A 70,998-nucleotide genomic window follows, 5' to 3' on the forward strand; every position below is an offset into this window, starting at 1 on the left:
TTCAGAGGGAATCCCAGCAGCTTTGGAGAGCCCTTGATACCCAGAGCGCCCAGAACAGAAAGTTAAGTGCCAGAGAACAAATATGTGTAGGCAAAGTGTACATCTTGGGGCCATTGGAGCTAGTTCGTTTTTTAAACCTCCATCGGTGCAGGTATGGATTTCTTCGTTACGGGGAAAGCTTGGGAACTGCTAGTATCTGCAGTTTGCGCTGTCAAAATTTGCCTTAGCTCTCCTGGGTGACCTGCAATGTCAAGCACAGTACAAGGCAAGGGGGAGCAGGGTGCCAAGGCCTTAGGGGGGCCTTGTTTAGAATGCTGGGTAGCAAATCTGGAATGGTTAAGCATCTCATCTCCAGTGCGGTTCTAGGATTCTGGGTGGCAATGCAGTGTTCCCAGGACTTTCCTAAGCTAGGCGGGCGCTGACCTGTCCGGAGCCTCCTCTCCCAGGTCAGCGCCTAGACGACCTAGCCGCTCGCCTCTCGGGCGGGCTCAGAAGCCTGGTGCGCTAACAGGTCGCCAAGAGCATCGGTGGGACCGGCCGGTCTCCTTCCAAGCGTCGCTGAGCTGTGGCTGGTCCTGGGATGGGTGCGGGCATGGGGGCCAGAGCTAGACAGATGCGGTGGCCTCGGAGCTGCAGCAATGCTGTGACGGAGTCTGCGACCCTAGACAGCAGGCGAACTTTGTTCCGGGTCTCTCTTCACCGGTGGTGGGGGAACTCGCTTGGTCAGCGCGGGGCGGACCTCAGTTGATAGGCAGTCACCCGGTGGGGGTCGGGGGAGGTACTCCTGGTGGTCGTTGGCACCTCACTGGCTCTGGATGAAGCATTTCCTAGAGTCCCGAGGGTGTGGGAGAACCGGAGCCTTTCTGTCTGGCCTACCCTCACCTGCTCACCTCCAGAAATCGCTGAGAACGCACAGTGAGCAGTTGAGAACAGTTCAGCCCCGGTGCTGGAATCCCAAACTCAAACCCAAAATCCTAGGCTTGAGCGACTGCACACCTCGCTCCTCTGCGCTGTGAGGAATGCAGAGATGTGAATGGAGAGGACCGGAGACCGCGTTGGCTGTTGTTGCTATGTCGATAGTCTGGGGTTTGGGTGCCAAAAAACAGCCTTCAAGAGTCCTAAGACCCTTGACCACTGGGCTATGTATCTTAATACCTACTGCCACCTGAGTGTCCAAAATGTCCTTCCATTGCCCCCAAATTCTGAGACACTTCCGAGATTCCCCCGCAGTTCACAGAGCAGCAATTTCCACCAAGTCGGAAGTCTCCTTTGGCCTAGGTGGAAGCTGAGGCTTGTGACAGTCAGGTGACTTCGCCTGGCTTGTGAGTAGCTGCCACATCCCTCTCACAGCTCCATGGTCTGATTAGGCAAGCCGGAAAACAGTGGGAGATTGAGGAAATGGTAGCAGCCTGGACCCAAATGAAGAAGAATCTGCTCTTCCCTTTCAAAGGTGGGAAAGTCTGCTGGGCTTTTCCTGGATCAGGGAACTTATAACCAACTCGGTTCTCTCGGAGCCCAGTTTTGCCTCAAGAGCTCTAACCCTGAGCAACAACCCAACAGTCGTCCTCCAGCCCTCTCTGCATCTGTTCATTTGTTCAGTGGTCATTCAATAGCAGCCCTGTGTGCCGGGTACCACACTCAGCACAGAGGAGACAGTGGCCTTGGACTCCCATTCTAGGGGAAGGACAGACAACAAACAAAGAAACAAACAATCCATGCACGGGGGAAATCATGTCAGGAGCTTTCCGGGAGGGAGAAAGATTGTCTGTCCGGCCACCGCGGAGTCCCCCCCCCCATGCACAGTGCCATAGTGCCTCCTGCCCTAGGAAAGAGCAAGAGGCTTCCTCTGTGACTACCTGGGTGGGGGGGATGAGCAGCTAGGGTGTGTGCTAGAGAAGTAAAGACCTCAAACACTGGCCTGTACAGTCCCTCCTGTTGCAGAAAAAAAGAAGGAAAGAACGGAAGAAGAGAAGAGAAGAGAGGAGAGGAGAGGGGAGGAGAGGAGAGGGGAGGGGAGAAGAGAGGAGAAGAGAGAAACACAACCTGGCATGTTAAGGGACTTCAGGAGATCTACAGAGCAACGGGGCAGGGGTCCCATCTGTGAGAGAAATACTGCATCCGGCAGCGGAGGCTAGAGCCAGAGCCAGCCTGGTGGCGTTTACATGACCAGAAGGCTATAAGGGTGCCTTGATAGTAATGGTGATGGAGCTCAGGTCCGGCTTTCCGTTGGGACAGACAAGATGACTAGGTGTTCAAATGGGCGAACAAATTGAGTTAACAGAGAAGAATGAACAGCTTCACTTGAGAGCATTCTTCCTGATAAGGTACTCGAAAAGGGGAAATCCAAACGAGGAGATCCCTGGCGGTTTGCAGGAAGGTTCCTGGTGGCACCATCAAAGGACCAAACATCATTGTACATTGCAGACAAACCCACAGCCACTTCCTCACTGGCTCCCAGGCTCAGCCTCCTTGAAACATCCATAAGCTCTGATTCAGACCCTCAGTAGGATTCAGCTCTGATTCAGAAGGCCCTCAGTAGGAGACTCCCATCACGTGCCACAACCAGCGAGCTCAGGGAAAAGGCTGAATTAGGCAGTAATTAAGCAGGTGGCCTGTGGTGGTGAGAGTCAGCTCAGTGGGATGCATGGTGAGTACTCCAGGGTCCCAGGGAGGCAGGAACGTTGTGTAATCGCCAATGGCCCCCACCCCACTCTTGTAACTCCTTGTCACAGCCCTCCCCCTCCTGAGCCAGGAAGTGGACAGAAAGAGTGGGAAGATGGCAGTCCGCATCTGGATGCCTGAGGGCAGCTTCTAGGCTCCAGGGACTGCAGTCACTCCTACTTGCTTGAAACTCCTGGACAAAACATGAGTCTTTACACCCCGGGGGAACTGCATGACGATTTCATTCATTCGTTCAACACACGGTTTATGAGGAGTTGTGCTGTGCCAAGACCTGTGGTGTGCAAGACAGGCCTGGTCCCTGTTTTAAGAGAACTTACTGTTCTGGGGCTGGAGGATGGAGAGAGGGAAGTACAGCCCAGAAGAGGCAGTCGTGCTATTAATTTTTGACACTTGATTTTGGAAGAGGACCCGAGCAGGCAACTAGTTGTCCTGGACTAAAGGCTACCGCTGTGCTGGAATGCTGGAAGGAATAGAGTGATGAGAGTTCTTCAGCCCCGCCCCCCCCCCATGCTAATATCTTCAGGAAGCACCAACTACTTGAGCTATGAGCACAAAGAGTGCTCAACCACCCCTGAGGTCTGGAATGGTAAGGAGGCCGGTGGGTTTATAAAACTTGGATGAGAGGGCATGGGGCTCGGGGATGAGCTCCAAATCATGAGTCAGGCAAAAGCACGGGGGTGATCGGAGATGAGCCACCACCTGTCCTGAGATGCCCAGGGGGGAGGGCTCCAGAAGCTCTAGGATGGGAGGAAACTTTGACCAAACAAGAACATTCAGGGCAAGGGCACGCTTATCCACCCTTTTGCCATCTGAGACTGAACAATGATGTAAATTGAGGGACTCAATCTACCCATAGCAAAACAGGTACGCTAAGACAAGCATGAGCCAAACTGATGTGGCTTCTGGCAAAATAGACATTCAATAAACATGAGACTCTCTGGTGGTTAAGATCTGCTGGCCAGAGAAAGAGAGAGACAGACACGGGCTTCTGACCAGCCGTGGGGGGATGGGTGTCACAGTGGTCCAGCGCCCCTGGCTCTGAGGAATATCTTTATTAACGAGCACTTCAAGGTAAGCCAGCGATGAAAACCAGATGTGGGATCGTGCAGTCTGCGTCAAGTAAGGACCAGAGATAACAAGGGGTAGGGTGGAGTTGAGAGCAAGGATAGGTGGAGTTGGAGGTAGATGCAAGTCTCCTATACGTTTTCTCTGGGTGCTTCAAGTGCAGAGAGTAGGCATCCATCCCATCCTTGGGCTCCGGGCATTCAGGGTCTCCCCACCCCAGCCTGCTCCAGACTCCCCTTGAGGCAAGTCTTCCACCCTCAGATTTCTGCTGCAGTTTAAGGAGGGATGCTCTAAAGAATCTGTCTGAGCTTTTCTGCAGCTGGAAGGCAGTTAACTTTTGAGGTCTCCATTGTTGACGTTTGCTTCAACTTCCCAAATCTATGGAGAATGTTTCTGCAGGGGCTCTGAGGAGGACATGTTGACTTCTCAGTGGTCCTTTGACCGTGTGTCTGCACCTAAGAGCATCCAATCTCTGCTGGTTGTGAGGTACAACCCATGTTCAGTCCAGCCCAGGAGCTTGACAGACTGTGAAGGTTCCTTCCCCTTGCTCTATGCAGGTCCAGGTGTCCACATAAATCCACGCCATGGGTGTGGTTGTGCACGCCTGCCGTCCCAGCACTCTGGGGGCAGAAACAGGATCCTGAGTTCCAGGCCAGCCTGAACTAACCCGTGAGACCCTGTTTCAAAATCAACAAAATTTGAGCCTTTTGTTTCACAATGGGGGTGGTGGGTGGGCACAGTGAAGAGAGAAATACTGATTTCACTCAACGGATGACAGAGACAGTTTATCCTGCAAGGCTGGGCGGGAAGGATGTCTCTTAAGGCCCTACCCTCAACCTGACTTTGAGGCCACCCCCCACCCACCCCCACCCTGGCAAGTAAGAGGCTTGAGGGTTGGGAGCCTAGGTGCTCAGCTCTAGAAGCCAGGTTAGTGTAGGGTCCCCGAGTGACTGAACCAACACAGACCTCACAGCAACCCATCCCAGAACCCTTACAGGGCAGGGAAATAGTTAAGACGTAAAAAGTGCCATCTCCGGACCACTATGAGATCTGTTGTGTGTGAATTACTGGGAAGAAGCGGGAATGGGGAAGCGGGAATGGGAAGGCGGAATTGAAAACCCAGGCTAAGGTCCCGGCAGGCAGGCCCCTGGCTGTGCCGCCAAGTTCACCAAGAAGCATTCAAAGGATTCGCCAGACCAGCGGCTCATCTGACTCCGAAAGTCAAAACCTCTTACAGTTCTTTTTAACCTGTCAATAAAATTTTCATTCCCCTTACTCTAGGCCCTAGATGAGATCAGATCGCCCGTCAATTCTCAGCCCAGCTTCGGAAGCCCCGGGGGTCGCTGCACCTCCCCACTCTAGCCTAAAATCCAAAGGCCCTGAGGCTTCTCCAGGTCGAATAGCCTCTAGCCAGTGAGTGGCATCTCTAGTGAGTGAAAAGGAGGGGCTGGGGAGGGAGGAAGGAGTTCTGGGAGAGGAGGAGAGGAAGGAGGGGAGCAGGAAGGAGCGAGTCAAGGGGGAAAATCACTTTTTTTTTCTGCTTCAAAACCTTAAGAGGGTTTGGGAGATCTGGTAAACTTTGCGAAGCATCCGAATCTTTTTACAGCTCTTGGTTCTTTCTCTGGGCCAGCTGTGCGGAGCGAGGTGGGGGTGGAGAAAGAGAGAGAGAGAGGGGAGAGAAAGAGGAGAGAGAGAGAAAGAGAGAGGGGAAGAGGGAGAGAGGGAGGGAGGGAGGGAGGGAGGGAGGGAGGAGGGAGAGAGAGAGAGAGAGAGAGAGAGAGAGAGAGAGAGAGAGAGAGAGAGAGAGAGAGAGAGAGAGAGGTGGAGGGAGGAGAGAGAGGCAGCCAGCAGGCCGAGCGCGGAGCCCTGCCACCTCCTCCTCCTCGCCTCCCCAACTCCCAGCCAAGGCGCGCGGTGGCGTCCTCGCGCCCTCGCCGGCGCCCCCGCCCGTCGCCCGCGCAGGCCAGGCATGAACGCTGAGACTTGCGTCTCTTACTGCGAGTCGCCGGCCGCTGCCATGGACGCCTATTACAGCCCGGTGCCGCAGAGCCGGGAAGGTTCGTCGCCTTTTAGGGGATTCCCAGGAGGCGACAAGTTCGGTACAACTTTTCTGTCGGCCGCTGCCAAAGGACAGGGATTCGGGGACGCCAAGAACCGGGCCCGCTACGGCGCGGGGCAGCAGGACCTGGCGGCACCGCTGGAGAGCAGCGCCGGGGCGCGGGGCTCCTTTAACAAGTTCCAGCCGCAGCCACCCACTCCGCAGCCGCCGCCTGCTCCGCCCGCGCCGCCGGCGCATCTCTACTTGCAGCGGGGCGCCTGCAAAACACCCCCGGACGGCAGCCTCAAGCTTCAGGAAAGCAGCAGTGGCCACAACGCGGCCTTGCAGGTCCCCTGCTACGGTGAGTGCACGTGCGGGGCACCGGGCCCTGGGGATCCTGGGGTCCGCGTCTTCGGCTACCCCCAAACCCGCTGGGCTGGCGGGAGGCTGGAGGTGGAGGCTGGAGGAACTCCCGGTCTGCCCCGAGGCTCGAGCGCTTCGAGGACATCTCTGCGTCCTGCTGCGTCTCCAGCCCGGGGCCCGGGCTCGAGCGCTGTGGCTTTTCCACTGGCTTTGGCGTCGCTTCCTGGGTTTCTCCTCTGTTCACCCTAACGTCTCGCTTTGCGCTGTCCCGCGGGGCCGGATTTGAAGCGGATGCTTCGTCCCGGTTCCCGGCGGGAGGCTGCTAGAGTTTCTCCCGCTGCTTTGGGCGAGCGGCTCCGGAGCCGCTGAGGCCTGGCTTCCCCGCCGCTGGCAGCCTCCCCGCTCCGTGCCGCAGGTAAGAAGCCGCAGGTGTCGAGCGCGCGGGGAAGTCCTGGGCGCAGTCCCTGAGCCTTCGCTAGAAGCCACCGCACTGCGTCGCTTGCTACGCTCGTGCAGGTCTGGGTCCAGAGAACCTGGCGCATCAGAAAACCTGAATCCCGGTCCGGGGTGGGGAGCGCGGATCGCCTAGGGGGCCGCGGCCCGCTGGTCTGAGATGTCTGAAAGTAGCGGCATCGGAAAAACACGGTTTAGGACCTACTGAGTGGGAAAGCAGTAAGTCTGAGATACAGCCAGCACAGGACTGTGGAAAGAAGGAAGAATCCGGGTCCTGGTTTGATCCCACAAGGAACCTGATCAAGATGGCCTAAATGACCTCCAAGCCCCCTTGAACGTGGCTGAAGGGTTCAGGCCTGAGTCTTCCGTGTTCCGCTACCACTGAGGACTCCGCAGCAGCTGATCAAATGAGTTAGGAAACCAAACCATCCAAACCCCTAAACGCTCTCTTTTTTCCATAGCATCCGAGTTCGGAAACCCCAAACTCAAAGAAGGGAGAAAGGACCTTCTCCCCGGGCCTTTGTCTTTAGGCTAGGCCGTAGTGAAATGCGCTGGTACTTGACAGACCAATGACTCTGGCTGCCCCGACCCAGGTATACAGAGGCACTAAACCTGGGGACAGAGGTGAGACATGGTTGAGGTCTTGGTGGACAGAATAATCTCAGGGACACAGCCCAAGCTTTTAGTATGCGCTGCGCGCCCACACACACTCCCTCATTTTGAGCTCAATCACAGACAGGACTGGAACAAGCTTTTTTGGGACTGTGGACATACCCATTTACCCAAACTGGAATTCTACACACACACACACACACACACACACACACACACACACACGTCTTTATTGGCCAGCATGGTCACACACCAAATGCATACACTCATGTGGCTTCAAAAAAGCTACAAACCCTCAAACAGACAGGGGCTGAAAGCAGATCTGGACAGATCTGGTGGGCTTTCCCCACTTCCGCCACCTTCTCTGACCACCTTTCGCTGAGAACGACACCAGGCACCACACAGATGCTCCTCCCTCCATGCCCAGCTCCAGAACCCAGGCCCTGTCCCTTGTGACTCCCAGGTGAGAGCAGACTGCAGACTCCCAGAAGTGCACTGTACAAAGTGCCCCGTGCAAAACCGGGCTCGGTGGATGTCTCCCCCACTGCACTGCGTTTTCAATCGTTTAAAGACATCCGTTAGCGTGGCCTCTGAGGAGGCTGAGACACCAGGCAAGAAGAGTCAAACTGCTTGCTCTCAAGCTCCTGGTGAGAAAGACGCCCTTAGGCCCCCAGGGTAAAGAAAGAGGCTAGGCCCCTGCCTGTCCCATGGGGTCTTCAGGACTGGCTGGCCATTATATCACCTGCCTTAGCCATTATGGCCAAGGAAAGGAGCGGCCACTTGACCTGGAACTGCCCCTAACCTACAGAGTGACCCCAGAGCGAGTAATTCTACTAAATTCCTATTTCCTAGCTGATACCGGGGCAGTAAAGGAGAGGTCGTAAATGCTGGACCCCCTCCCCCATACAACCTTCCTCCTATACAATCCCCTTCGTTTCTATGTTGCTGGGATCCCCCAATTCTGAGGACAAGGCAAGCTCCTGCCCTTGCTGGGACAAAGTCACAAAGGAGGCTGGGAGGAAAGACAGCTGGAACCTTCCAAGCCCCAGTCGCATGGCATCGCAGTCTGAAACGGAGGCACTCCTCTAGGAAACAACCAAGGAAGGCCAAAACACTCCTTGTCCCTGTCCCCTCTCAGAGACAGGGCTCTCTGTCCCAAAGGAGATTTCAGATCTACACAGGACGAGGCACATCGAGTCCACTGTGGCACTGAGAAGCAGAGACAAGAGTCGAGCCCTTTCAGAAGTAATGGGGAGAAGGTCTGTGGAGTTGGGGGTCTAATCCGCCAGCAAGCTGGGAAACCAAGACACGTATTGACAACAATTCTCTAACATCGTTATAGTATACTCAAAGCTGGGAGGTTGGGGCTCCAGGAAAAATCCTGAGATGTTCTCAGGAACTTGGCAAAAGGCCGATGGGCTTGGGAATAGGCCTTGCTTTGGGGGCTGTGGATCCCCAGCCCAGGCCGATCAGCCTCTGCAACTTCTGCTGGCTATAGGAGTCCAGACCCCAAAGTAGTTCCGAGTGGAGGGGAGCGTCCAAGACCTCACTCAGCCTTGGTATTACTTTGAGGTCCCTTGGGAGGAAGGTGCTGGCCTGGAGGCTGGCTAACACCAAGCTGAGGGAGTGCAGGCCGGAGTCTCCGGAGACTCCCGAACTGGAGGTAAGGGAAATCCCCCTGTGGCTTCAGGCATCCTTACAGAGCTCCGGACCTCAGTTTCCTTATCTTTACTAAAAAGGCAAAGCTCAGAGTGACTCTGCAGTCTCCTGCCAGCACAGGGTCATTCGCGGCTTTATGAAAGGGCCCCACAGAGGAGTCCTCGCCCACTGCGATCTAGTCCTTCCGCCAGGGCGGCCCGGCTCGCCAGGGTGGAGACCCGCCGTGGCTGTGCAATGCTAGGAGACACCGGGACCGGGGCATTCAGCTCCGCAGTCCTCCCGCGGCCTCGCGCAGCCTTGCGGGTACCTCTGAGGGCGCGGCTCCGCTGGGAACAGCCCCGCCACCTCCTCTTTCGCTTTCGATTCGGTGCACGCAGGTTTTCGTTGAGAGCAATTTGGGACCGCCACAGCCCAAGCGGAATGCAGAGCCCTCGGCGCCCAGGTCCCCCGGCGCTCTGGCCTGGCTCAAGCCGGAGTGGCGCCACTGAGGGGCATGTTCTGATTTTTTGAATTAGACGAAATGTTAAACGCTGGAGGTATTTCTCTACCTCCTCCTTTCCAGTACAGACACAATCCACACAAGGTGACTCTTACTTGATTGAGTCAAGGAATCGGGATCTTTTGTAAATCTTCCTCCCGAAAAGGTGGAGAATGGGGATGTAAGGGGCCCGGAGAGCCGCCTTAAGTACTCCCCAGGCCATTCTGAGAGGATTAATTCTCTTGGTGAAGGCAGAGATCCCCTGCCAGTTTTAGGGGGAAGGCTGGGAAAGAATAGCTTTGAATTTTTAACTTTGTTCGTTTCCATAGCCCCCCAGCCTGCTCCAACAACCCGGCCCCAAAGATATGTCCTTAACCAGAGAAACAGAAGGCTTATATTGAAAGTCTAACATTATTTTGAAATCAATGGGCTTGGCATACATTTTTCTTTAATTTACACGTAAATTGAAGGTTCAAAGTCTCAAATAGAAAAGTCGGGAAAATGGTTGGGAACTTGCTCAAGTCACGGTCCTATATGTGTTGAATATGCGCACGAAAAATTTCCAGGGGGGAAAAAACCTTTTATGAATCAAGAAAATTTCAGGAAAAAATTCGAAGCACCGGGGACCCCACTTGCTTCTCACTGCAGTATGCCAAGGGTGACCTTGTAACTCCCGGACGTTTGTGCTACCCTGACTCTAACAGGAGGCTACAAGCAGCTTAGCTAGAACCTCTCTAAGGCTCTCCTGAAGCCATCAAAGCCTTCAAGTTGCCCCTAAGGTTCTGGACGCGCAGGAAAACAAATTATAACACCCTGTACTAAACCTTGCTAACGTCCTGGAGGGCTTTGGTTTCCAGCGGCAAATGGATAGACTTTTCTGGAAAGTGCCTTGATTCAGGTCGTGGGCGGGTTTCTTCTGGAAGCTGCGCGCAGAGCAGTTGTACAGTTGCTTCTGTAGCAGGCTGAAAAAACGAAACGGAAAAACCTCTGTAGCAACTGGGAGGGAGGAGAGGTTGGCGTCCGGTGCGTTTGACCCGGGTTGGGGCTTGTCTTCTGGCCCCTAGGACCTCGGGGGTGCCGGAGGCAGCAGGCAGGGACAGGACAGGAAAGCTAACTGCCTGAGCCACCGGCCTTTCCCGGCCTGGGACACGACACACACGGAGGTCGCGTTCCAGTAGCATGGCCACAAGTGCACTGATACACAGGTAGGGTGAGTGGGAAAGTAAGTACTTAGGAAAAAAGAAAATTCTGGAAAGCCCCTGGTGCTCCAGCGTCCTCAGTCCCGAGGAAACTGTTTCCTCGGGAAGCCGAGAGAGCTTAAGCGCAGTCACAGGTTTAGGTGGGACGGGACCGCTCACTCGGTCTTGTGACCAAATGTCGGCTTCAGGGTGCCACTTGCATGTCCACGGACAACTGTGGACCTCTCCAGGCTGTGCAGTCCCCTCACTGAGGAGTTAAGGGTGGTTATCAGACCGGGAAACCACACCGGTGCTTGGACCCCGGCTACAGTTCAGTGACGATTCCCTCCAACGAATTCAGAGTGGAAGCCCACGGTGACTCCGTGTTTAAGCTCTACGAGCCACCAGCTCAGCACCACTAGACAAGTGGGAATTGGTCCTTCCTCCCAACAGGGCCCCTTGGGAGAAGGACCACGCACCCTCGCTCTAGTCAGCAAGCGGTTCCAGCCACAGTCCTTAGCCACGGTTTCTTCTCTGAGACCAGTTACCAATGGCCCCCGGGGACCACACTACTCTGCTATAACTGTGTGGTTGAGTGACACCCACATCGCCATTAATGGAGCTTCTGTTAGTTAATCTTTTAGAGGTGTGGAGTAGCCTGGGGCGGCAACCCTGGAGCCACCGGGAAACAGGACGAGTCTGGCTCAGATGCCTCCTGTGCCTTCAGGATGGTGCTTCAGGTACTCCAACCGCACTAGATTCTTCCTCTTGGTCCCCAGCACATTCTGTAACCTACAACTCTTTTCTACATCCCACCCACTCCCAACCTCCAGCACCAAGGGAGAGAAAGAGCCTGAGGAGGAAAAAAAAGTTAAACGTGGGCTCAGATAATTGCAAAAGGTTGCTCAGAGGAGCAAGAGGCAGCCGGGTTTTATAGCAACCTGGGCAGCCTCAGCTTCCGTTTCTACTTGAGAAGGCAGCCGGCAGAATCGCACGCAGGGTGCTCTTGGAGAAGAGTAATCACCTGGAGATACCTTGAGGATGAGAGGTGCCACTGCCTGCCAAGATGCCTTTCCTTGTGCTTAGGGACCTCACAGTTAATAACTGGCGCCGCGTTCGGAATAGGGGGAAGCTGTGCGCCGCCGCCGCACATTGGATTCTCAAAGCGGATTCTCTTGGGGGGAGGGGGGAGATTCTCATCCTGAATCGGGAGCCCGCGCGCGCTTTCTAGAAGACTGGATCCGCGACCCTGAGCGTGATCTACGTGATCCAGAAGAGTCAGGAGTCCGCGGAGGGTTTGAGTCCGTGAGCAAACGGATCTCCAAGGTCCCTGCATGGCCTTAGAGGAAGTCCTCTCCACTCCTGACTTCTGTCTGAGAGCGTCTGTGAGGGTCTAGTCCGGGTCGCCCTGCTCTGCTTTCCCACTGCTACATGGTTTTGTCTGGGAGGGGTCCAGATAGATAAGTGAGCACGGGGTGCGGCTTGGTGAAAGGTCTGGGCTCCTCACCGGGGCTTAAATATGAGGAAAGGTAAGCTACTGTTCTTTGGTGCTCACACGGCACCAGACTCAAGCCAAGGATGCATTAATTCTGGCGTCTCCCTGAACTGATGTTCCATTTGCATTCCGTGTCTCTGTACTTTCCAACTGCCTACCAAGAGCAATATGGGCTTGGTAAACCAAGAGAATGTGGACCTTCTGTGGGAGCCTAATCCCTTCTAGTGTATATCCTGGAGCTTGTAAGAATGAATGAAGAATTGGTGTTTTATTCAGAAGGTTGGGTGCATCTGTGAAAATATGCCAGGACTCACTTCTCTCTCTCTCTCTCTCTCTCTCTCTCTCTCTCTCTCTCTCTCTCTCTCTCTCTCTCTCTCTCTCTCTGTGTGTGTGTGTGTGTGTGTGTGTGTGTGTGTGTCTGTGTGTCTGTGTCTGTGTGTCAATGTGAGCTGGCATGCATCCCATCCATAGTTCACTCTGTCCTCTTCCTCCTCCTGAGTGAGTCAGGTTAGAATTGTGTGTATCAATTGTTGTGCACTCCTGTATAGAAAATGCACATGAGTGGGGCCATTTGGTTACCCCGGCATGGGAACCTATGTACTTGCATGTGCACAAGAGTAACTGTGTGTGGCTCTGGAAGCTCCTCCTAGCCTGTGTACAACCAAGCCTCAGAGGGTTGTGCCTGAGGGAGGCTAAGCGTCTGTGTGTCTCTGGCTCCAAGCCTTTCTCCTTCTGGCTGCCTATTGCAGCTTCCCAGAGACTGACTCATAGGCTAGCAGAGTCTCCAGGTGGCAGGTCTCCAGCGAGCCCTGGCGGGGTCCAGATTAGGTCCATCCAGCCCACCTGCAGTGCAGTGGACTTGTCCCCATCTCTGGGTGCTGGGATGTCCATTTTGCCCCCTGTGGCAAGCTCTCCTGGCACCACCCTGATGTAGTTTTCAGACCACCTTTAATAGATGAGTAAGGATCCCAGGAGAGAAGGGGCCCCAACCCAGGTTGTAGGGAGGATAGAAGGATAGGAACCCCTCTTACCATTGAATGGAGAGGCAGCAGCATCTGGAGACTATCTGGTTGGATCACCTGTTCTTGCATGGAGGTATGGAAGCCACATTGCATGGGTACCCCGAGGCCAAGGATCCACCTCTCCCTCTCTCACATGACTGCCTACCCAGTGCTGAGGACCTTAGTGAGGCCCAGGAACCATTGTCCCCCAACACAGACTTAAATGGGTCCTGATATCCCTATGGGGTCCTGCCCTATGTTAGAAGGAATGGCCCAATGTCCTGTTGCATAGACTGGGACCTAGGATGCCTGATTCCACTTACTCATCAAACTGCCTGTCCCTGAGCCAGGCCCTGGGAGGCCTGAGAAGTGCTGGACCCTGCCTCTGCTTTCAGGTCCAGAGGCAGACAAGCAACCTCCAGTTTTTCTCCCCTGGCACCAGTGCTGGGCTGGGGAAGCCTCCATCGGGTTGGCTCACAAACTGCAAGAGGAAAGTTGCCCCTGCGATTAGAGCTTGTCAGAAGCCACCATCCCTCCCTAGCTGGGCTCCCTCCTCCAGTAAGGGAAAGGACTGGAGGTGTATGAAGACCCTTGTCAACTCTTCCTCCCTGTCTATACAGATCAAGAGGTCAGGGTGCAGGTACTGGCATTTCAGTGGAATTAACCATGACCTTTAGCACAGTGCCCACGTACACTCTCTGGTGTCACTAGTGACTTCATTTGTTGGATGTGGCTATTTGGGACTTGCTGACTAAGAGGGAAGGGAACAAGGGGATGTGTGAGCCTGGAATGTGACCCCAGTGCAGATAGATCCTGTATTGCTGAGTTCTGAGCCTTACCCGCCACTCACCTTTTTGAGGAAGCTAGAGTATTGCAGGTGGTGATGATGACGAAGTTTTAATAAGGTGTCATTTGTTTATTATTATTGCTGTGTTGGAGACCAAACTCGAATCTCATACATGCTAGGCAATCACTATGCCGCTTTAGACCCTGATCAAATTTTAGGGTAGAATGGGGACTTTGAGGTCCCTCTGGATATGGGGGCCTCCCTGATGTCCAGAAGTCTTCCTGGCCCTGTCTCTGACCCCACCATTCAGCCACCTCCATATCCAGTTCACAACTGAGCACTGAGCTGGGATCAGCAAGTCCTTGATCTTTAAGAAGGGACTCAGCCTCATGACAGCTAAGACAAGCATGTGCACACCTCTGAGGCACAGGTCTCCACATCTGAAAACCCTTTATGGAATCTGATGGTTTTAGAAGACATAGTTCAGGTCCTGGGGCTAAGCAACCTTTAGAGACCTCAAGGACCTGCCTCTCTGCCCACTGTATTGTACTCAAGGGAAGGTCTGGCCACCTGCTATAGGGAGAATGTTTAGCAGGCCTTCCTTGTCTGGCCCTTCATTTTCCCTCCTGCAGGACAGGTCAATAATGGCACAAAGAGAGGCCTCTGCAGTTGCTGTAACACAGGCCAGCTCTGTTCCAGGCAACGCCCTGAGTGCTTCCTGTGTTCTGTTTCATTGCAACCCCTTTATGATGCTGTGAGATTGGTAGACTCACCAGAGACCTGGTAGACAATGAGGAGCGTGTGCGGGCTGCGGCAGTTAGGCAGGAACAAATGAGTTCCTGGTAGCCCCAAGACTAAGAACCTCCAAAGCATCCTTTCCTAGATGAACCTGATTACACTTCAAGTCACTCCAGCTCTCTCCCAGATGGCGTGGGAACGAGCGATGGGGTGTATTTCAAACATGGCTCCCAAAGAGGTCTTCAAAGCCTGTCTAGGGATGCCAGATCAAGGCTGGGTTTTGGAACCTGATAGGGTAGTGTTCCAGGCCTGAGTTGGACTTCAAGCATGGCTTCTTCACCTGTGCCTGGTGAGAACAGCATGGCACCTGTGCCTAACAACTGAAGTGGGTATTACTTTTTGAAGTGCTGGTCAAGTTGGGAGAGCTGAGGATGATCAGGAGAACAGAGCCGTGGGAAAGTGTCTTTCCTCCAGGAGATACGGAACCGTGTGAGGCTCTGTCTATGCTGTTCCAAAGTATTTCTCCAGACCCTGAAATGACCTGGGATGCACAGTAGGTGCTCACTCAGTGTTTGCTGATAAGCAAGTGATATGGGGGTGTGAACATTTTAGAAGCCCTGTGACTTTTCCCCTCCTCTTTCCTTCCTCTGTGGATGTGGGGTCGCAGCCAGATACGTGGACCTCTTTTATCCTGTGGAAAAATTATTTCACTCTGCAAGGAGCTTGTGGTGCCAAGAGCAGGGAGGTCTCGGGAAGACCAGGCATTTGTTTTGCAGAACTGTGGCAGTTTGGAGGAGTTCCCTCCATCCCCAACTATCCCCCTTTGGGCTCACCTCCAAGGCCACAGGCCTGCTGTCCAGCTGCCATGTCTGCCGAGGCTGGCTCCAATCAGGCTGGTGTTCTCCCTCTCCCGAATCTCCTGAGACCTTGCCTGCAGTTAGTGTGAGCCCCTGCCTGACTACAGGGCCACTTGGAGAGCAGATAATTCTCCCTGGGGACCTCTCTATTCATCTCACCTCCTTGAGATTCTGAGACTCTCCCAGCAAGGGACCACTCTGCTCCTGGATTCTGCTTGAGTCACCTACTGCAGGCTAGGCTCTCTCCCAGCATTTCTGTTCCCTGTGGCCCCCAGAATTTGTATGGGCATGCCCCCCACACACACACCTAGCCTGGGAATGTAAGCACTCAGGGGTGACTTCCACTATTCTAGACTTCTAGGTCCTTTGGGGAGAATATGGACAGAGACAGAGCAGGGCAGGTCTCCAGTCTCCCTCACTAAAGCAGGAACAGACTCATGTGAGGTTGTGGCCAGGGTCCTGGGTAGGTTTCTTCCCATCAACAGACCCTGTGTACAGCATCCTGATCAGGCATGTTCCAGGGTCTGGCTATGAATGAGCTGATTCCTGTCCTCACAGCCACCAGCCTTACCAGGATGAGCCACATGGGGAATCCCCAGAGAGGTGGCAGTGGGCTGGAGCTTCCTATGGACATCTGAAATAGACCTCAAAGGCTGATTTGGAGCCAGTCAGCAGAAGGAGCTGGATACGGCCCTCTGCCATCAGGAAACTGCCTGAATGAAGGGTCTGAGTTAGCAAAGGTCTGAGTGTGGCCAGGATGGCTGCAGGGAATTGGAGTCCTAGGGTTGCCAGGGACCAGCTGTGAGGACTGTCATTGGAGCTTAGGGGACCCCCTGGAGGTTGCTGAGGGGGCTGTGAAGGCAAGCCCCCTGATGAATGCTCTTAGTGTTGCTTGGTATGACTTTTAAAAACAATTTCAAAAACTCCAGCCATCAGGGAGATGGCGTTTGTTTGTTTTCTTAATGGTAGTAACATGCACATACGTGGTGACTCAAGCCTGTGATCCCAGCATGTGAGAGGCTGAGGCAGGAGGTTTGCAATGAGGAGAAGACTAGCTTGGGCTACATCGGCACTCTAGGTCCACAGACTGGCAGTAGGCCCTCACTTCACAGATCCTGTGCAGGTGAGTTCCAGGACAGTCTGAACTAGAGTAACAGATCCTTACACACACACACACACACACACACACACACACAGAGAGAGAGAGAGAGAGAGAGAGAGAGAGAGAGAGAGAGAGAGAGAGAGAGAGAGAGAGAGTTATATATAACATAAAATTATTTTAACCTCTTTAGGTGCACAATTCAGTATCATTAAACACATGGAAAATGTGGTATAAAGTCTTCTCTATTTCCAGAACTTTCCCATCATTTTAAATACCTTTGCCTGTTAAACAAAAGCTTACGCCCTCTTTCCTCTGGCCCTGGGTAGCCTTCACTCTGCTCTCTGTCTCTGTGAATTTCCCCTACTCTCATTTAAATTTGTGCTTTGGTACCTGGCCATCCATAGACGTTCTTGGCCATCTGTGTGACTTCAATACCTATTCCAGATCCTTCTCCAATTTTTGAATCTGTTTGTTGGAATGTTTTTGTGGTCAAGTAGAAGGACTTATTATTATTTGTGGCAGTAGGTATTGAACCCAGGGTCCATGTGTGTGTCCTACCTCTGAGCCACACTCAGAGCCATAGAAGAATCTTTAAGTATTTTGGATAATAATCTCTCATCTAAAAAGATGGTTTAGAAGTATCACAAAGCCTCTCCTCCTGCGGCCATCTTTGCCTCTCTGGATGCTGTCCTTCGATAAACATTTTTCATTTTGATAAAGTCTGGTTTATATTCTCCCCCTTTGCCACCCAGTTTTCTGGTGTCTCATCTACATTGATGGCACCTGCGCCATGAATTCCCATTGCCTTCTGCTGCCGTTTGGACTCAGGTCAGGTCTTTGGTCCGTTTTGTGTCAGTCTCTGGGTCCAGCATGAGATGGGCACTAGCTGCATCTGTGTGTGGACTTTTGGTTCCCGGCATCCCAGAAGAAAAGGCAGCCGCCTCTCCACGGAGTAGTCTCAAGATGCTGCTTCAGAATCGTTCAGCACCTGACAGCTTCCCGCTAAGATTTCTCTTCTCTTGTCTTGGTCCATTCCATCTGTCTGTCCCCAGCAGGGCTTTCTCGTGTGATGTTCAGGATAGTAGAGTGCACAGGGAAACCCATAGGTCACTCTGTCTCTCCTCTTGCCTTCTGGTCAGTGATTGGCCAGCCACAGAGAGTCAACCCAGGGACACATTTGTTTCTCAGGAACCAGAGCTGACAAGGGAGGGCAGAAGGGAGAGCAGCAAGCCAAGGCTCCAGAAGTGCCCCCTAAAATCCTGGCTATCTGGGGGTCCCTGGGTCCAGTTAACTCTAATGAGGATGTAACCTCATGTCATTAGCCACATGTCCAAAACCTTCCCCCTGTGTGCTGAGAGGATTCCCAGGAAGGAAGCCTATGATCCACCCCTGGAGGCTCCACGCTGTCAGATCTCTTGTGTAACATTTATCCCCAGAAGAGGCACCCGCACAACTGTCCCCTGCCCAGTCGTCAGTGTGTGAGTCCACCAGGCCTTGGCTCCAAGCACTGGGCCCCAGAAGAAGAGGCTCCCTTGCCTAAGCATCAGCCCAAATGATCAGTCACAGTCTGCTGGGCCTCGTCTACAGGAAGGTAGCACTCGCAGTTTCTAAAACCTACTTGTGTGTGTGTGCGTGTGCGTGTGCGTGTGTGTGTGTGTGTGTGTGTGTGTGTGTGTGCATTTGTGTATGATGTGTATGTGCACATGGCACAGTATGTGTATGGAAGTCAGGTGTTTTGCATACATACGTGTGTGATGCGTGTTGACATGTGTGTGCACATCTGTGTACAGATGCTCATGCATGTGTGCTGCCCAAAGTTGATGTCAGATGCCTTCTTAATTGCTCCCCATTCTATTGATTGAGGCAGGGTCTCTTGCCAAACCTGGAGCTCCCCAGTTCCAGCTAGCCCAGCTCGTTAGCTTGCCTGGGAAATCAGCTATCACGGACTGCAGTCCTGTCTACCCAGCTTTTGCATGGGTTCTGGGGACCGACTCAGGTCCTGACGCCTGTGAAGCAAGGGCTTTACCCACTTAACCACCTCCCTCGTGAGATTTCTTTGAAATCAAATATCAAGTGGTCTTTTCTAGACCTCAGAAAATTAAATAGCAGCTTTGCAATGGATTTAGCCATGACTTCCTCCTTCCCATCCGAGAGAGAAAAGGTCTTCCCACCACCCAGGTTTGTCAGAGATTCTATGCCTTGGGACAACCACACTTTAGAAAGGAAGCTGGGTACCAGTGAGAGAAGCAGTCTCTTTCTAAACTGATATGGCTCCTCCAAAGGCTAGAAAAACAGCTACATCAGAATCTGTCATTCTACGGGTGTTTAAAGACAGCCATAGGGCAGGGAGAGGCCAGGGAGGCTGGTAAGGTATCTTCCTTGCCCGGGGCAAGGGATCTACGGGAGGAAGCTGCCAGGAATATATAGATATAAATATAGATATAGATAGATAAATAGATAGATAGATAGATAGATAGATAGATAGATAGATAGATAGATAGATAGAAAACAAAGTCTATGTAACGAAAGGAATGGACATTCAATGCCTGACCTTTATGGCAATTTCAAATGTTCCAAAAATTTACAGCGGTTATGAACGTTTCACCTGTCAGAGGACCCTCTACAGATATGAAATGAGCTCTGATTGAAGGGGACCCTGGGAGCCACATTGCACAGAGGTTTATGATCCAAACACGTCCCGGCAGCTGGAGCTGAAAAGACTTGGACAGAAGGGAAGGCACCAAGGAAGGACTGGGAGGTGCGGATGCCCCTGCAGTGGGGGATATCTTCCCTTCCCTCTTGCAGCTTGTGGACCCCATAGGCTCTATTACGTGCCCTGGGCGATTTCTGGTAGCAAGGGATATGAGTCCACACTTTCGGCCTCATTTCCACCTCACAGCCTTCTGGGATGTAGATTGTTTAGCTTTGCTTCACAGGCAAGGAAACTAAGGCACAGAACGGTTGCTTCCCAAAGATGCCCCTGGAGGCTGAGTGGAGAGATAGCCTGGGGGCCTCTGTAGTCCGTCCTTTGCCTCTGCCATTTGTCTGGTGGGGACAGTCAACATCCCTGGTATGGTGAGGCTAGCTAGGCAGAAAGAACCTCAAGCTGGCCTCTTCAGCACATGGCAGCCTCAGCATCCCCACGCACAGATCAGGGTTGCCCTGGTAATCCACTCTGTCACCTAGGTCAGGTGACTTGTCCTTCTCATTCTACCACTCCGTTCCTCCACGGCCTTCCTCCCTGAGACAGGCGCCATCATGCTTTCCATTCCTGTCCCCGGAACTTTTCCCAGCTTGTTAAGGCGGTTCAGAAGTGCCGGGTGAACGAACGACGGGTGGCTGAGGGAACAAAGGCCGGCAGCATTGGGCGTGAACCTGGGCCTGTCCTACCCATGACCCTTCTCATTCCTTCATATTGCACAGGACTTAAACTTCTTCATCTTGTCACAGTGTCCCTGAGGGGCATCAGGGATGTGGGCTTTCTTTTGTTGCAAGAGGAAACACAGGCTCCAGGTAACCAAATTACTGGCATTTGGGGACATACTCAAGACCACACAGTTTAGAGGTGGTGAGCAGACAGACCACAAGCTTAGAAGTGGGAAGACATGGGTTCAAGCCCACCGCTCACAAGCTGGCATGCAGAGCGTGGGCTTCGAGGCCTGAGCTGGGCCTTTATTTGCAGGATCTGGGAAATTTCCAGGAGAGTAGCTTATAGGCTAGTCAGAGTCTTTGTTGGCATTTTAGCCCCTAGTTCAAAGATCTCCTTGACCTTTTCCACCCCAAGCAGCCAGCCCTCCTTCTTGTGGACCCTGGTGTCCAGGCAGGACACAATGCTCACTTACCTGGCATCCCCTGTGACAACCAGATGGTACTTGTTTCCTCTCTGTGCCTTCCACCAGGCTGTGGCCTTGTGTGTATGTGTGTGTGTGTGTGTGTGTGTGTGTGTGTGTGTGTGTGTATGTATATATGGAGGCCAGACACCTTGCTTTTTGAGACAAGGCCTCTCAGTGGGTTTGGCGAGAGGACCAAAGAGCCCAGGTATCCACCTGTCTCCACCTCCCCTTCTATGTATTTATTCTGTGTGTCTATGTGTGTGAGCACTCATGCCATGGTCCATGTGTGGCGCTCAGGACAATTTGTGGGGGCTGTTTGTCTCTCCTCACACTCTATGGGTTCAGAGGATTGAACTCAGATCACTGGACTTGGCAGCAAACGCCTGTGCCCACGAAGCCATCGTGGCAGCCCAGAAACCCTGATAGAGCCAGAGTCTTTTTCTAGTTCTCAGCTCCAACAGTGCATGCCCTTTGCTTGCAGCTGCTGTGGCCTACAGGCCTGAACGTCCCTGCTGAAGGAAGAGGGGAGGTGGCCTCTGAAGGACTGGGTCAGATGGGCTCTCAGAAAGCTGGGTGAGGTGTGTGGGCTCTGGAGCGGGCATCAGCCTTGGGCTCTGCTGAGGACATGGGGACCAGGCATTGGAGGCTGAGGACACTCACTACAGACCTGCCCAGGCCCTGTGTGAAGCAGTATGGATGCCTTCTGTGATGGACCCTGGATAAGGCCAGCTTCCTACTGGCCGACAGATATCATTTCTTGATTTAAAAAAAATAATAAAAAGCTTTGTGTTTCGGTAAAGGTTCAGGCATAGGGAAAAGCTGCCACATGTGTACTAGGGGATCTCAGATACTCTTCTGCTGACCCAAGTTTATACTTGAGGTCCCTGACAGACAGTGGCACTGGTCTCATGCACAGGGCAGCCTAGTCAGTGTTAGCACAGAGATGGGATGTGATAGGTCCTCCTTCAGGCGGATGGGAGAAACTGGCCTCCTGCACTTCCCAACCTGTTTCCCTTCCTTCTGGCCCTGGTCTCTGAATATCTAGCCCTGTCTCACCAGGGCAACTGTCCCAGGAGACACCTGTCCTACCAAGGCACCCGCCCAGCAGACCCTGATGATCCCACCAAAGTCCAGGCCTCAGGCTTTTAATTTAGATGCCGATGATATTCAACGGGTCTCTATCCAGTGCCTCATCTTGCCCATCGAGGATTTTGAGGGTGGTAAAATCAGCTATGGTAGATGTAGGGGAGGCGAGAGCTCTTCGAGGAAGTGCTAGGACTTCCTTGCCTCGCTCATCCCTGCGCCCCTAGTAAAGATGGCACTGTGGTAGGTGAACATTAGGACTGAATACTTGCTGAATTAGTAGGTCTCTCCAGGCAAGGGTCTTCAAACCACTTTAAGGAGTGGGGGCCCCAATCCGCTTGCCTCCGGCCCAGAAACATTTTATTGGAACTACAGTGCCTCTTAGTGGTAACTGTGTGGAACTGCAGCCTTGGTCTTGGCCTCCGGTAGTTGGACCTAGAGTTGACACAGAACCAGCCCTGGGGGCTAGCAGCTGCCAGGAGACCCCTCCCAGTGCCGGCTACCCACGGGACTGGGACCTCCACAGTGCCCTTTTGCCCTTCTGGTGGCATGGATTCACGCAGAGTTGTAGAAATGAAGAAACATTCATTGTTAGCCCAGAGGTTTGTTCAGGGGCCAGGCATCCACAGAGCCACCTTTGGCCCTTCATGCCTGCTTTATGGCTGGTTTCTCTGAGCTCTTCCAACCCCCATGGGGCATCCATCCACACCGGCAGTGTGTGGGGGAGTCCAGCCCCTGCAGGGGACCCAGAGCTAGCATAGCAGAAGCCCAGGAGTTCTATGCACACACCCCACACTCATGGCACTAACTTGAGGGGTGTGTCCTGAGCACACCTATCAGGCCCAGATTCTGTTCTGTATAGCTTATGGTCAAGTGTTTAAGAGCTCAGCCCAACCTTGGGGTCAGGGAAGGAGAGCGACCTTTGGCTGAGCCTGGGAAGCCCAGCAGAGGCATTTACAGCAGAAACAGAGAACACAGATTTCTCGAGGTTAACAACAGAGATGAAGATGAAGCCGAGACCTTGCTTTCATCCCACACCATGTCAGGGATTTTAAAAATGGCCTAGCCTGACCCTGAAGGGGAAGGACACACAGCTGTGGCTGAGCACACAGACCCACTTCTGGGAGGCAGTTTAGCTGTGTTTACCAGAGGCCTGGAGATGCAGCTACGACGTAATTCTGACTTTCTTATTCTTGGAGTTGCTTTAAGGTGATCACCGCGAATGCAAAGAGACTGAAATCACAGATGCTCATCTCAAACCTGCCACCGCCTGTCTCTCCCAGGCACAGCTGTGGGTCCAGCTGTGGGTCCAGCAGCAGAGGACAGGTTACATAAAATAGGTGGGGCCCTGTGCACTAGGAGAAGAGACTCAGGGCAGAGTGGGGTTGAAAAGGCTTCTACAAAACCAGTGTGTTCGTGTGCATTGTGTTAAAGCCCCGCCCCCTTGGGCTTTTGACCCAATTGTTTTTTAACTTTCCATAGAGAACCCAGGATAGTGTGACAAGGACAAAAATCCACAAAAGTCACAGAGGAAGACAGAGATGTGCAGGAGACAGCAGGGCTTGGCTAGATGCTAGGCAGGAGACAGGGGCCTGCAGAAGCTGAAGCCAAGGGCACATGGTGGGGGTGGAAGTGGTCATGTAGGGGAGTCGGACAGAAGAAAGTTTAGGGAGCCCCTCACAGATCCCTGCCACTTTAGCAGAATGAAAACAAAACCATGATGTTCTTTCACATTTGATGTCAAATACAGAAGGAATCATTCTGTGTATTTCTCATCAATATTTGGGGTGTTGATATGTTGTTGGGTTTTGTTTTGTTTTGTTTTTAAACAGGGTCTCTCTATATAGCCCTGGCTGTCCTGGAACTTATGTAGACCAGGCTGGGCTGGAACTCAGAGATCTGCCTGCTCTGCTTCCCAAGTGCTGGGATTAAAAGTGTGTGCCACCACCACCTAGCTTTGGGTGTTTTTAATGTTGTGTATGTGTGTTTGTATATGTGTGCATGTGTGCTTATGTGCACTGGTGCACATCCACGTGGAAAGCAGAAGTGTGTTCTTAGTTCTTGGGACAGTGTCTCTCACTGAACCTGGAGATCATTCATTGGCTAGGCTGGCTGGCCTGTGAACCCTAGAGATCCTCCTGCCTCTGCCTTCCCAGAGCTGGGATCACAGGCCTGTGCACCTGCCCTGTTTTTATGTGGGTGCCGGGGATTGAACTCAGGTTCTCCTGCTTGCAAAGCAAGCACCTTCCTAGCTGCGCCATCTCCCAGGCCCTGGGGATAGTCTTCCGTTAAAAGGTGTTCACTGTTGATATAGACATACTGTTTCAAGGAACACCCTGCTGTGTATTCGGCATCTGAATGAGGCCCCTGGGAGCTAGAGGGAACCTCTGCCGTGGATTGTGGCATGATGGGTACCTGTGTCTTAGGCCCCCTCTGACTGTATTCAAGGATTATAAGGCTGCAGGCCAAGACTCTTCTGAGATCTAGACTGGGCTTGAGGGCTGGGAGTCAGCAGTCACCAGAGGCCTTGGCTTGGAGTTCACCAGGGCCCAGCGGGGAGGACAGTACCATCCCCACGTAACAGGGGCCTCTCCCTGAAGCTGCTCTCTCCCCCCCACCCCCCCCCCCCCCCGGCCTCTCACTTCCCGTAAGCCCACAGCAGTGTCAGCTTCCTGTCAGCACAGGCCTCACTGGGAATGCCAGTCTCTGCTTCAGATAAGAGTTTTACCCAACCCCACCGGACAAACACAACGGTCTTTCAACCCAGCCAGAACAAAACAGACCGACAAAGGGAAGAAGCCTGTATACTTCAATTCCTACTTCTGGAAAGCTTTTACTATTTTCTAATGGCAGTCACTCCATGCTTGTCCCACTCTTTATCAACCCGAAGCTTCATAGAGGCACACGACCTTCCACTTGCCGAAGCCCTGTTCTAGAACAGGTTTCAGTCCTTCACTCGTCAGGTGTTTACTGCACAGCTAATGTGATCCCAGTTGATACTAAGCATTGGGCGGACGGGGTGAAGGAAGATCCTTGTTTTCTCAGGGAGGGGGAGGGGAACAATAGAAACAAAGGAGAAATAAGCAAACAGATAAATGCACAATAATTCATGTTAAATGCCAACAAAGGGGTTGTACAGAGCGCACAGCATCCGCATATGGCAAGAACGCCTGTTATGCTGGATATTTTGATTAACCTCGGCTTTCTTCCATACAGCAGACAACAGCCTGATGAACTTGGCCTCTTGTTCTTTCTGTAGGTCCAGTGTTAACTGCTTCTTTAGACTAAGACCCTTGAAGTGGGACTTTGGGGTGAAGGTCTAAGTACATCGAATGATGTTCAATGTCATTTCGTATTTTCTCTTTAGTTACATTTTTTCACACCATAAAAATAGCAGTGTGTGAAAATAAAGTTTGGTGTGAGTTTGTGGAATTTTAGTGCATCCCCATACAGATTCATGCACCCATTGCCATCGTCATAAGGCACAATCATATAGTTCTAAGACAGTCTTTGACACCAATGAGATCTCTTTGTCCACAACGAACTACACACACACACACACACACACACACACACACACACACACACACACATTGACAGCCAACCATCTGCCCTCTGTCCCTCCATTTGTACCTTTTCCAAACTCATATGACAACTGAACGAAGCTGCACAGCATGTGCTTTCTCAAGCTGGTTCTGTTACACACTGTAGTGTGTTTCTGAGACTCCCCAAATCCTGGGGTCAGTGGTTCATTTCAGTACTGACTGCTGCTCCCCCAAGTGTTCCTCAACCTGCATACCATTCACCTACTAAAGGACTTTCCTTGTGTTACTCTGACTGGGACTGGGACAAAAGACCTACAACAACCAGAAAGAAAAAGTCTCTACTGTTTTGGAGGTTCTAGACCAATACCAGCACTTTTATTTATCTCTTGTCAAAAAGAGATTTACAGCTGGGCAGTGGTGGTACACACCTTTAATCCCAGCACTCAAGAGACAGAAGCAGGCTGATCTCTGTGAGTTCAAGGCCAGCCTGGTCTACAAAGAGAGTCCCAGGACAGCCAAGGCTGTTACACAGAGAAACTCTGTCTCAGAAAAAAAAAAAAAAAAACCATGGGGGGGGGATGGGTGTGTGGGGGGTGGGGGGTGGGATTTACTTGTCAGAGGTGAGCATCATTCTATGTGCTAAAATGTTATTCAGTAGTATGAATTCATACCACAGTTGGTTGTGTTGCTTTGGGTCTGTGATGATGCTCCTCACGGCAGGAGCATGATGCAGAGGGAGCTGCAAGCAGAAAGGGAGACGAGGGAGACACTAGAGTCCCACAATCCTTTTCAAGGACACATCCCCAGCATCTAAGACCCACCCACACCCCTCTACGGACCCCAGCTCCTAAAGCTTCCATCACATGCAGCATTGTCAAGATGAGGACCAAACCTGTGATGCATGTGGTGACCCAAAAACAGCCTTTGGGGACATTCAGCGCCAAACACCACACCACTGTTGGCTCTCTGGTTTGGGTCTTCATTTCTTTAGGGTATTTGCTGAGCTGTGGGCTTGCTGGGGCCACAGTGCAGGTTTAATCACATAAGAAACTGCTGACGCTGTTGCAGTCATGGCGACCAGCGTCACTGGTTCCTGTCTCTGTGTCTCCGCTGTGTGTGGAGCATCCTCCCCCACTTTTCTTTTGTGCTCAGTAGTAGTAGTGGTGGCCTGCCTGTCCCCAGGTTGATTGGCTACCCGGGTGTCTTCCTTGTTGGGCTTCCTGTTCAAATAAAGTGCCACTTTTAAAAAAAAGCATTACTATGAACTAAACTCCCCACCCAATACAGATTTCACTATTTCCCGCTAGTGCCCATATCCTGGGACACTCAGTCCATTTCATTGCCCCTCCACCTCCTCTGGTCTGTGCTTCTTATTCTTCACTAGGGCTCCTTGGCTGGAGGGTGCTCAGAATGAGGTGCCTTGTCCCCAGCTAGCCTGAGCACTCTCTGGTACACTCTTTCCCCTCTAGACTCACAGACTCTGGAGTGTGTACACAGATGCTTTCTCTGTGCCTTTGCTCACATGTCGCCTGGGTACTTCTTCGCCTTTGGCATTATTTTACCAAGCTGCCTGCTAAGCTAAAGACCTCTGGACAGAGCCCCGGGGCAGATGAGGTGGGGTGAGGATTTATGTGATCAATGGCTAACCTTTAGCCTCTGCCCCAGCCCCCTAGGACTGTTTGGACAGCGGTGGGTTTAGTCAGTGCCCTTTAAATAGCATGAAAGGGCCCCGTGCTGGCCTGTTTTGTTTAAGGAGATTACATCGGTGCTGTGCACTCCGCCACAGGGTGTGTGGGGCCAGCTCACCCGGGAACAGAGCGAGTGGCATGTCCCCCACAAAGCAGATGTTTGGAGGGAAAATAGATGTAATCAAAACCATGGAGGATAAAATTACTCAGACCCTGTAGCCATACACTCCATATGCACTGCCTATGCCCAGCCACACACGTGCACACATTCTGCCCAGGTCCATACTCACCTATCCATACTGACACACAACTATTTGCATGTCTACACACTCACAAACCTTCCTCCAGGCAATTGGGAATGTGTCCCCCACAGTCATCCGCAGCTGCAGGCCTGTGACCGTACCCTGGGGCTCACATCTTCTAACATAGACAGATGCACAAGAGGTTCCCCATGTGCTCCCAAACACAATCACAGTAAAAAAAAAAAAAAGAAAGAAAAAAGAAAGAAATACACACACACACACACACACACACACACACACACACACACAACCCTTTAGCAATTTCTCAAGAGCTTTGGATGACCCTAGATGGGATGGGTGTGACTGGGTTGACCAAGGACAAGTGGGTAGAGGTTAAGGGAATGAAGGTAGATCTCCTGCTTTCTTGGTTTCACAAGCTGAAACCCAATGGCCAACACTAAATGGGATCAGTTTGGGACAGCTGGTTCCCAGAAGAGGTCTGTGGCCTACTGGAAGCTCTTGCTTCTGGCTCCTCACCTGTCAAAACCAGTCCATGGGAATAATACTGGTCTCAGATTGTTCAAGAGCCTTTGACAGCGCTAAGGGAAGACCTTTCTGGATTAAGCATTACTTTGAACATCCACTTGTGGTCACTCCTTATCTCTTTTCTGGGTAGCCTGGGTCTGATTGCTGGACATGGTGGTAAACGCCTTTAATCCCAGTACTCTGGAGGCAAATGCAGATGGATCTCTGTGAGCTGGAGGCCAGCTTGATCTACATAGTGAGTTCCAAGCCACACTGGGAGAGGGGTGGATGGACTGAGGAAGCCTTAGGTCAGGATGACCCTAGGCTCTACTCACTGCCTCGTCCCTGGGACACACTCACAAAAGGAAGGATCCCTGATTTGGGAAGGAAGACACCCAGTCAGTGTAGAATCCATGCAGGGTGTCCCTGAAGGGGGCGGGGAGGGGAAGGCAGCCTTGCTGGTGGTGGCCTGGATTCAAGTTGGGCTCTGTTGCTCCTGAGCCTACTCCAGTACTGGGGCCATAGGGCAGTGAAGGACCTCCACAGCTGGGTAAACTGGTGCCCCCAGAGACCACTTCTCCTGTGCAGTGTGGTGTTCTGACGCAGAGGCAGCTACTGTCTGGTAGGTGGTGGATGATGGTTTAAATCAGCAGTTCTCAACCTGCGGGGCGTGACATCTTTGGTGGGGAGGTCGAATGACTCTTTCACGGGGGTCACATATCAGATATCCTGCATATCAGATATTTACATCACAAATCATAATAAGTAGCAAAATTATAGTTATAAAGTAGCAATGAAAATAATTTTATGGTTGAGGGTCACTACAACATGAGAAACTTATATTAGAGGGTCACAGCCCTGGGAAAGTTGAGAGCCACTGGTGTAGACGCTGGCCCTTCTCTACTGGCCCTGCTTATTTCTCCCTTCCTGCTTGCTTGCCATGTGGAGAAGAGTGCCCCTTAGGGTCCATCTCGGCTTTTCTTCTACCTGCTTTTCCTCAGTCACCTCCAGTCACGTGAGACATCCATCGGCCTTGAAAGTGGCATGCTTTTGCTCCATCCGCCATGTGCCTGACTCATGCCTGGTCCCTTTACCTGCTCAACAGCAACTCTCTGCGAGTACGAAGTGGGGCCATGGCACACAGGTGTGACTGGTGGCTGGATGGAGAGGGAGCATCGGAGTGTCTCTTGGCCGTGACTCCTCTTTTCTTCCACAGCCTCTCCCTGAGTATCTGGGCCTGTCCCTCCCTATGCCATGAGCTGAGGTAGGGCAAGTGACAAGACACTCTCCTTGGGGCACTGATCCTCCACGAGGGAGTCAGGCAACGAGGGCTTCGTTCATAGCTAGTCCACAAACCCCAGGCCATGAGAGCTGAGTGGAGGATAGAGGTCTGGCTCTGGCTGGGGGTAGGGGGGAGGGGTACTTCCTGGGAAAGTAGCTGCAGGCCATCTGGAAGGAAAGATTTTCTGAGCAGTAGGTCAGAGGTGAGGGTTGTGGGGACCCATGGAGGACAACGGCCTCTATTGGTCAGGAGTACTCAGACTCACACTGTGGAGCCAGGGATTTTAGACCCACCTCATTGATGAGGATGGCCAGGACGAGCTAGATTCTGAATACACTAGGCCTAACCCAGGCCACTTCCTTAGCCGGCTCCTCTGGATCATTTGACTGGCTTCACACAGGGCCCCACATGCTTTCCTCCTCATCCCTGAACCCCACCTAACCCGAACAGAGCCTGTCTACTTAGGATTGTATGAGGAGGTGTAGTCATCAAGCTAGATAGATGGCACATTTCAGACGGAGGAGCTGTGTCCCATGATCCTGGGGGCTGGCTTGAGAAAGGGCCTTGGAAAGATGGACCAGGAACAATGGACAATGAACCATATCCCCAGAGGACAAACATGGGCTGGCTAAGGGCGAATGGCCTGGCTTCTGGGCCACAGTGGGAGGGAGCTTATAGACAGACGGTGGGAGTCTCTGGCCCTGGGTATCTGGGGGGTCAGGCTTGCCATTCTGAGAAGATGGGTATGGATGGCTCCAGAACTTGGGAGAATTTCCCTTTATTGTCTAGAGTCCCCAGCCTCAGCATTTAAAGCAAGAAAATGAAGGATCAAAATTGGCCTGCTGACTAGGGTGAGGTCTAACAACTGAGCTGTCTTTTACACCCGCTGGGAGAGGGAAAGCCAGTTTCTCTAAAGGAGTGGCACTGGGGGCCACTCTAGGGCAGGCCTCACGTTCCGGAGTAGTTGACAAACACAGAATGTACTCCACAGTTTTGTTTTGTTTTTGTGGGGTGTGCTTTTATTTGGTTACAGTTTGGTGGGTTTTTTTTTCTCCTTTCTTTTTTCTTTTTGGGTGGTGTTTTACTTGATTTTCTTGGTTGCATTAAGTTTTTGTTTGTTTTTTTGAGAAAGAACATAAAGTCAGGTGGGTAGGGATGGGGAGAGGCTTCGGAAGAACTTGGGGGAGGGTAGGAATATGATCAGAATATATTTAAAGTTAAACATTGTTTTAAATAATGGAAGAAAAAAAGAAAAGATTGGAGGGGCTGGAGAGATGGCTTAGTGATTAAGGGTACTTGTTGCTTTTACAGAGGACCTGTGTTCAATTCCCAGCACCCACATGGTGGTTCTCAACCTTCTGTAACTCCCAGGTACTCATATGATGCACATTCTTTTTTTTTGTTTTGTCTTGTTTTTGTTTTTTGGTTTTTTCGAGACAGGGTTTCTCTGTGTAGCTTTGCGCCTTTCCTGGAACTCACTCTGTAGCCCAGGCTGGCCTCGAACTCACAGAGATCCACCTGACTCTGCCTCCCGAGTGCTGGGATTAAAGGCGTGCGCCGCCGCCGCCGCCGCCGCCGCCGCCGCCGCCTGCCACACATTCTTATAAAATAAACATTTTTAAAAATTGGCCTTGAGGGTTGGGGAGATGGCTGAGTTGGTAAAGTGCCTGCCACACCTGTGTGAGGTTAGAGGCCAAGAACACACCTAAAACAGCCGGGCGAGGTGGGATGTGCTTGTAATCCCAGCGCCTAGGAGGAGAACACAGGTGAATCCCTGGGGCTCGATATCCCGTCAGCCTCGTGAAACAGGAAGCCCCTCTGAGGCATCCTGCATCCAAGAACCTGGCAGATGTCCCCTGGGAACAGTGTTTGAGGCTGCCCTCTGGCCTCCGTGTGCATTTGCACACACACACACACACACACACACACACACACACACACACACACACACGGCAGAATTAACAGACCTGGAGCCCAGAGCAGGCACGTCCCTCCGGGGCTGCGATCTCAGTACACACCTTGCAGTCTCCCTGTCTCCCACACGCTTGGCCAGAGGGTGGCTGGATGTGGGCAGAGGTAGACCCTACTTCTCATTAGAAGACTGGGCAGGCACTCTGCCATCTTCTCCGGGTAGGCCAAGAACTTGCTCCCTATGGAGGGTGCCTTGAACTGCACCTTAGTCCCCTCTCCTCAGGGGCAGGACTCTTGGGTGCTAAGAGGCTTTGAATTTCTTCTCCCTGGAAACGGGTCCCATGCCCATGCTTGAAGAGTAGGGCAGTCTCAGGAGCAGGAGGCTGTGTTCTGTGGATAATTAAGGACTATTCTTTTTTTTTTCTATCCAGCCTGTTTTTCCTCAGTTTAAATGAGAAGCTGGGGCTGGTCCTTCCAACACTGGTTTCTATGTAGCTGCCCTCAACTGGCCCCCATTCCCATGGGGTGATCCTAGCTCTAGGCTGGATGCCTGGAGAGACTACCAGGGCCCACGGGGCAATGATGGGCCTGAGGAGCAGGGCTAGGCCAGGAGGGGTGGTGGCCGTCTCCCCTGGCCTGGCTGCCAGGAAGTTGCACAAGAGGAATGTTTATTTTTGGTGAGCTGGGTGGGATTTTTTTCCTTAAAAAAATAAAAATAAAAATAAAACCCCAAACATAAAACTTATTTGTCTGCCAGGAAGATAAATATCTTTGCTGGAAGCTCTTGGCCCAGCTGCCAGCTGCAATTCACACAATGCTGTCACCGAAGCCACGGCCCACTGTGTAAGCTGGGCTCACATGGCTGTCATTTGTGACGCCTCCGGGTGGGTGAGCCACCCCTGTGGCATTGACGCTGTGAGTGGCCCTTCAGGAGCTGCTTCCAGGCCTGCTCTGGGCCCTCCCCTCTCCTTCCTTTCTTCAGCGCCACAGAGTTGGAGGGAGACTGACCGAAGCAAAAAGTCCCTCTTGCCTTCCCTAATGCTCACAGGGAGGTTGGTAAACCTGAAATGTCAGTCCCCCATCCCCAGTCTGGACGGCATCAGAAGATCAAGGCTAGATGCATCATTCCGATCCAAAATGCAAATTGCATGACCTGTTTCCAGAAGAAGAAACAGAAGGTCAGAATGGGCGGTGCTTGTTGTAAATGGACAGAACTTAAGTGTATTGAAGGATTTCCCACAATCTCCCTCCACATTTCATTGAACTCTCTCAATGAACCTGTCTCCTTCTCTCTGAGTCTCAGATAAGGAATATGGCCAAAAAGGGGTTCTCCACATCTGGAGACATGCCTTGATTCCCATCCCATAATGCTTTTATACATGTGCCTGCACCCCGGGGACTTTTCCCATGGAGGACTTGTCCTGGGTCATATTCCTCTAGTGCTGGCCGGGCCTGTAAGCCTGCAAGGCCCAAACAGAAGTAGGAGCCAGTAATGGAAGAGTGCCTCTCCCTTTCTCAGGGGCCATAGGGAATATCCCGTGGGCATCTTCATTCACCCACAAGTTACAGAGGGGAAACTGAGCCACAAAGGGGTTCGTTAGGAACATGGAGCTATAGAGCCAGAGGTGTGGCAGACACACCCTGGTGCCGGGCTCTGGAGCCCAGGCTCTGAACCCTCTGCCATAGTGAGGCAAGTGTGTCTGCCCAGATGGATGGATGGGGCCAGCAGCTTCCACCCTCCTAGCCTGGTCTCCACCTCCCCACTCTTGACCTGCATGGTTGACTTGGTTCTTTGTAGCCCTGAGCTTACAGGAATCTTCCATGGGGGTCCCATTCTGTCAGCAGGTAGCAGCAAGGGCTTAGTCTGTGAGCTGTGTTTGCAGTGATTCCTTGCGGCCCCAAAGAGGGGATCCTCAGAGGTGAGGGCCTGAACAGTGGTAGCTGCTGCTAGTGAAAGGGACCCCAGCAAGCACCTATGCCTCAGTGAAACCCACCTGCTAAAAGCCCCTCTGCGGGCAGTGAGACCAGTGTTACCAGTGGAGTGGGAGGTAAGGGGTGGGTCTCTCAACACTTAAGCCTTGAGACAGTCTTCAAGGCTTCTCAAGAGATATTGGCTGTAAGGGAGGAGTCTCACAGCCACAGAGTGAGGAGAAAGTCACAAAGGTCAGACAGGCAAACCCAGAGCTACCTGACATTGGTGCCAGAAAAGACCCACTTAAGAATGATACCACAGAGTGAGAGAGGGGAGGGACTTGCCTAGAGTCACCCAGCGTGTTGATGAGAAGCTGGGATATGAAATTTGACTCTCCTGGCCGGGTACTCCGTGTGCCTCTGTTAGGGGAACGTATCCTCCCTCGACTGACCTTCTTTTCTCTCCCTCAGCCAAAGAGAGCAACCTGGGTGAGCCAGAGTTGCCCCCCGACTCGGAACCCGTGGGCATGGACAACAGCTACCTCAGTGTGAAGGAGACAGGGACCAAGGGGCCCCAGGACCGGGCAAGTGCTGACATCCCCAGCCCCCTGGAAAAGACCGACTCGGAGAGCAACAAAGGCAAGAAGCGGCGGAACCGCACCACCTTTACCAGTTACCAGCTGGAGGAGCTGGAGAAAGTCTTCCAGAAGACACACTACCCCGATGTGTATGCGCGCGAGCAACTGGCTATGAGGACCGATCTCACCGAGGCCCGTGTGCAGGTCAGCTGGAGTGACAGGCAGGGGACCCACAGGGCCTGCGAGGCCTTGGGCTCCAGCTGCAGCTGGGATCTACTGACTACTGTGGGCTCTGCCAGGTTTTCCTCATCCCAGGAGGGCGTGACAAGCCAAGAGGGGGACTGACTACCCCAATGCCTCTTCCCCAGTCATAATAGATCTGCTCAGCCACTATAGTGAGCTCTGCAGGGTTGGGGCAGGAGAGAGAGGCCCCGTGGAGGAAGGGGAAGGCTGCCACTTGTGAGTCCATGCCTTGACCTAAGGACAAGATGGCGGGTCTCTTCTGGGAGGCCCATTTCTCAGACTGGAGATGAACAAGGCACAGGCATTCGCAGCCCCATAGCAGAAGCAGGGATATGCCTGTCTAGGATACAGCCTCCTACACCCAATGCCTGTCTAGGATAGCGGCCTCCTACACCCAATCAACATGCCTCCTCTGAGGAGACTCCTGGCCACCATGGCCAATATGATGCCCTACCACAGCTACTACCTAAACCCAATTCAACCCAACTCAGCCCAGCACATCTAACACAGCCCAGTAGAACCAACTCAGTGCAGTGCGACACACCATACACAGATCAGTCCAATCCAGGACAACACAACTCAATACAACATGGCCCAACCCAGCGCAAAGGAGCACAGACTAGTACAACCTACCTCAAAACAGTACGACTCACTACACAAGTTCAGTTCAACCCAGATCAATATGACACAGCCCAGAACAAGCTAATTCAACGTGGTGCAGTTCAGCACACACAGCACAGTTTAACCCAGTACAACCCAACCTAACAACACACTACAACCCAATAAAAACCAGCACAACAATACAACACAGTCCAGGACAACCAACTCAGCACAGCACCACTCACCACACACATCTCAGTTAAGCTCAGTACAACCAACCCAATGCAACACAACATAGCACAGTCAAACGTAACACAGCAAGCACATCGTGTACAGCTCAGCTCAACCCAATGCAACATGGCCCAAATAATACAGCCCAACCTAACCCCACCCAACCCAACACAGCCCGTACAGCCAACTCAAGACAGTGTGACTCACAATACACAGCTCAGTTCAACCTAGCACAACCCAGCCCAACACAAAACATCACACCCCAACCCTCTCCAATGCAATATTACTCAGCCAACCCAATACAACCCAACTCAGCACATACAGCTCAGTTCAACACAGTTCAGCACAACAAAATTGAACCCAGTGCAACACAGTACCAGACAACGACCTCAACTCAATTCATCAAACTCAGCTCCACTCAGCCCAAACAAACACAGTCGAGCTCAGTGTGCCAATTCAGTCCTGATCAACCCAGCTCGACTTGGCTAAACACCACAAAACACTACATAGCCCTTTACAACTCAATCCAGTTCAACACAGCCAAAGCAGATCACTTTCTTCCACTCGTCCTGTTTCCTCTTCTGAATAGACATTATGATTGGTCACAGTATTCTCTTGCCCCTGAAACGAGAGATCCTTGATTATCCATCCACCTGTGCTGCTTTTGAGATAGGGTCTCTTGTAGCTCAGGCTGGCCCCTATCCTACTATGTAGCCACAGCTGGCCTGGAATTACTGGCCTTCTTGTCTGTCTCTCCTGCCCTGGGATTATAGGCTCAGGCCACACCTATTCACTTCTGTGTCCCCACCAGTTAGATCAGGCTGGATGCTGAGCAAAGGCAGCAAGGATGTGTGGCCTAGCAGCCCTGCTTTGCCCAGAGGCTGTGCCCCTTTGCAGGAAATCATAGCAAAGAAAGTGGAAGCCCGATATGCCAAAGCACATGTGAACAAGCCCACACACTAGCGTTCAAGCCTCCGTTTAAAATGAAATCAACTCCATAGTCAGATTGCTTTTCCACTCAAGGCATGGCAAGGACAGATCGTGAGGGTTCCTGTCCAGCAGGCAGGATCCTGGCACTTTATTGCTCCTGATCTTATTTTTTAGAAAATGTCTTTCTTCCTCTGCATCCTGAGCTTGCCGATTTGGCTAGACTAGGTAGCCACTGAGCCTCCTGTCTGTTCCACTTGCCAGCGCTGGAGGACACAAGTGCACACCTCCATACCTGACTCTTTTAAGTGGGTTCTAGGGATCTGAACTCAGGACCTCTTGCTTCCATGGCAAGTATTTTAAAGACCGAACCATCTCAACAGCCCCAAGAGAGTGTTTCTTTTTAATGGGCACAGCCCTATGGTCTGGGGCCTGGAGAGTCAGAACAGAGTCCTGTGATCATGAGCAGATTCATGGACATTGTAGCGTTTTATTCTACTGGTGGTTCTGAGGCATCAGATGAGTGTCTATCAGATTCACCAAGTCCTGTTTAACACACTGGGGCACGCTGCAGTCTCGGGGTTTAATGAAGAACCACAAAGCAGCTTGGCATTACTGCCATGCCAGAGCCGTCTCGTGCCCCATGAGACCTCACCTGCCTGAGATCTGAGCTCACAGAGGACCCCGAATCCAGCCTCAGCTCCAGCCCAGGACTGGGGGCAGGGCAGGAGGGGTAGAGAAAGGGGTAACTGGTTGCAAACCCACAGTGCCAGTAGGTAGCGTGTTGGCATGGGGTAAACCTGCTTGCTTTTTGCTTGTATGTGTGTACCTGTGTGCATGTGAGCACCACATGCACACTTCTCCAATGAATTCGAGTGTCTAGAGCAGAGTTCAAGTGTCAATCAGCAGGAAGCAGAAAATGATACAAAATAAGTGTTTCTGGGTCACTGCTAGGACTTTGCCTTGTTGACACACACAGACATACTCAAGCCTACTTCCAAAACGTTGAGAAAATTGACAATTAGAGATTGATTTTAGTTTAAGATCAGAAACAGTGTCAAGAAATGAGGTGAGTGTGTTAAAACATAAACAAAAAAACCTCACCAGGATAAGGTTCATTATTGTCCGAATTCAGCCTCAAGCTTTCTGTCAGCCAAGGTAGAAAGGAAAACCTTAATCTATTGTCTATCAAATTATTACAGATTATACAACTACATTACAGATACGTTACAAATACAGATACACAAATATACAGATACATTACAGATTATACATTATCGAATGTATTCCTATCAAATAGGAAGGCTACAGAATTACAGAACGGTAGTGCCGAAAAGATCCCATCATCTTTCGATGAGGAGGCATGACCGAGATGTGGGAAGTGATTGTCCAGAGTGGACAGCGATGCAGAAGCGGGGCTGAGCCTGGGATCCAGGACTCCGCAGCTCCAGGCCAGGGCTCTTCGACTTCAGCTTGCCGCTCCCAGCACATGCCAGATTGTTTTCCGTCTTTTCTCTGCACAAAAGCAGCAGGGTGGGTGGGATCTCCATGTGCGTCAAACCTCTGGGTTGAGCTCTGAGCCTGGCAGTGCCCTGGGGGTGGGGGTGAGTAGTGCAGGGGTGGACTAGAACTGTAGTAGAACAGTTTTGCCTGTCTCCGTGGCGTTTGCTCAGGACCCACACTCTGCTGGTGGCAAGCCAGGTGCCTGGTGCACAGTGAAGGCAGGGGCCAGGAGGGGGCCATGAGGGGGGTCTCAAGATGGTCCTTCATGGGAAGCAGCCTGGGGTCTGGCCCTGCTCCAGGGAACTTCAGGGCCTCTCTCTGCTGTCTGGGATTCCAATCTCCACAGCTGGTGTCTGAAGACAATGAGACTGAGGCCTCCCCACCCTGGGCCACCCCGCCCTGGCCCCAGATGGGCTGCGGTTAGAGAGGCCTCCTCCAAGACAGTTGGTTCCTTGAACGGCCTGGTCCTCCGGAGAGGCCTGTGCTGAGTGGGCCAGGCCCGGGTGGCCCTGGAACGGGGTGGTCCTGGGCACGACATGCAGAATGGAAGTACAGTGGGGACCTTGGTGAGCTCTCCTCCTGGGGGATGTAGAGACAAGCCTGTGGTTGCACAGCCCTGAGGCACAGAGGCGCAGCTGGGGGTCAGAAACGAGAGGACACTTGGAGTCTCTGCACAGAGACACGGATTGGAGCACAGAGGGACCAGCAGGTACCATGCGACCTCCTAGAGGATGGGAGGACATTGGAGGTCAGCCAGGCTAACAGCTTCTGCTCACTGGGGGACAGGAGAGGCAGAACTTAAGCTCAGGCCTCAGGCATAGGAGAGGATAGGAAAGGGACAAAGGAGTGTCCTGAAAAGGAGGTCCCAGGCAGGCCAGCTCCCACTGGTCTGAGTTTCTCCACTCTGCCCCGACCTCCATCAAATAAATCTTACCATGACCCTTTTCTGTTCCCTCCCCCAAACTGTTCTTGACTGCCTCTACCCAGATAAAGCGGCTCCCCACCTCCTTCAAGCGCTATCCCTCACTCCACTCCTTCCCTCAATTCCAGGTCTGTTTGCCAGACACCATCCTATACTCTGGATCCCTCCCAGCCTCCCTTGGGTCCTCAGTTTCCCAGCCCCCAGTGACATCACCCACCTCTCTATCCCCACCACAGAAGGGACCTGGAACCCACAGACACAAAACCTCAACAGCAGCAGCAGGGCAGCTTCTCTTGTCCCTGCCCCACCCCCAAAGAAAGGAAGGAATAGAACTGTATATTTTGGTGCCTCTAGTGCCCCCCCCTCCCCAGAAAACCCTGGGAGGCTGAGGATGGAGCGGAAGGCTGAGCTCAGTCTGCAGGAAATTAAACATGAAATGAAAACAACCTTCCCTGATTGATTCCTCCATCCCACCCCCAGCCCCCACCGCAGCCGCTGATAAAGGGGGATCCCATTTCACCATGCAGAAGAGCCCTCGTGTGCTCCTTTCTCCCAGTGGGCATCCTGGGTCTGCACCCCTGAGTAAAAGTACCCCTCCCCCAGGCTCTGGGGCAGAGACTGAGACCCTAAGCCTTGGAGAGGGCTGCTCCCAGGGAGGTCACAGGAAGGACACTCGAGGTGTGTATATGTATGTGCACATATGTGTGTGCATGCACACATGACCAGACAGATACGTTTGTGTGTAAATGTGTGTGTATATCAGATTAGGAATGGAGAGGAAGTGCACCCCATCTCCCGACCCAATACTAAGGGGACACACAGCCCGCAGATTTTGACCACTTTGCTTCAGCAAGAGAATGAGGTCAGGAGCCATAAACAAACAACTTGAGGGCTCTAGAAACTTCACGCTGTGTCCCATCTGTTGTCCCCACCAGTCACCACCTCTACCAGGACATCAGACCAGACCTCGCCCCATTTTGAGGATGTAGAAATTGAGGCTCTTAGTAGTGCACGCGCTGCACAGCCCTTCTTTTCCAAGCTACTCCAGAAGCCCCACAGGCCATAGCGTCTGCCCTGGTTCCTGAGGAGTCTGGGTGCTCACAGGCAGGACAGTGGAGAGGCTGCTCTGGTCTCCATCCCAGAAGCACAGTTGGCTGCCTTGGCTAGGGAAGCCTCTGCCCTGCCTGGCCATATCATCTTTCTCACGGTCTGGGCCCAAAGTGAGCAGCCTGGGTGCAGACCACACTGGCCCAGACTTGTCCAACCATTTGCCAATGCAATAGGATATTGCCATAAACAAAGCTCACGATTGAGAACCATGCAATTGAGTTACAAAAATCAATATATTTTTAAAAGTGTTTTAAGCAAGTTTACACTTCTGCGCTGGGCTGTGTTCATAGCTGTCTTGGGGTGCATGTGGCCTGCAGACCACAGACTGAGCACACATTGCTGAGCTGTGCCTGTGTGCATCGGAATCTACAGAGCCCATTGGAAGGTGCAGAGGAAGCTGCTGCCATCCTTCTCTGAGGAGCAATTAGCCTGCCCTCTTCTCACTGTTCTCCTCTCCCATCCTCTCTGGCCGTACCCTCCACTCTGTCCCTAACCAGTAAAGGCCTCTAGAGGAGCAGCCTGCCCTTTTCCTTGTCTTTGTGTCTTGGGTAGTTCTCAGCCACCCCACCAGAGTCTCTACACTTAGCTCTGCTCTGACTCTGCTCTGGCTCTCTCCTGGCTGTGTGCTTGGTCAAGTCAATGGCCCAGCACCTATGTCTCGGAGAGAGGTACCACCTGGCCAGCATCAGTCAACCTGTCTAGGATATTCAGCAGTCACCCTACTAACACCTTGCTAAGGGCAAACCCCTCCCAGTTGGTATATGCAGCCCCCCCTCCATCATCTAGCTCCTGTCTCCACACATCTTTTCCTGACTGCCCTCTCTCCAGAAGGCCTCACCCACCATCACTCCAGGAAAGTTCTGAGCAGACTTGGTTTCTCTCAAAATGTTGCAGGGACGTGTGTACTCTGGATTTGCATCTATAGACAGGTCCTCGAGAGTCACAGGCCTTCAGGATTATTTGAGACTAGCTAAGGGAAGAAATTTCTAGAAAGGTCTTCCTAGCTTGATGGAATTCTTCCTGGGGTCTGTGACCTTCCGCAGATTATACACAGTGCTGGGAAAACAGATAACCAATGGCTTGCGCTCATTCTCTGTCTCCTCACTTATGTGTGCGTGCCTGTGTGCCTGTGTGTGTGTGTGTGTGTGTGTGTGTGTGTGTGTGTGTGTGTGTGGCTTAAGCAGTTAGGCCCCAGATCACACTTATGGTCAGTGCAGTGCACACAGCCTTGCCAATGCTGACAGTTCTACGTGATTGACAGGTGGCGGCTGACTCTTTCTCTGTGCCCCTAACACACACCCCTGGCTGGTGGAGTTAGGGACTGCGAGCAAGGCCTGAGCCCCGTGACCACCCCTTTGTCCTGTAGGTTTGGTTCCAGAACCGGAGGGCCAAGTGGCGGAAGAGGGAGCGCTTTGGGCAGATGCAGCAGGTCCGGACCCATTTCTCCACGGCCTATGAGCTGCCCCTCCTCACTCGAGCGGAGAACTATGCCCAGGTAAGTCCTCCTGCCCAGCTGTCCCCTCTGACCCTAGACCCCAACACTGATGGTGCAGGGAGGAGGAGGGCTAGGCCCAGAGACCCCCAGGTCTCTGTTTGTCCCCGACTGTGGGAGACCTAGAATGTTGGGACATGTTTTCCTCTGCTGTGGTAAGCACCCGGCAAACAGACGATCAGGTGCTTCCGGAGTGTTGGTCGTCACTCAGGGTACCCTCAGGAAGGCTGTTCTGAGATCTCCAGAGCTTGTGGCCAGGTTGGAATGCACATGGAAATCTGCGCCCACGACAAAGCTTCCTCGGTCTTAGTCTTGCTCCCGTCGTGAGTGCCTCCAACTCTCTGAGGCCCAGCTTCTTTGCTTATGAATGGGATATGATATGTGTCCACTTCAGCTCTTCTATAACACTGTCCTAAGGTCTAGGGTCATGGTTTCTGGAAAGCAGCATGCATGGGCTTGATATTCGGGCATCTGCCCGCGGTCTCCCTTCCTTTCTCCAGCAACTTCCTGTCTGTCTGTCCATCAGCCAGAACAAGGAGTATTGTGAGTGATGTCAGGCACCCAGGGCTCCTGGACAGATGTCCTCTTGGCTGAGTGCACCCGTGACACCTCTCTCATGACCTCCCTCTGCCCCTGCCCCTCCTCACCTATTACATCTCCTTCCTGTTTGCACTCTGCCTCCTGCTCTAAGTCTTGGGACTCCAGCAGCCGATAGCACCACTGTTCCCGGGTGCCTGGGTGTGGTGCTGTTAAACGACCTGGGCCGGCTCTGTACCTCCTCCTGCTCCCCCAGGATTTGAGGGTCAGAGGGCAGCCCTAGAGGTGAGGCTCAGGAATGTGGGTGTCTAGCATATCAGCTTCACCTCTGGTCACATTCCTTAATGCTTTTCTTCCCCTCTCCCTCTGTCCTCCCAGGGCTGACCTCTAACTCTCACTCTTGGCCCTTGGCGGCCGCCATCTGAGCTCAGAGCTAGAGGGAAGAAACCAACAAGAGACCCTGCCTGTCTCTGCCACCTGCCCCATGGACTCCAGGTCCTAGGCCATTTCCGAGAGGGTTGGCGGCCAAATTGTCCCCTCTCTGGGGCACGCTGGGGCCAGGAACAGGACATGGTCAGTCTGCAGGCAGTTCCTGGGACCATTAGAAGTTCCTGTGGACCTTGAGGACCCAGTGCCTACCTGGTGCTTTTAAAGGCCTCCTTGAGTTCTTCCTAAACCCTTGTGGGTGGGCAGGCCAGGAGAAGCCTGTCTGAAATAACTGAGAACCTAGAGTTACAGTTTAGAGGAGCATGGTCCTCTCTTCAAAGAGGACCTCGGCACCCCAGACTTACTTCCTCAGAGTTGCTTAGAGGCCAGAGAAAGGTGAGGCCAGAAGTGGGAGTGGGGTGGGGTGGGAAGAGAGAAGGAATGATAGTCATTTCAATGGAAAATGTGTGGTTGAGCCCCACCTGGGGGCTGGGGCCACCTTTTCATGGCTGGGCTAGTTGGGAAACCTCAAGGGTTCTTGGAGCTTTAGGCATTGACCTGGGCCTATGGGCGCATTCATATGCCTGCTCCCCACAATGATCCCCATATCACCCCAACCTACAAGCCCAGAGCCTGTGTCCCCCACAAGATGCTCTCAGGTTGATCCAGGGTAATGCTTTTACTGGACCCTGAGACACTTGGAAACTCAATCCTGGCTCTTGAATGTCGAGTATGGATCTGCTCTGGGAATCGAAAGTCTCAAACACAAATTCACCTCCAGCTCCCTGGGCACTCTTCATGTTAGACGCCTAAGAAGGGTTTCACTGTAATGATGGGCAGGTGAAAAGGGTAAGTACCCCTTCTATACCACTGCCCTCCGAGCTGGCCTGTGACATCTCTCCCTTCACTGTCCCCAGATTCAGAACCCGTCCTGGATTGGCAACAATGGGGCTGCCTCGCCCGTGCCAGCCTGTGTGGTCCCCTGTGACCCAGTGCCTGCCTGCATGTCCCCTCATGCTCACCCTCCTGGCTCTGGAGCCAGCAGCGTCTCCGACTTCTTGAGTGTCTCCGGGGCTGGCAGTCACGTGGGCCAGACACACATGGGCAGCCTGTTTGGAGCAGCTGGCCTCAGTTCGAGCCTCAACGGCTATGAGATGAACGGCGAGCCAGACCGCAAGACCTCGAGCATCGCTGCCCTGCGCATGAAGGCCAAGGAACACAGCGCGGCCATCTCTTGGGCCACATGACAGGGCCCCTCCTGCCAGTCCTGATGCCGTGCTCCTCCCTGGGGCCTTGGCCACGTCCCTGCTTTCCAGGCCCCAAGCTTCCCACTTGACTCTCCTCTTAGGAACCCGGCCTGGCCCAGGGGCCTGGCCCTCAGCACTTTCAGTCACCCCAAGTCTGAGGCCCCAGGGACTGCTGGGAGGGAGGGGTGGCAGGCCCTTGTCCCTCCCTAGCACTGAGGCCTTGAGCCCTGCTCCCTGCCAAAGGCAGTGGAGAAAGCCAGGTGGCTCTGTGTGTAGCTTTGCATCATGTAAGCTGCGGCCCTCTCTCTTCATGTTCCTTCACCCTTCCATTTGACTTGAGTCGAAGTTAGGCTCCCCTCCAGACCTAACAGTGGTCCAGCCTTGTCCAACCATCCTTTCTTCTGTGTGGTCCCCTGGTCACTGGGCCTATGGCTGTGTGTCTTAAGTAACAAGCTGCCTTGCGAGCCAGCTCCTGACCCCTTCTGCCCTGCCCCCATGGAAGCCCATGGAACCCCACCTTCTTTATCCAAGGCATCTGATCATCTATCCATCCAAGGGACCTTGTGGCTGTGGCTTGACTGTCCCCTGTGATGGATGCACCTGGGAAAAGTGGGAGGCAAGATGAGGGAACAGAACTGAAGGATGCTGTTGCTGTCCACCCATAAGGATGACCAAGCTCCAAGGAGATGTGGGCCAGCCTTTGATCCTGAAACTGGTTCTGGTTGACACTGTGGGGGTGGGGTGCCATGTGTGAGGGGAGGCAAGGACACAGATTCACCGCCACCACCACTGCTACCACCACACATGACCATCAGGAGCCAGAGAAGCTCTCAGAATGACCACAAGGAGGATCCAGTGGGCTGAACCTGGGTACCACCTGGCATCTTCTGCAGTGGGGAGGTCCCTTGGTCAGCACTGGAGCCTCCTCAGGGCCCCTCTGGTCACTCATTGGGGCTGCTGAGCAGTGTCCTGGTCTGGAAGAATTTAAACTTTGGAAGACATAAGCTAGAGCACAGGGCCACGGCTGAAGGGCTCTGGAACAGAGGACATGTGACCAGCTCAGCCTCCTGCCAGAATGGCCTTTCTATGCTCAGACTAACAATGCCCATCCACCCACCATCCTACCACAGCATGGCACCTGCCGGAGCTTTCCACACAGGGTAGGTGGACATCGGTGCCCCTCTAGGCTAAAAGGAGAGCTTCTTTCCAGCTGCCCTCCACACCCTCTTAGAGAGCCAATCTTACTTCTTCCCCAGGGGCCATGGCCTCTGTCTCAGCTGGCCTCAGGAAAGACTCCCATCAAGGCCCACTCTCTGTGGCAGGAAGTCCTCCTGAAGTGAGTCCCCCATCTGAAGGAAGGGGATCCCTGTCTACCTGACTTGACCTGGAGCTAGGAACTAGGATTTGTAGTGGTCCCAGCCCTCACCTGAGCTGGAGCACAGAACCACCCTTGAGGTAGGTCCCTCAAGCAGGTGGCCTTTTCCTGAGGAGACACACTTGCCTTTTCTACCTTCTGCCTTGACTATTGTCCGAGAGGTGGGCTGGGCCCACTAGGCCCAGGGTTCTGCTCACCGATTGGTCTCTCAGGTTGGGCTGAGGACTGAGGACCCCTGCCTTAGATCTGCCCTAGGTCTCAGTGGGTGAGAGGGAACCACAAACCCCTGTTGTGTGCCCTTGTCGGCTCTGGAACGTAGACAGAGTAAGCTCTCAGTAGAATGTAGACTCTGGGTTGGCCACCCCTAGTAAGAGTCAGGCCTCTTCAGAAACTGTAGTTCTCCAATAGATCTTAGGAAGACAAAGGAGGCCTTGGGTATTGAATTCAGTGTTCCTGGTGGCTTGGCTTTAATGTTTCAGATGTTTGGGGAACAAGTTCTCCAGTTCTGGAGTGACTGAAATAACTCCCTTCCTCAGAATCTAGCAAGAGAAGGAAGAACTTAAGGGCAGGAGCAATTCCTTGGGGTTCTTCCTCATGGCTGTCATGGCTGGGGCAGGGCAAGTGGGGGAAATGTGTCCATACCCTAGATAATCAGTACAAAGAGTGAAGAACCAGAACAGCTCCAGAAGAAGGGAGAGTGAGCTTCTGGTAGATTCTTCTGGAAGGGAGTGACATATAACTTCTCTAGGTTTTATTCCTGGCCAGGCTAGACCCAAGTCAGGCAAATTCCAACCCATAAGCTTGAGAATAAAAAAGTATATAGCAATAGCAGATTGCTCTCCACCACAGTCAAGAATTGACATACCTCCCATCATCTCTCCAGATGGAGCAATCTTTTACCTAGGCTATTCTGGAGGGCCTTGGCGTCAGATGGTTCCTAGGGCATCTGGAGATGCTCTGAGCTCCCACAGGGCCTCCATCATGTCTCACATCTCCTCAGCTGCCCAGGTCCCCTGAAGAGAACTGTGGGGTCCTGTTGTCCCTAGTGGGTCTGTCTTAGTCCCTGGGATGCCCTAAAGTAACAAAGGCCTCCATGGCAACCTAGCTTCCTAATGAGCCAGATCTTCCAAAGGCACAGCTGTAGAGAGAAGACTACCTGCTGGGCGGTCACTTGCTGGACAAGCAAACTGAGTGAGCTGAGTAAGCCAGCCTTGCCTGCCAGCACAGTAAGTAGCCACATCCAGTCCTGGCAGCCTGGTGTATCACAGAGTGGTTACGCCTGTCTCGACCCATCTCTCCAGGAGCCCCTTCCTTCCACAGCATGGGGGGCCAAGACTCTGGGGCAGACAGAAATGTCTCCAAGTTTTTCTTTTTCTTTTTCTTTTTTTTTTTTTTTTTTTTTTTTTTTTTTAATTCTTCCTGATTCTGTTCTCACAACCATGCCTCTACCTTTGGGAAGCAGGATGGGTGAAGATTTAGGCAAAGAGGCAGCAAGATCCAGGGCTTCCCCAGCACACACTGCCATGCTCATGTTGGACACAGCTCTGACGCTTCATCTCCCTGAGGAGACAGGAAGGATTCCATGGAAACCGCCATGTGCCCTTTACACAGTCCATTGCCCTCTGGGATAGCCATGGGCAGATCATCTCTGGGGACTCAGAGGAAACCAAGGCTCCAGGTCCATGGGAATGACCCTGACTGTCAGGTACGGAGACACACAGACCCAGGAGAGGGAGAGTGGCAGGCAGCCTCGCCCCCAGGGTGCTAACCAATAACCATACAATTTCAAACCAGGACAAGCTTCCATTTCTTTCCCTCAGCCCTCCTTCGCTGCAAGGATGCCCTAGGGAGGAATTCCCACCAGACAGTACTTCCCAGCCTTCCCTCTCCTTTCTTCACCCTTCACTCACACATAGAGCTAGGCCTGTATACTACTGATTTTGGAGGACCGTTTTCAGTGTCTAATAACCTGTTTGGGTGTGCAGTGGTCAGAAAAAAAGAGAGAGAGAGAAAAAGAGAAAACTGAGTAAGAGATGGAACATGAACCTCAACCAAAACTCGCTGTTCTTGTAAGATATTTTAACCCTGTATAAATGCAACTTTTTCTTTAGCTTAATGGCCTGGGGTGGAACATTCAAATATATATAAATATATATATAGATATATAAAATACATTAAAATTTCAGAAAAACGTAAAAAAAAAAATGAGGTCCGTTCCATAAAGTTTTACTGCCTATACCACCATGTAACTACATTATAGCAAAATATTAAAAGGAGCATTCTTTTCTTTTAAAGTAAGTTATTGCACTTACATCTTTTGGAGAGGGGAGGAATGTGGGAAGAAGGGGGCTGAGGGGCTGGGGTGGGCGGAATGCAAGGCAGAGGCAGCTGACGCTCCCAGCAGCCGCCTCGTCGGGCGCAGCCCAGACTGTCTGTTTGGTTGTTGTTGTTGTTTGCAATAAACTCCTTCCTCCTCTCGACTGGAGTCTGTCTGTTTTGTTCCTGACTTATGACAGATGAAATGTGATCAGAGAGGCCTCTGAAATCTCACGTTAATTGAAGTCGGCAAAAAAATACTAACAGTGCCCTTTTGAACTGCTGACATAGTGCAGGATGGGTTACCAGGCTAGATTAACAACAGGTGGCCAGCCAATCCTCCAGCGCAAAGAGGGGTGCATGGTCTGACAGGGTCTGGGACACACACACCCTTTGGCTCTTGAGTGGCAGGCAAGTCAGAGGGCCCAGAGAGGCCTAAGCGTGCTTCTTAGACAGTGGACGATCATGGGCAAAGCTTCTTGTTCCTCTGTGCCTAGTACAGACTGTGCCAGGAGGGCTTCATGCAGCCATGTTCCACATCCCTGATGTCCCTGAGAACAGTGCTTCTGGAGGCTGTTCTGGAAGCCAGATGAGGGCCAGGGCATCAGGTCCTGCAACTCTGCACTGAGAGGTACAGGGCAGACCTCTAGGAGATGCAAGACCCAAGCCTGGCCCTGATAATGAGTACCCCGTGGTAGAAGGAGCCTTCCCAGCAGGAAAAAAAAAAATGGACAAATAAGTCTGAAAGCCAGACTCTGAGGACAAAGGATGAAGCAGACAGGGACTGTGGGATGGGACTCAGAAAGAGACCCTGAGTCTCAGAGCAGCTAGTGTGAGGGGCAGGGTCGGAAGCACAGGAATACACCCTGTCTCTGTCTAGTCTACCAAGCTGTCGGGAGGGTTAATGCATGCACTTATAAGCTGATGTGGCGAAGGGGTGTGAAGAATGATGTCTGTTCATAGCTGTTCTTCCCAGCCTCCCATTCCAACTATCTGAACACTCTCTCAGAGATACCTTAGACTTGTTGCCTTGGGGAGGGAATTCTGTGTAGCACAGATGTTTTAGGTAGACCTGGGAACTTGCTTTAGGAAATGACAGCTGGCACACATTTGGGCTGAGGGACACAATAGCATTTGGACTCTTACCCCAAATTACAGAACAGCAACTGAGGCCGAGGCAGGAAAAGGCACATGTACCTAGAAACCATGGAGTGCTGTTTCTACCACCCATCTCTACTTCTTCCTCGGGAGTTAGGCACTCAAAACAAGGGCTCTTTCTTTCTCCAGGGAAGTGTAGCTAAAGTTTTTTTGGTCCTGGCTCCTGCGGTCTCATAGTCTCACAGACACTCAGACCCAAATGAACACACAGAGGCTTATATTAATTAAAACTGCTCAGCTATCAGCTCAGGCCTACCACTGACTAGCTCTTACACTTAAACTCAAGCCCATTTCTGTTCATCTATAAGGTGCCACATGCTCCGTGGCTTTACCTGTGTGCCATTACATGCTGCTCCCTGGACTGTGGCCTGGCATCTACTGACTCAGCCTTCCACTTGCCAGAATTCTCCATGTCTGTTTATCCTGTCTATACTTCCTGCCTGGCTACTGGCCAATCAGTGTTTTATTTATAAACCAATCAGAGCAACACATTCACAGCATACAGAACATCCCACAGCAGGGAAGTCTGGCTTGTGGGAAGATGACTGGGTCCTACATCCCTGGTGACTGAGGGAGTCCATTCCAGAGACTGGTGCCTCTCAATACAGCCATCTCTCTGTCCCCTCCTGGCCCTCTTCCACTAAGGGATCCCCCACTGATCCTGTGCGTTCTGTGCGTTTCCTTCAGACAAGGCCTCTATGGATCTTTGCTTAGTACCCACCCAGGTCATCTGCTTCCCAGGAGCTGTGTGCAGCATGGTATTGGCACAAAACCCTGAGGGCATCAACTCTTTTTTTTTTTTTTTCCCCCCGAGACAGGGTTTCTCTGCGTAGTTTTGTGCCTTTCCTGGAGCTCGTTGTAGCCAGGCTGGCCTCGAACTCACAGGATCGCTGGCTCTGCCTCCCGAGTGCTGGGATTAAAGGTGTGCGCCACCACCGCCCGGCAAAGGCATCAACTCTTATCTGTGCCTATCCCACACAACTAAAGACTCTCAGGACCCAGGCTGTGCTCACATTAGAGTGCAGGTTCTGAGTGAACGAAATAAGACTCGGAGCTGTGATTCAGGGTTGGGGAGGAGAGAGTCAGTACACTTTATGTCTAGCCAGAGTGGGCCGGGAATGTAGCTCAGGTGGTGCAGGGCTTCCCTGGCATGTATGAAGCCCTGCAGTTCATCCCTAGCACTGCATAAATGATGACACATGCCTGTAGTCCCAGCACTTGGGAGGTGGAGGCAGGAAGATTGCAAGTCCAAGGTCATCATTAACTATAAAGCAAGTTTCAGGCCAGCCTGGGTGACATGAGACCCCAGAGAGAGAGGGAGGAGGAGGAGGAGGGAGAGGAGGAGGAGGGAGAGCAAGCAAGTGAGGAAGACAGAGGGGCAGAGGAAGGTGACTCAGGTCTCTGGAGAGCAGCTTGTCATGAACTCAGAGCCTCAGCTTGACCATGAACCCTGCTGTGTTGCTCAGGATTCCTGTACATTTGTGAAGAGCCATAACAGGGCATTGTCCCCATTATTTATTCCTCCTGGGGTCAAGCCAGCCCAAGGCTAGCTTCCCATGACAGTGCAACAAGAGTCCTGGCCCAGCAGCATTCATCCTGGAGCCTCTGCACTTAGTCTTGGGCTCAAATCCCATGTTTCAGTCTCCCTTAGATAACCCTCGTGCCCCACACCCTCAACCCTGCAGAGAGATTTTTTTTCCTGCCTTGGTGCCAAGCCCAGCCAAAGCTGTTTTTGCCCTGTGCCCCCTGCCTTGCTATAAGAAACCCTGCCAACCCTGGCCACCATGAGTGGGTTGGTCCCCAGACAACAGAACGCTTGCTGTGCTGCAGAGTGTGGAGTGGGGGCTGGGGGCGGAGCTCATCCTCCCATGGCCCAGATTTGCATGCTCAGCAGCTAAGGAACAATGGACCCTCCACAAATAGCACAAATAGCCAGCTCCCCCCAAATAGGGCTGACTACAGACCCTCTACGTGTTCGTGGCGAGAAGATGTAAGCCGGCGCCAGAAGACAATGGGGTGTGAGAGTTGAAATTTTCCCAGGAATTCTGTGTGATTCCAAACAGATTTTTTTTTTTTTTCCTTTTTAGCTCAACACAGACCAACAGGCTTGAGGAAGGGCAAGCTTGCACACGGAGCTTGGGTTTACGGCCATGTGCACACCATGTGTTAAGGTGTTGCCTTGGCTGGTGGGGAGCAAACCCACTGTGATGCCTGCATGGGATCTCCCTGGAGCCCTTCAGGACATGGTTCTTAGATGTTCCAGGATTGGGGGGTGGGGTGGGGTGCTGCAGGGCTCTTGCCAAGTCTTCTGGGGATGTCTCTTTCATTTTTTCACAAGTCCCCTCCCGCTCTTTTCTCTGCTCTGTACCTACAGTGTACCTCTATTGTTCCCAAAGCTCTTCGGGAAAAGTAATCGGCCCACATATACCATGGACTGAGAGAAAAATGAAGATGAGAGAGAGAGATGAAGATGGTTGAGAGGATGGGGCAGGGACGGAGTGCAGAATCAGCCCCCACCTCCCCTCTAACATAGACTTACACGGAGAGCTCTGTCTGTCTGAGGAAAGAAGGGGGAAGCCGGGAAGTCACAAGTGATGGCTGTCAGAGCTGGTCTTAAAGATGGCCTCTGCTCTGCTACTTCAGGCCAGACACTAAAATGCTTCTGTTGCATGTCCTGCCCCCATCTACACAGCAGAGACACGGCTGTGATCCTCTCACAAGGCAGTCACGGAGTCCAAGAGTTGAAAGGTTTGGCACAGTGAGGAGCTGTGCAGAGACAGGCCATGCTATGCATACAAGAGCTTGCTGCCACCCAAGTGGTTAAGGGTAGGACACCAAACATGGGGGGACTGTCACCAAGTGTGTCAACAGACTAGGATGTATTTCTGGGCGACTCAAGGTGGACAGTGCAGTATTCTATCTTCGTGGATGCCATAAGCTAAGTTCCATAAACAACAGACATTCAGTTCCTCACAGCAGCAGAGGCTGAGGCCCTGGCTCATGGAGCTGAAGTGGTCTATCTCTGGCTTACAGATAGCCATCTTCTCTGGGGGTCCTCCTGTGCCCTCTCTACAGGCACATGGAGTAACATGGCTTAGCTGTCTCTTCTCTTTCTTGCTGATAGAAGAACCCGCCCTGATGGGCTCTTCATAGATGCTGTCTCCAAACACAGTGGCACTGTGGGGTTGTGTGTCAGGGCTCCTGTAAGTGAGCGAGGGGCAGAATTCAGTTAATAACAAGCAGTGCGGCTAGTGTGTGTTATGTGGGTGATGGACATGGATGCACACGGACAAGTGGCCGATCGTTACTAGAGGTCTCAGAAGTCCCAGTGAGTTCCCGCAGTGGTCTGGAAACCTCTGGTTTAGCGCCCTGCCATTTTCTTCTAGGCACCTCTCATTCCCACTCTCTCCCTGGTCCATATCATCAGGCCAGCAACCAGTTCTGTCCAACTGTGCCTAGTGAGACACTAACCTGAGAAGCCTCACTGCCGAGAGGCTGAGAGCCAAGAGGCCCGGGCTACAACTCCATAAACTGTAGGTGTCAGCCTAATTGGATTATGGGACACCTACAGGGTCCCTTCTGGGTGGGAGGGGGCTTCCAAAGGAGCCTGGTGTGTAAGTCAGGAATAGAATGGAGAAGACTTGCCCCAAGCATGGGTGGTACCATGCCATGGGCTTGGAGTTCGGATAGAAAGAGACTGAAACCCTCTGTGTTAAGTGCTTCCTCACAGGACTGGTGGCACTCTGAGTGATCCAGTCTTCTTCCTGGAGGAAATGTACCCTGGAAGGCAGAAGTTATCTTTCACTTTTTTCTTTCTTTGTATGTGCTGCCCTAACAAAATCCAATTTATAAACAAGAGGCATTGACTTCTCACAATAGAGGCAAGGAGCCCAAGTTCAAGGTGGCAGCAGCCTGGGGGGCTGGTGTGGCACCTTCCTTCACATGGTAGGAAGAACAAACATGCCTCTCTTGGGCCTCTTTTATAAAAGCACTAAATCCTACTCACCTCCTACCTGCCCGGTGGCACTGGAGACCCTTTAATAGTCTATAACCTGGACCAAGGCCATTTTCTGATACCCATCATCTGTGTCATGCTTCTGCTGCCCCAAACAGCTGAGCCCTTGCTTACCCTCACAAAGAACCAGCTTTGTTTTGAGAATTTCCCATTCTCTAGCTCATGGATGTCTGCTCTCCATTCTCTCTGCCTGCTTAGGGCTTAGCTTACTCTTTATCTGGTTTCTTAGGTAGAAGCCTAGAGTGTTTAAAACCTTTCCTTTCTAGTTTAAGGAATTCAAGCCGGGTCTGCCTTTTGGGATGCTACTCACACATTTGGTACTTTTGATTTTTTTTTAAATTTTTTTTTTAAAGATTTATTTATTTATTATATATGTCTGCCTGCAGGCCAGAAGAGGGCACCAGTTCTCATTACAGATGGTTGTGAGCCACCATGTGGTTGCTGGGAATTGAACTCAGGACCTCTGGAAGAACAGCCAGTGCTCTTAACCTCTGAGCCATCTCTCCAGCCCCGGTACTTTTGATTTTTACACTGTTCAGATTATTTTCTTTGGGTCTCCATCAGCCCAGGTATTATTTGGAAATATGTTATTTAATTGTTACTGATTTCTGACTTAATTCTACTGCATTCAGATAATATATTTTTTAAATAAAAAATTCAATTGCATTTCATTATTTGTGTGTGGGCGCACATGCATAAATGCCACAGCACATGTGTGGACGTCAAAGGACAACTTGTGGGAATTGGTTCTCTCCTTCACCATGTGGCTCAAACTGAGGTCATCAGATTTGTCAGCAAGCGCTTTTATTTAATGAACCATCTCACTGGCCCAAAGAATGTATTTATATTCTCAGTTTTTTAAAAGTTATTGAGGCTTACTTTGGGGGCAACACATTTGGGATGAACATTGCATGCAATTTTACAAGTTGGGTCTCAGCTGTGATAGATGAAGGGTTCTACAGCTGTCAATTAAGCCACAGTGTTTGATAGCGTTACTCAGGTCATCTATATTTTTCTATCAACTTGTTTCATCAGTCACTAACATTGTTGAGACACACATATAATTCTAAGTACTTTGTTTTTCTTTTAGTTGGTTTTGCTTATATATATATATTGAAATAATTATTTGTCACACACATTGATGTATTGACAAATTGGCCCTTTATCACTATCAATATTAAATGTTTCTCCTTCTCTTACCCCCACTTTTTAAACTTAAATGCATTTTACTTTCCTGAGAAGAGTGTATAATTGTTTTTACTGTTTTGATGGCTGTAACAAAATACCACAGACTGTATCATTTATAAAGAGCAGAGGTATTTACTTAGCTCATGGTTCTGAAGACTGGCATCTTCTTGGCTTCCGGTGAAGGCCTTCTTGGAGCTTCACAACAGGGCCGTAGGCACAACCAAGGCAGATGAATTTGCTTTTATGGTAACTCCAGAGAACGAGGACTCACTCACTCCAACACTGGTGCACCAGAGTTACGGGTTTCATACATAGTAAGTCCACAGCACTAGCTGATGATTTCTGTAGTTTGTTCACAGTGTTTAGGCCATTTATGTTTAATGTAATTATTGGTATGCTTGTATTTAAGTCAACCATCTTTCTGTTTGTTTCTATTTGTCTAGTTTGTTCATTATTTACCTTTTCTTCTTCCTCTGCCCTTAAGCCTTAGCAACTATGCCTCTTAAAAGTATTTTCACTGGTTGTCCCACAGTTTATGTGTTTGTAATATATCACAGCCTGTCTTACAGACTTCTCAGCTTTTCTTTCCAGTCTGCCACCAAATCCTCATTCTCCTTTTCTTCTCTACCTGGTAGTGACAGAGCAGGCCCAGTGCTCAGGCCCTTTCTTATCAATTCTGACTCTGGATAATCTCATCTACTCCTACAGTTTTAAATCCCATCTATATCTTTAATTCTAATTTTTCTTCTGAGTACCATGTATCCAACTGTTTAAGTAGTACCACCCCTTAGATTCTAATAGGTAATTGTCTAAGGTGGTACTTCGGATTTTATTTATTATTTATATATCTATGAGAATGTGTGTGTGTGTGTGTGTGTGTGTAGGGGGATGTGTACATCTGTGCACATGCAGAGGCCAGAAGAAAGTATGGATCCTCTAGAGTTGGAGTTATATGCATTTGTAGGGCACCTGGCTTGTTATGTAGGGGAAGATATCCTGACTCCAACTGTCCAGATTGTGCAGCAGGTGCTGTTAATGCTGTCTCTCCAACCCTGGAAACACTCTTGATCTTCCCTCTTGATACTCCCATCTTACTTCAGTCTGCCATTTTTCAATGAATGGTTTCACTTAGTGGATTCAGGATGAAAATTTAGGAGTTAGCTATAAGCCTTTATTTCTTTCACTTCAACTTTTGATTTTTCAATGAATTTAGTAGACATTCTAGCCAGTGTAAGTTCTTACCACTCACACTCCCATCCCATTCCAGCCTCTACTAGCCTTTGCTTAGAAGAAAAAAAAAAAAAACAGCAACCTGACTTCTTTCCTTCCTTCATGCTTGCTATGATCTATTCTCTACACAGTAGCTGAAATGCTTTATTTTAAGATGCCATCCAGACTAGTCATTGTTCTGCCTAAAATCCCTCAGAAACTCTCCTTCACACTAATAATGAACATAGAGCGTCTTTCCAGCCTACGTGGTCCTTACACCATTTGGCTCTGGCTTATCTCCCTGTAGTCACCTCCCAACACACTCTCTCTCCCTCTGGATATGCCAAGCCACATACCAGCTCACTCTTCCCTCAAGTCTGGTATTTACATCATTTGGCACTTCTCAAGATTTAAAGATATGCTTAAATGTCCTCTCTAGCCACCCTTTCCACAATACTTTCTCATGCCCCGCTCACTACTGTGTCCAACACTAGCCTTCTTGTTTTCATAGTAATTATGGACATTTGAAATGACACTCTTTTGTACTTGCTATGGTTGCTTTCACCTCAGAATGTTGGCCTGCTGCTAGCAGGTACGTTGTTATACTCAATGGAATGTCCTCCGAGCAAGGACTCTTACACATAATAATTAAAGATTTATAAACTCAATCCATCACATCAGGGTTTCCTTCTTTCCTTTCTTCCTTCCTTCCCTCCATCCCATTCTCCCTCCATTCCTCCCTTTCTTCCTTCCTTCTCTCTTTTATTCTTTCTTCCTAATAAGGAAAATCATTAATAATTAACAGAATAAAAACATGGGAATGAATATTTACTTTATTCTGGTCCTTTCTCTAAAAGTAAATTAAAATTTACTGTTAGATACAGTTCTCTAAATAGACTTTGGGTTCAGGTTGGAAAAAAAGTCTCCATCAAGTGCAGACTGATTTTTTTCTGAGAGGAGGACAATGGTCTGACAGTTAGTCTCAGTCCAATGGCTGAGAAGTGAGAGGATGTGGTCATCAACTGAAATTCAAATGGACAAGGCTGGGTCCTAGTCATGGTTTTTGGTCCATTGTCCAAAGCTAAAGAAGCCAAAAACCTTTTCCAAGAGGTCCTCACTCAGGACCTTTTCTCTTTCCCAGGCTTCCATGTAGCAGGTACCCCCAGTGAATGGCTGCCAGATAGATAGCATGAAATCAAAAAGGCACACCCAACTGTGTTATGACAGATATTCATCCTTATAACTGCCGAGGCGGGTGAGGGGAGGCGAGAACGGCATTGGGGAAGATGGAGTTAATGAAACCCACGCTTGGCCATGTTGTCAAGATATCAAACCAAACTGGCGACAAGACCAAGGCTGTTAGCAGGGAAATTGCTGGGCCTGTATCCAGAAAGCCAGGACAGGGTACTTGGCGCAGAGTAGGCAGAAGGGAGATGAAGGTGAGTCCCACAGGATCTACCAGAGAAAGACTATTGGAAATCCTAGAGGGCTCTGCCACCAATGCACAATTTTCCTTAATTTCCTCAATTGTGGCTGTTATCCCCGTAATGAGAAACACAACTTCTCTTCTAAGCAGGCAGTGAGGTTGGCAGAAAGCTGAAACCTGAAAATCAGCAGATACAGGGTTGCATACAGCCTTTTCTATTGAAATTAAGCCACTTCCAAAACACAGGGAAAGCGCTCCAAATAGCTTCAGACAGCAGCCAGCCAGGCAGGGCCCTCACCAGGCACCGGATGGACGCTCTCTGGACTCGTCAAAAGAGGCCCAAATCACAAGTGCTCATTTCAATAACATAAGAAAATAAACACGGGGCTTATTTATAGCCCAGGAAAGGGACTGGGGCAAAAGACTGCTCATTTGGTAATCCACCCTGATAGGGTAGACAGGATCCAGACCCCCAGGCTCTCTGGTAACAGGGTAAGCTGGAAAAGGGGCCAGAAGAGAGCTGGCAGCCAGCGTCAACAGGTACAATCTGGAAAAGACCCAGGTAAGAGAGGGAAGAGGTCTGAGACGTCCTGCTGTCTCCACTCTGGCTGAAGGAAGGAGACCCTGGCAGTGGACCCCCTTAAGGTCCTCAAGGGAAGGTGTATGAGGCCAGGAAATAAAGCAATCTCCCAGTATCCTCAGACACTGAGGTCCTCCCATACATCTGGGGCATATACTGGTCCTCATTTACAGCTGAGACATACATCAGAGTCTCTGCTCATAGGTGAGACACACACTGGAGTCCCCACGCTCAGCTGAGGCATCCACTGGGCCTCCACACACTCTGGAGACCGAGTTCCACGCTCAGCTGAGGCATCCACTGGGTCTCCACATACATCTGGGAAGACACTGGAGTCCCCACGCTCAGCTGAGGCATCCACTGGGTCTCCACACACATCTGAGACACACACTGGAGTCCCCACATACAGTGAGGCATCCACTGGGTCTCCACACATATCTGGGACAGGCACTGGAGTCCCCATGCACAGCTGAGGCATCCACTGGGTTTCCACACACATCTGGGACAGACACTGGAGTCCCCACGCTCAGCTGAGGCATCCACTGGGTCTCCACACACATCTGGGAAGATACTGGAGTCCCCACATACAGTGAGGCATCCACTGGGTCTCCACACACATCTAGGAAGACACTGGAGCCCCCATGCACAGCTGAGGCATCCACTGGGTCTCCACACACATCTGGGAAGACACTGGAGCCCCCATGCACAGCTGAGGCATACACTAGACACCCTAGTACAGCTTGGACATATCGAGGAGTCCTGTGCATATTGCTAGGATGTACACCAGGTACCAGAATAAGTGTGGGACGACAACACAAATCCTCAGAGACTTGGCCAGTGTTGGGCTTAGGATATATGCATAGCCCAAGATCAGTGTTCCCTGTAGGAGGGGCAGGATCTCTGCCAGCAGCACAGCATGGAGGATAGATAATACACTGCCTGTCAGAAGCCTGTGTGGATGGTTCTCTTCTGAAGCCCTGGGTGAGAACTGGCTGCTCTTCGTATGTGCTCCCAGAAAACCATGGTTCCTGAGTTTATCTTTGGTATAGGAGGCAGCGACATCAGTTTGCCGCTGTGACAAAAGCCCAGAGCTGACACCTTCTGCCAGGAAGGCTCTGTGTTGTGGTAGAGCCCAATGGATGGCTTTGGCCTAAGAAACAGGGCTTCCATTCTGGGCAGCCCTCACCCACGTGTAGCTCCTGAGAGGTGGTACAGACGATGGTGTTTGCCGAGCAAGCCTGTAGCAGGTAGCTGCTTTTGGTAGAGTGAGAAAGCCTCAACCAGGGGTCCATCCAAGTCAGAAGAGAAGCCCTGAAAAGCCTCACATCGGAGGAAACCAAATGCTGGACAGAGATGCTGGTTATAAGAAAGGAGCCTGCAAGCCGGGGGTGGTGGGGGTGTCAGGCTGGGGGGTGGGGTGTCAAGACTCACCCCAGTCATCTGCTCTCAGCTGCCAGCATCAGTGAGCCTGACATTAAAGCCCCAGCAGCAGGCTACCAGGGAGCCTTGTTTCAGATCTTCCTCCCTTCACAGTTAGTACACTAGGTATGGAAGGTGGCCCCTAATTACCCTCAGAAGTAGAAAAGGATGAACGGTGAACATTGGCCTGGGCTGGGAACTCCAGGGCTTGGATAGAACTCTGGGGTGGGTGGGCTACTCATGTTGAGTTCAGAGTCTCCTGGGTGGGAGGGAGTCACCTGCCAGCATGGAGAGTGTTCCTGCCAGAGCTGCTCAGGAAGTAGTTGGGCACAGCTTAGGCCAGTTTAGCACTCTCCATTTTGGCCTCTCTGGGCAGCCTGTGGTAGATTCTCTGGCTGCTACAGAAGACTATGGAAAAGAGGAAAGCAGCCCCCAAAGAGGCCATAGTCATAAAGCAAAGAAGACCTAAGGCACTGCCATGTGGATGGGGGTTGGAGGTAAGCTCAGTTGATAGAGGCCTGTCGGGGAGGATCAGAAATTCAAGGTCCCCCTCCAAGTACCTAAGTTGGAGGCTGGTCTGGAGGCCTACCCCCCAAACAAAACATAACAGCCAATACCTAGGCAGGAGGTATAGGCAGGACTTTCGCAGCAGAGGGAGAGAAACTGGGAAGAAGAATCTACTCACGGAGGAAACACCAATGAGACTCAGAGGGAGTCGGACATACAGAATGAAAGAAAGGTAAAAAGCCACACAGTAAAGTACAGATTAATAGAGAATCATGTTAACTGAAGTTATAAGAGCTGGTGGAACAAGCCTAGGCTAAGGCCAAGCTTTCATAATTAATAAGAAGTCTCCGTGTTGTTATTTGGGAGCTGGTTTGACGGAGAAAGACTCATTACAGGTGATCTCCCAGTAGGGCCACAAGCTGTGGACCCAGCAGAAACCTTGGTAGAACCCAATCACATCCTTAACATGACCTCTGCTTCTTAATTTTGCCTTGGTTGAAACCATCAAAGGTTCTTGGACTTGAATCCCAAATCATGCTTCCTGGCTGTTTGCGGTCAGATCATGCTGGATGAGGCTGGAATCCAAGGATTATTAGGCAGTCCCTCAGCTGATGTGGGCCGAGGAGTCTGCCTCTGCTGGTCCTGCCCAGCACATCCTAGGAGAGATTCCCCTCCCTGCAGACAGAAGCACCTAGCACCTAAATGGTGAGCTCCAAGCACTGTGTAGACTAGACAAGGCTGGGAAGCCAGAGCAGTTGGGACCTAGCGCATCATAAAGAGAGACCAGCAGATCATCACAAGGATGAAAGAAGTTAGGTTAGAGGATGTTATTTCCATTTCATTTTTCCAGAAAAAAAGATTTGGCCTAAGCCCAAGTAAGACATGGTAAAATAAAAATAAAAAACTAACTAACCAACTAACCAACCAACCAACCAACCCAAACCACGAGCAACTATCTAAGTAAAATGAATCAGAAAAGAAACGTCTTTGCAACCGTATCATTCTGAGCAGGCTCCTCCCAGCCAGTCCCTGGGGAAGGCAGTGGCTCAGTGCACACAGATGGACCAGATCCAGGGCCAGTTCAGTTCTCTACAGGCCAGTGGGCTGGAGTTCCGTTAAAAAGATGTCTTACTCTGGAACCAGCTGTTGTCTGCTGTAGGCCAGAACATGGCGTTTTAATTAGCATTATTGTTCTGCTTCTGAAACCAGGCTCTGCGGCATCCCAAGGGCAGATGGTCCTGACCCAAGCTTAGGCAAGGCTCGCTGGCTAGCTTAAGACACAAGGGGTGGGGTCCAGTCCCTTGTCCTTCTGAATCCTGGCTGTCCGCCGTATTTTCTGTCCTGTGTTTCTCTTGAAGGGACCACCTGTCCTGCAGACAGAGCCCTTGAGGCTTGTGATGAGTCTAAGATACAGTTCTGAACATAGCACGGATGTTATGCTATGCTCTAAGACCTAACCCCAACTTTTCTGGAAACAGTGGGGTGCTTTGTGTGGAATGTTACTGTCCAACAGTCCAACAGTCACATGATCCTGGGGGCTCCCAACATCTCAGATTACAGTTCCTCTTCCAAATCCAAAGTTCCCTTTTTCCTTAATTAATACTATTTTTGTGGTGTATTTGTGTGTATGTGCACCCATGTGAGTGCGCACGTGGAACCAGCCCATAGGCCACCCTCTGAGGTCACGCCCACTCCCCTTGTCTTTGGAGGCAGGGTATTGAATTTTTCCTGGAATGAGATTTGGTTAGGATGGCTGGCCAGAACTCAGGGATTCTCCCATCTCTTCCTCCCCAACAAAGGGACTGCGTACATGTACTGCCACACCTGCCTTTTCTATATGGGCTTTGGGGACTAAACTCAGGTCTGCACGCTTGTGCGGAGGGCACTTTATCATTCCTCAGCCCCTTCACGGATGTGTGTGCGTCTGTGTGGGAGGGTTTGGGCACATATGTCCTGTGGTGCATGTGTGGTCTGGAGACAACCCTTACAAGTTGGTTCTCTCCTGAACCAGCCAGGCTGAGGGTGATGCCACATAAGCCCACCATGAGCATAGGCCCTGGCTCTCTGCAGGGATTTCAACGCATCCCCCTCCTCCCTACACCCCATATCCCCTATCTTGGAAACAGGATGGTGACCCCTTAAAAAAATAGACATAGTATTGCAACTTCAAGGACCTGGGTAACAAAGGAAACCCCTTCCTTTGGCTTCAACCCTATGGCCTCTAGTGTTGTGCATGCGATATGACCAAACTTCTCATGTCCTCTGCTGACCACCGTAAGCACCTGCAGTTCACTGAACAAGGCACAGCTGGAGTGTCTGTATCTGTACCATGTGCCCTAGCCCATTCCAGCAGCACCCCAGATTCCACCCTCTGCTGACATGGACTTCCTAGATCTCTCCCTCCACTTCTGCTGCTTCAGACTTTCCCCTGGCCTCTCCAGCGGTGGGGATGCATACGAGGGGGCTTTCTAACAAACTGATTTACTGTGTGTGTGTGTGTGTGTGTGTGTGTGTGTGTGTGTGTGTGCTATAAAGGTCAGAGGAAACTTACAGGAGTCGGTTCCCTCCTTTCATTTCGTATTCTGGAGACTGAACTCAGGTCATCAGGCTTGTGTGGAAAATACTTTTACCTGCTGAGTCATCTTGCTAGCTTCAAAGTGACTCGGGACCACTGTATAAGTCAGCGTTCACCACGATGCTCACCAGAACAATGGGTGTGGGCGAGCGACGATGACTGGCGTACGACTAGGTTTCTGTAATTATATCCATATTCTAAGCAAATTGTTATGTATTTTGTGTTCTGGGGACATATGTTATGGCTAAAGCCCAAACTGTGGCTAATCTTAATATTAGACCCAGATAAATCTGTTTCAAATCTATAACATTTAACATTTGCCAGAGTAGATTTGTTCATCAACTGGGCTTAAAGAGGTATAATTCACACATGTACAGTATTAGGAAATGCTGAAATGTAATGATTTAAATATACCAGCAACTGCTGGGACATGGTTGCTACGGCAGGATTTAACGTTACCCAGAACCCCCTGGCCAATGTTATAGCCACAGCAAAAGAATGAGGATCCTGGGCATCCCCTTGAGGTGGGAGGTCACAAAGCCCTCAGCTCTTACAACATGGTAGCAGCTAGAATGACTCCAGGGTGGCAATCAGAGACACTTATTTCCCTGAGTACACCTATGAAATATCCAGCCATGGGCTAAGGACACCTCTGATGGATTCGTCTGCTCTTAGGATGTTCATGGGTCCTTCATATACTTGATGCATATGGAGCTGGGTATCCCTCCTGGCTGCATCTTCCCAGATGGCTGTTAGGACAGAAGGTGGGGGTTATATGCACGGAACAAGGACAGGCCCTTAGATAACCAAGAACCAGCATTCCAGACAGAAGAAAAAGGAGTAAAAAATAATTTTAATAATATCAAAACGCCCAAACAAAGAGTTGTTCAGGGACTGTCAGGACACATCTTGGCAGCCCGAGTTCTTCTGCTACGTACCCAGGACTGTGACTCAGGTCCAAGCACCGTTCTAACCCTCAGAGGTATGGGGATCTGCAGCATGTTTTAGACTTGGCGGTTCCTCCAGAGTCCGCTGATGCGAAACGATTGCATGCCTCCGCTGTGACTCCTGGATCTAACACTGTGGACAGTCATCACAGCCCTCTCCTCTAAGGCAGGTGTAGGGCCAGTGAGCTGGCAAACTGGGTCTGCAAGCCAAGAGACACGCAGGGCTCAAAACTGCAGCTCGTCCCTGAGACTCGCTTCCTTTGGCATTTCCAGAGAGGCCACTGGAGACGGAAGACAAAGCAAGCTGCACAGCCCGGGAGGCTCCAGTGTGTTTGGGGAAGTTTGACCCAGGCTGGCCACCTCTACCCCACAGTGAGTGCTGCAGGGCCTAGCTGGGCTCCTCCTGCACAGCCCTGGATCGTGGCAAGCTTCATAAGCTGCCGATGTTGGGGAAGCTCTTCAGTTTCTCAGGGAAGTCGTCTTTGTAGAGCACTGGGTCAGCTCGGTGTTCCACCACCTTGAGGGGCATGGTCCCGAAGACGGAAGCAAACTTATTGATGCACTCTGACCTGTGGGTGGACGAGAGGGCGGGGCAAGCAGAATGGAAGAGGTTAGCTGCTGAGAGACAGCAAAGCCCAACACAGCCACCGTCCACAAGAGAACTGAAAGGTGCTGAGAGGGTACCCAGCCTTTTGCTGGGCTCTGCAAAGGGCTGTGATGGAAAGCAAGGTGACCGAGCAGAGGTCCCTGGCTCCGTGCAGAGGGAGAAAGTGAACAGGAGATCCCTTGGCAGGCTTGCAGGTCAGGACACCGGCCCCTCCCCCTTGAATTCCAGTCATTTTTCCAGCACTAGCAGGCTTCAAACCCAGGTGGATTGGCTCCAGCAATCCTTAACCCCATCTCTGCCGGTCATAGGAAGGAGGAGGATGGGAAGGAAAAAGACTCTGCTTGCTTAACCTGAAGAGGTTGACAGAAGGGTCCTAGCCATGCAAGGCAGAGGAGTACAGGGACCGGTGATTATGAGTTCCAAGCACTGAGCACTTAACTCCCCAGCACTCGATGGCCTGTAAATACCCAGCCACAAGCCTGCTCTTCTGACGCGGCCAGAGCTCACAGAGGGCCTTCTGCATGAGTGTGACTTTTGTCCCTCCCACACTAGAACCAGGAGCAAGAGCAGCTTGGTGACAAGAGGTGAAGATTGCAAAGCAGGGCTTCTTCTGCTCCCCCTCAAAGCTGAACCTCCCTTCAGGGGAGAAGGTCAGGCCCCCTTTATAGGAATGGCTCAGGTCAGTCAGGCCAACCGAGTGTGACAGCTGGGTAATGAGGACGCGTCAGCACCAGGCCAGAGGGGAAAAGCAGCCTGGGAAAAGCCCTTTTGAAGTTGGGGCCCAGAAGGATGGATTTCAGAGGGTCAGTGCCTTCTCGGCAGCTGCCCGAGAGCTACAGCAAGGAAGCCTGATGAGAGAGTGGTCCCAGGGCAGGAGCCAGCTCCAAATGCTCACCGCCACCTCCCCGTCTCCAGAGGCCCCATAAGCTGCTTCCAGAATGTGTAGATAGAGCAGAGCTTTGGGCTCAGGGAGGTGTCTGTGGCAGCTTGCTGTGACTGCAAGCTGCCACCATCGGCCTTTCCTTCCTTGTTGTGTTTCTGAAAAGCTTGCACTGTTGCATCATGGGCTTCTGGCCACGGATGTCAACAGAGCTACCAACACCACAGGGAGGTAATGCTCATTAGACGCTCCGCAAGGGCGCGGATGCTCACCACAGCCCTAAGGCTCAAGTGTCTCCTCCATCCCAGTTTCTAGTGGGAAGGCCAAGATGCTAAGAAGCTAATGTTCAAAAGTTAAATACATGAATAAATTAAAAAAAAAAAAAAAAAAACATGCCAGAGCCAGAGCCAAACCTAGGCTTTCCAGCTCCTGAGACTAAAGACAAGACACAAATTTACTTATTAACCTGTGTGGCCCAATAGGAGGGGCTGAAAGGCCGCAACTGCAGCACCCCTGTCTGTACCAGATAATTTTCCAGCACATCTTACTGATTTCTTAAAGTACTCTTCTTTCAACCTCAAACTTCTTGCCCAAGGCCTGAGTCTATATTAGCCTCATGTTAGGTTCAGAGAGGTTAAAGTTGCCAAAGAATGACGGACTAGCAATGGTGGAACTGGGATTCCGACTCAGGCTGGCATTGGCTGAACCCTTCTCCACCACTGGGGACAACTGGGCTTCTGCAGTCCCTGAGACTCAGCACAGGGAGGGCCTCGGGGAGACTGGTAAAAGGAGGGGGGGGCTCTGGTGATAGTTTATTTGTACTGAATTGTGATTTTTATTTGTATGTTAATAAATAAAGTTGCCTGAGGGTCAGAGCTAATAGTAAGCCATAGCAGAGCTGGGCATTCATGGCACACGCCTTTAATCCCAGCACTTGGTAGGCAGAGCTAGGTAGATCTCTGTGTGGTCAAGGATACAGCCAGCATTGGAGACACATGCCTTTAATCTCAATACCAACCATAGAAGACCTGGAGGTCTGTACAGACAGGCGGTGACGAGGCGGTTATGTGGTTGGGTTTACAACCAATGAGAAGGCAGAACAGAAAGTCTATATAAAGACAAACACATAGGAAGTAGGTCTCTCTTGGCTGAAGAGGATCGCTGAAGCAGGAAGGGTAAGGCTCTTAGCTCTGATCTCTTGGGCTTTTATCTTTACATTGGCTCTGTGTTTCTTATTTAATAAGATGGTTATTTCAACATTTGGCGCCAAACGTGACAATAATCCATTAAAAACCACTTGACTTGGCTTGGTGGCAGGTCCGGTTTCCCACCTGGGCGGCCGGCTCCCTAGCTTGGGTCCAGGTCGGCTTAGTCTCAGGCTGGACTGACCATAGCCCCAAGTGGTTAGCCGCAGCTGGAGCTACTTGCTTAAAGCCAGTGCTACAAACAACTCAGGCCTGCCCTGCCTAACAGAGCCCCTGCCTGTAAAGCCAAGACACGTGGTCGGAGCTTAAGGAAGCCTGAGCCAAGGCTTGACTCAGCTCAAGCGTGAACGTGTGGCTGATTTAAGCTTTAGCCGGCTACGCTTTCTTGCATTCTCTCTTCTCTCTCTCTCTCTCTCTCTCTCTGGATTCACACCTCAGACACTAGGTGGCTGTTTTGAAATTCCCTCGGATTTCTACTGTTCTACGCAGACTTGGTAAGTCAAATAACATATCAGATATTTTTAAAGGAAACTATTTAAAAGAGAAATTTTTTTTCACATTAAAAAAAATGGAGCGGGTGTGGTGTCACGTTAATCAGATGGGAGCAGAGCAGGGATTTGTAGTTCGAGCAGTGTAAAGTGATAAAAGGAAAGCTAACAGAGAAATTTAAAAAAAAAAGAAAAAAAAAAGGGTTTTATGTGTACATTGGAAGAAAATTGGGCTTTGTTTGAAATTTTAGGCAGTCTGACAATGGAACAACTATATGAGAAGATTAATATTGATTGAATTATGCTGTTTATTACTTTTCTTATCCTCATTTTACTATTTAAAAAGATAGTCAATTTAAGTGCCAGGATAACAGTTTTAGAAAAACCTGTTAAACCTGTAAAAATGAATTATAGAGAAATTCAAATTCAGACAGAAGAAATTAACAGTGAAGTTGTTTCAAGATTGGATCATAAGGTTATTGAAAGAAAGCCTGTTTTCACAGTCATTCTTAATTTATCCGGTAAGCGTACAACAGTTGCCTAAACAAATGACTATACAAAATATTTGGGCTCCAATTGAAATGTTAGATTTACGAAGGTTTAAGGAGGCAATAGTATCTTATGGCATGCATTCCCATATGTAAAGCAAATGTTAAACTCTTGGTCAACATATAATAGGATTATAGCACAGGACTGGTGGGAGCTGGCACAGGCTGTTCTGGAACCCAGTCAAAGGCTCCAGTGGCAAATGTTCAAGGATGAGGCTAAAAACATAGAAAAACAATGGAGGGAAAAAGGAATACAAGTCTTCCAGGATCAGCTTATTGGAGAAGGCCAATATGCTTCAGTACAAACACAATGTTTATATGATGTCCAAACCCTAATTCTATGTCGAAGGCAGCCTTGAATGCATGGGACAGAGTTGAGGAACCAGGGAAAAAAACTGAGTCATTTACAAAGGTTATACAAGGCCCAAAAGAATCTTTCACAGATTTTTTTACAAAGACTGGCTTCAGCAATAAAGAGAATGGTCCCGGATTCAGAAGCTAGCCAGATAATAATTGAATCTTTGGCCTTTGAGAACGTGAATGCAGCATGCAAAAGAATAATCAGGCCATTAAAGGCAAGATCTGCACCCTTGGAAGATTGGATTAGAGACACGGTTAATGTTGAAGCTCATGACCATGATGATATGTGGGTAGGAGAAGCAATTTCAAAAGGTTTGAGGAATGTTAGATGTTTTGGATGTGGAAAGCAAGGACATTTGAAAAGGGACTGTAAACAGGTCATTCCTAGAAAACAATGTTTCTTTGGTAACAGAATGCCCCTTCCTTCTGGAGTATGCAGAAGGTGTGGTAAGGAAAAACACTGGACCAACGAATGTAGATCAACAAGGGACAGGCAAGGTAATCCTTTGCCTCAGTCTTCGGGAAACTCCCAGAGGGGCCTCATGCAGGCCCCCATAGCAAATCCAGTTCAAACCTTTCCTGCAGTCGTAGAGGAAACCCTTACTCAGAGCAATTAAATAACCAAATGCCTATTGGAATAAATCATGCTGGTCAGGATGATGAAACAGAATAGAAAATTCAGGAGAAAACATAAAGAAATTTTTTTTGGCAAACTTCTATTAATGAACAAAGACCAAAATTAACAATAAAAATAAATGGTGTTTTGTTGTCTGGTCTGGTAGACACAGGTGCAGACGTTACCATAATTGCACCAGAATTTTGGCATCCAACTTGGCCTCTTCAGGAGGTAAATGTTCAACTGTTAGGAATTGGGACATTATCTCAAGTGAAACAGAGTGCAAGATGGCTTGAATGTATAGGTCCAGAAGGACAGAGAGGAAAATTAAAACCATATGTGGCTAACATAGCTATGAACCTGTGGGGTTGAGACTTGTTGCAACAATGGAATACTCAGATTAACATCCATCCAATCTCAGAAACAAATCATAAACTAGCACATGTTACTGAGAGAAATATTAGAAGATATTATTCTAGTGAGTGGTCACCAGCCATCCATATTATACAAGAACAGGGCACAACAACTGATGATCTTCCAAAAACACCAACAGCTTTACCTTTAAAATGGTTAACAGACAAGCCTGTATGGGTTCAGCAATGGCCTTTAACAACAGAGAAACTCCAGGCTTTAGAAGAGCTGGTAGAAGAACAGTTAAATGCTCAGCATATTGAAGAATCAACCAGCCCTTGGAATTCTCCTGTATTTGTTATTAAAAAGAAATCTGGTAAATGGAGAATGGTAACAGACCTTAGAGCAATTAAGAAAGTAATTCAGCCAATGGGCTCTCTGCAATCTGGAATTCCTTTGCCTACTCTGTTACCAAAAGGATGGCCTCTCATAGTTATTGATTTAAAAGACTGTTTCTTTTCAATACCCTTACAAGAAAAAGACAGAGAAAGATTTGCTTTCACAGTGCCTACTTATAATAATTCTCAACCAGTTAAAAGATTTCAATGGAGGGTCCTCCCACAGGGAATGTTGAATAGCCCAACTCTGTGTCAATATTTTGTACAACAGCCATTGGAAGTGATACGTAAAAAATTTCTTAAATCTATAATTTTTCATTATATGGATGATATTTTACTAGCTGACTCAAATGCAGATACTTTAAAAAGAATGTTTGAAGAAGTAAAGAAAATTTTGCCTTGCTAGGGATTACAAATTGCTTCTGAAAAGATACAAAGAGGAGATTCTATTAATTATTTAGGATATTAAATAGAGCTACAAAAAATTAGACCCCAAAAGGTGCAAATTAGGAGAGATAGACTACAGACTCTTAATGACTTTCAAAGATTATTTGGAGACATTTCCCATCTACGAACTATTGTTGGGGTAAAAAATGATGGACTGAATAATTTGTTCAAAACCTTAGAAGGTGACAAGGACTTAAATAGTCCAAGAGAATTATCACCTGAAGCTGAGAAAGAATTGGCCTTGGTAGAAAAGAAAGTACATGAAGGGCACGTGGATCATATTGATCCAAAGCTGGATTGCATTTTGGTTATTTTACCTTCTAGGCATTCTCCTACTGGAATATTAGTGCAGAGGGAAGATATTATATTGGAATGGATATTTTTACCAAATAAACCAAATAAAAAATTAAAAACTTATGTGGAAAAAAATCTCTGACTTGATTTGGAAAGGAAAATTGAGACTTCGTCAATTAGCAGGAATAGACCCCTTTAACTAAGGAGGACATTAAAAAATTATGGACAGAAAGTGAACCTTGGCAAAGAGCTTGCAGTAATTTTTTGGGGAGAAATTAACAGCAAATACCCCAAAAGCGATAGAATTGATCTTATAAAGAGAGCTGATTGGATCTTGCCTCGAATTATACAGGAAAAACCCATATCTGGAGTTCGTACATTTTATACAGATGCCAACAAACAAGGAAAGGCAGGTTACAAATTTAAGTAAAGTGGTTCAAAGTCCTTATAATTCAGTTCAAAAATCAGAATTGTATGCTATTCTGTTGGTATTAATGGATTTTTTAGAACCTCTCAACATAGTAATTGACTCTCAGTATGCTGAAAGAGTGGTATTACATATTGAGACTGCAGAATTTACCCCTGATGCTTCAGAATTAACTTCACTATTTATTCAATTACAAGATACAATCAAGAAAAGGAGTTAATTTTCCTTTATATATAACTCACATCTAATCCCATACTGGTCTGCCAGGCCCTCTAGCACAAGCCAATGATGAGATTGATAAATTATTGATAGGAAATAGGCTGGAGGCCTCAGAATTTCATAAAAAACATCATGTCAATAGTAAAGGTTTAAAAAAGGATTTTTCCATAACCTGGCAACAAGCCAAAGAAATAGTAAAGAAATGTCCTACTTGTTCCTTCTACAATCAAATGCCATTACCAGCAGGATGTAACCCAAAGGGTACTCAGAGGAATGAAATCTGGCAGATGGACATGTTTCACTTTGCAGAATTTGGAAAATTGAAATATGTACACCATACCATCAATACTTATTCAGGATTTCAATGGGCAACTGCTTTGAGTTCTGAAAAAGCTAATTCTGTAATCACTCATTTGCTAGAAGTTATGGCCATCATGGGTATACCTGCACAAATCAAAACTGACAATGCTCCATCATATGTCTCTGTTAAAATGAAACAGTTTTTTGCTTATTACAATATAAAGCATATTACAGGCATACCACATAATCCTACAGGTCAAGCAGTTATAGAAAGATCAAACAGAACTCTAAAGGATATGCTAAATAAACAGAAAGGGGTAACAAAACCCCCAGAAATAGACTGCATAATGCTCTATTAACTTTGAATTTTCTCAATGCCAATGAGAAAGGAACAACAGCTGCAGAGAGACATTGGATAATAGAAAAAACTACAGAATTAAATCAGCCTATATACTTTAAGGATGTGCTGACCTCAGAATGGAAACCAGGATATGTGTTACATTGGGGACGAGGTTTTGCTTTTGTTTCTACAGAAGAAGATAAGCTGTGGGTACCATCAAAATTGATAAAGGTTCAATTTGAACAAGAGAGACCTCTTAATTAGAGGGGATGATAGTTCATCAACCAGCATGAACATCCAATTTAAACTAACTTATACAAGTAACACATGCCTTTTCATTTAATCAGATAATAACTTGCCAAAAAGGAACATCCCCAAAATTAGTGTTGGGGAAAGGTTTTTGTTTTTGTCTTTTAGGAGAATGAAGGTTAAGGAATCTGAAGAACACAGGACAAATGAGACAACTGAAGAAAAGGGACAAATCATCTATCCCAGGAAACAGAGTGAAATGGCGTATGGGTATATCATCTAAAAAAATTTTATGTCTTCCTAAATGTTTGTTTCTGCTCTTCTCTAAAGATTTAACACTACTGGTCTTCTAATAGCCCCAGTTCAATTAAAATTTAAAGCTGACTTTGGAGTTGGAGAATGGCTCTCTCCTTCTTTAAACTCAAGCATGTTGTTAAAAGGAAAATGCAAACTCTCTGTATCATGCCAGAAGAAAAGAGCCATCTTCTGCTATGGGACAGGAGAAAAGCCAAATTAATTAAGGGACTATTCTATTACTAATCTCAACTCTTTGATTCTATTCTGATTCTTTAAACTTTTATATAAAAGTATAAATTTTATATCAAAATTTGTAAGATTAATATATATATATATATATATATATATATATACATTTTAAACTTTGTTAAGATATGAATGGTCATATAGAGTACTACCTAATTCTAGAAAGAAAAAAGGCTTCAATTAGCTGCATATATATGTCTTTATGTTCGAGTCTCTTATCAGTTTTCTGCAGGAAATCACGGCCAGGCCTAACATCAACTGAAGTCTCCAGGAAGAAGATGGGGCCCCACAACAACAAATTCCACGTGGACAATAATAATATCATTAAGCTGACAAACATCATCTACAGATCAGCTTTGAAATACCAAGTGCTCAGAGCAATTTTGAGAGGGCTAGCTGAGATGGTCCAGTCTCAAAGACTACTTGAATAAGGACTTGAGATAAACCCTGAACTTTGGCATTATACACAGACTGAATAACAAAGGATATAGTTACCTTTCCTAGAATTTGACAATTAACCTAAAATTTTTCTTTCAGGATAAAGATAACTTCACCCATACCCAGCAGGAAGCAATTTTAAGAATACGACGCCCACATTCCCAAAGAGGTGGTGTGGGGCTGTGGTTTTTTAGTCTTTTTAATGGGTTTTGGGTCTGGGATAATTTTCATTATTTAGGGGGGTTGGTTACAAGTTGTTGTCAAGGGTTAGGAAAAAGGCTAAGCAAAGGAGATTAGATTTAAGGTTCCTGTTTAAAAAAAAAGAAAAGAAAAAAAAGAAAAAGTCAATTACTAGTTTTAAATACTTTACATTGGATTGGATTGTTTTATATTGTATACAAATTATATATATTGAAATTGATATTGTTAGAAAATGTTGTATGTATATGTCTAATTGTACTTATACTGTTCATTTAACAATGTAATGCAATTTTCTGATCCTTGAATGTTATTATTACCAACTATTAGGATATAAAGAAATGAAAGTTAGTAGTTAGACATTATAATAGAACTTGTAGTCATATTAGGTATGTTTTAAAAATTGAGCAGATATATTTTAGATAGACAGGTCATCTTCAAACCTTCAGAGATCTACAGAATATGGCATTTAAAATGTTTTAATAACTTAGAAAATTTTTCTTTTTGTTATGACTATGAGACATGTCGGCTCCTGGCAGTACCAATCTACTGCAGAGAGAATATGGACATTGAAGATGCTGCATATGGAGTTAACTTTCATTGTGGCAAAAGTTAGCCACCGGACAACAAAGTATCCTCGAATCAACTGCTGACAAGCAGGACAGACAGGACATGAAACAAAGGACTACCGATTCTTGTCAAAACAAGTGTTGTTATGGCTTTATCAAAAGGCATCTTCTGAAGCCAGGACAATATGGCACCATCCCTGAAGTGGCCTTCACAATCCAGAAAAGGTACAGTGCCCTTTTTTTTCGAAGGCAGCTGAACAGGCAGTAGACTGATGGCTTCTGATGTGCAATGGAACAGCAGCTGAAACAGTTATTCTTGAAGAGTAACTAAGCTCATGCCTCTCAATAGTAGACTGGCATTTAATAGAGGGATGTGGAGAAGAACGGGATGCTGAGATGAAGCCATATATACACAGCCAAGAAGAATGGACAGCTGAATTCAAAAACCATCAACAATTTCCA

General features: G+C 50.0%; 2 protein-coding genes across 2 annotated transcripts in view; one reads left to right on the forward strand and one right to left on the reverse strand.

The window, feature by feature from the left end:
- The first annotated feature begins 5,563 nt into the window (after nt 1-5,563).
- Alx4 (ALX homeobox 4) lies at nt 5,564-46,075 on the forward strand. Its single transcript, XM_028878996.2, has 4 exons — nt 5,564-6,146; nt 33,000-33,310; nt 40,009-40,137; nt 42,015-46,075. Exons 1-4 carry the CDS (start codon nt 5,717-5,719, stop codon nt 42,342-42,344), a joined length of 1,200 nt encoding a protein of 399 aa, XP_028734829.1. The 5' UTR covers nt 5,564-5,716; the 3' UTR covers nt 42,345-46,075.
- A 14,869-nt stretch (nt 46,076-60,944) lies between these two features.
- Nucleotides 60,945-70,998, reverse strand: part of Ext2 (exostosin glycosyltransferase 2) — a 153,480-nt gene continuing 143,426 nt past the window's right edge. The window contains 1 exon segment of the mRNA XM_028878997.1: nt 60,945-61,628. Within this exon segment, the coding sequence (XP_028734830.1) occupies nt 61,490-61,628 (139 nt within the window). The 3' untranslated portion in view covers nt 60,945-61,489.

Source organism: Peromyscus leucopus, chromosome 4, assembly GCF_004664715.2.
Source record: "Peromyscus leucopus breed LL Stock chromosome 4, UCI_PerLeu_2.1, whole genome shotgun sequence".
NCBI lineage: Eukaryota > Metazoa > Chordata > Mammalia > Rodentia > Cricetidae > Peromyscus > Peromyscus leucopus.

Bases quoted from the DNA above. Each gene is read 5' to 3' on its own strand.
- Alx4 (XM_028878996.2), top strand. From the start codon at position 5,717: ATGAACGCTGAGACTTGCGTCTCTTACTGCGAGTCGCCGGCCGCTGCC. The intron at 6,147-32,999 runs GTGAGTGCACGT...TCTCTCCCTCAG, and splicing joins CTTGCAGGTCCCCTGCTACG to CCAAAGAGAGCAACCTGGGT. The intron at 33,311-40,008 runs GTCAGCTGGAGT...TTTGTCCTGTAG, and splicing joins TCACCGAGGCCCGTGTGCAG to GTTTGGTTCCAGAACCGGAG.